Source organism: Salmo trutta, unplaced genomic scaffold (genome assembly GCF_901001165.1).
Source record: "Salmo trutta unplaced genomic scaffold, fSalTru1.1, whole genome shotgun sequence".
Classification (NCBI taxonomy): Eukaryota; Metazoa; Chordata; class Actinopteri; order Salmoniformes; family Salmonidae; genus Salmo; species Salmo trutta.
Genome location: NW_021822861.1, coordinates 1 through 51,550, shown reverse-complemented (window position 1 = coordinate 51,550; position 51,550 = coordinate 1). Strand labels below are relative to the sequence as shown.

The following is a 51,550-nucleotide window of genomic DNA, read 5'->3' as shown; positions in this document are numbered from 1 at the left end:
CCACCAAGACTCTTCCAAGAGCCAGCTGCTCAGCCAAACCATCCCTACGGTGAATCAGCCCTTATTCAGGAGTTATTCACACGATAATTCCCGGGATCTCAAGCCTTATTGCTTAGTTAATGGACTAAGTCATTTCTGACTTCATTAGGTTCTGAGAGCGATAAATGCCCCACCCACCCAGCCACCCACCCAGCCAAAGTCACACCCTTAGTATCCTACTCATGCAGTTTCTGTAGTGTAGTGTTTATCACGTTCGCCTAACACGCGAAAGGTCCCCGGTTTGAGACTGGGCAGAAACACATTATAACAAATTAGACAGTAAGCCTATTCACTTAGGGCTCGATCCCAATTTAGGAATTCATTCTTTTCCTACGCACTTCTCAGTATTTGCTATTCAGACTTACCCTTTTAAGTCGCGTAACGCACTCTGCTGGGGTGGCTAGCTTGGGCGCTCTGAATAAATTCCTGCTACGTGTGGTCTGAGTTCCATAATGATTCAAATAGGCTACATGTCCCAAATTATTGCAATACTTTAGCTTAATATGATTCACTAATGCTAGCAACCCTCAGGAACAATTCACAAGGATGTGACAGATTAAAGGTCAACGGAATGAAAGTATGCCAAAATAAATGTATGTGGCTGTTACTGACAGTGGCTCCCGATAGTGGCTAATATTTAACATGATACAAATTGTCAAATAAAACTGGGAAAAGCCCCACAGTGGAGGTGTCATAATACCCATAAAACCTAGCGGTCAAACAGGGAAATGGTTCCAACCATTTTTCCACCATTCATTTTTCCCATAGGGGATTTTAGAAACACAAAAATAATACATTTGTAGTTCTTTATGATAGCCACATTAGCAGTTAATTAGCATTTAATTTTGGGGGGGTAAATACAGGCGAATATTTTTTATAAAAGTCACCTTGTCCTAGAGAGAATTACACGGTTACCATGCCAGGGTAAGCCAACAAGAAACACAGGCCTTTTTTAAGTGTTTTTAAAATCCCCTGTGGGGAATATGAATGGTGGAAAAACGATTGGAACCATTTCCCTGTTCGACCGCTAGTTCTTATGGGTATTATGACTCCTACTGTGGTACTCTATTTGGGATATTATGGGCGGTAGACTTGTGTGCATTCCTAACATTTTCCATGACTTCCACTCTTTTTCTTGTAGTTTCCGTAGTGTAGTGGTTATCACGTTCGCCTCACACGCGAAAGGTCCCCGGTTCGAAACCGGGTGGAAACTAATTTTAACAAAACAGATAGTGATGACAGAAACAGGGTCATAACTGAAAAAAACGAAACAAATACATAGGCCTGCAGAATACATGAATAGACCAGTCTTAGACCTGTCTTTCAATAACCAGAGGCAGATAGTGATAACTGAAAAAAAACGAAACAAATACATAGGCCTACAGAATACATGAATAGACCAGTCTTAGACATGTCTTTCAATAACCAGAGGCAATGCAATGTTATAAAAAAGGTTGTTTGGATCCTGGATGCTAATTGGTTAATAGCAGGGAGTTGAAGCACCACCATCCCAGCAATCTGCGGGTAGTGCCTGTTAGCGGTTCCATTAGATTTATAAATGCGCATCCACTGTCCCACGGCCCAGCCAGTCAATTTATAAACGTCATCTCCCCTGGAAAAATGTGTCTAGACCAATGGTATTCAAACCTTTTCAGCAGGGACACCATTTTTTCCTACAGAATTTCTGGGGTCCCCATTTTTTTGCAATCATTTCTTGTGATCCCACCCCAAATACAACTTTAAAATCGGTACGTTACATTTTTTTTTACATCAACAAATAACCTTCAATTACCCAATCAAATACTTTTTTTTATTAACTTTCTCAAAAACGTTTCTATATTGTCTCATACAATAATCTGTACTCATAATTTTTTGTTCCTAAATAATGAATATATATATCCCCACTGCAGTCCCTCCGACCCCGACTTTAAATATCACTGGTCTTGACAATATTTCCCAATGCCCCTAGGCTAGCATATGGTTTGAAACAGTTGAGGTTTGTCTAAACCTTGCTGTCTGCCTCTCCGACCTGTGGATCAATGTTGCCGTTTTTTTGGTGACCTCCACCGTGCGATGTGTATGAATGTGACCAGAATGACAGCTTCTCTGAGCCAGGCAAATTAATTTATCAGGGTCATTATAATGGATATATCCAAAGAAATGGCAATATAATCCAAGGTAAAACAAACAAAAGTGCAGACAGTTTTCTGTCATTTCAGCTGCTTGATGTGATTGTGTGATAGACTTAGTTGGCTGGCTAGCAAAGGAAAAGTAGCTAGCCTGCATAGCTACGGTGCATTCGGAAAGTATTCAGACCCCTTACTTTTTTCCACATTTTGTTACGTTACAGCCTTATTCTGAAAATGGATTAAGTCAAATAAAATCTATCTACACACAATACCCCATAATGACAAAGCGATAACATATCATTTTTAATTCATAAAAAAAGATTTAAAAAATACCTTATTTACATACGTTTTCAGACCCTTTGCTATGAGGCTGGAAATTGAGCTCAGGTCCATCCTGTTTCCATTGATCATCCTTGAGATGTTTCTACAACTTGATTGGAGTCCACCTGTGGTAAAGTCAATGGATTGGTCATGATTTGAAAAGGCACACACCTGTCTATCTATATAAGGTTCCACAGTTGACAGTGCATAAACTAAGCCATGAGGTGGAAAGAATTGTCCCTAGAGCTCCGAGACAGGATTGTGTCGAGGCACAGACGTGGGGAAGGGTACCGATACATTTCTGCAGCATTGAAGGTACCCAAGAACACAGTGGCTTCCATCATTCTTAAAAGGAAGAAGTTTGGAACCACCAAGACTCTTCCAAGAGCCAGCTGCTCAGCCAAACCATCCCTACGGTGAATCAGCCCTTATTCAGGAGTTATTCACACGATAATTCCCGGGATCTCAAGCCTTATTGCTTAGTTAATGGACTAAGTCATTTCTGACTTCATTAGGTTCTGAGAGCGATAAATGCCCCACCCACCCAGCCACCCACCCAGCCAAAGTCACACCCTTAGTATCCTACTCATGCAGTTTCTGTAGTGTAGTGGTTATCACGTTCGCCTAACACGCGAAAGGTCCCCGGTTCGAGACCGGGCGGAAACACATTATAACAAATTAGACAGTAAGCCTATTCACTTAGGGCTCGATCCCAATTTAGGAATTCATTCTTTTCCTACGCACTTCTCAGTATTTGCTATTCAGACTTACCCTTTTAAGTCGCGTAACGCACTCTGCTGGGGTGGCTAGCTTGGGCGCTCTGAATAAATTCCTGCTACGTGTGGTCTGAGTTCCATAATGATTCAAATAGGCTACATGTCCCAAATTATTGCAATACTTTAGCTTAATATGATTCACTAATGCTAGCAACCCTCAGGAACAATTCACAAGGATGTGACAGATTAAAGGTCAACGGAATGAAAGTATGCCAAAATAAATGTAATGTGGCTGTTACTGACAGTGGCTCCCGATAGTGGCTAATATTTAACATGATACAAATTGTCAAATAAAACTGGGAAAAGCCCCACAGTGGAGGTGTCATAATACCCATAAAACCTAGCGGTCAAACAGGGAAATGGTTCCAACCATTTTTCCACCATTCATTTTTCCCATAGGGGATTTTAGAAACACTAAAAATAATACATTTGTAGTTCTTTATGATAGCCACATTAGCAGTTAATTAGCATTTAATTTTGGGGGGGTAAATACAGGCGAATATTTTTTATAAAAGTCACCTTGTCCTAGAGAGAATTACACGGTTACCATGCCAGGGTAAGCCAACAAGAAACACAGGCCTTTTTTAATTGTTTTTAAAATCCCCTGTGGGGAATATGAATGGTGGAAAAACGATTGGAACCATTTCCCTGTTCGACCGCTAGTTCTTATGGGTATTATGACTCCTACTGTGGTACTCTATTTGGGATATTATGGGCGGTAGACTTGTGTGCATTCCTAACATTTTCCATGACTTCCACTCTTTTTCTTGTAGTTTCCGTAGTGTAGTGGTTATCACGTTCGCCTCACACGCTGAAAGGTCCCCGGTTCGAAACCGGGGGGAAACTAATTTTAACAAAACAGATAGTGATGACAGAAACAGGGTCATAACTGAAAAAAACGAAACAAATACATAGGCCTGCAGAATACATGAATAGACCAGTCTTAGACCTGTCTTTCAATAACCAGAGGCAGATAGTGATAACTGAAAAAAAACGAAACAAATACATAGGCCTACAGAATACATGAATAGACCAGTCTTAGACATGTCTTTCAATAACCGAGGCAATGCAATGTTATAAAACAGGTTGTTTGGATCCTGGATGCTAATTGGTTAATAGCAGGGAGTTGAAGCACCACCATCCCAGCAATCTGCGGGTAGTGCCTGTTAGCGGTTCCATTAGATTTATAAATGCGCATCCACTGTCCCACGGCCCAGCCAGTCAATTTATAAACTTCATCTCCCCTGGAAAAATGTGTCTAGACCAATGGTATTCAAACCTTTTCAGCAGGGACACCATTTTTTCCTACAGAATTTCTGGGGTCCCCATTTTTTTGCAATCATTTCTTGTGATCCCACCCCAAATACAACTTTAAAATCGGTACGTTACATTTTTTTTTACATCAACAAATAACCTTCAATTACCCAATCAAATACTTTTTTTCTAATTAACTTTCTCAAAAACGTTTCTATATTGTCTCATACAATAATCTGTACTCATAATTTTTTGTTCCTAAATAATGAATATATATATCCCCACTGCAGTCCCTCCCGACCCCCGACTTTAAATATCACTGGTCTAGACAATATTTCCCAATGCCCCTAGGCTAGCATATGGTTTGAAACAGTTGAGGTTTGTCTAAACCTTGCTGTCTGCCTCTCCGACCTGTGGATCAATGTTGCCGTTTTTTTGGTGACCTCCACCGTGCGATGTGTATGAATGTGACCAGAATGACAGCTTCTCTGAGCCAGGCAAATTAATTTATCAGGGTCATTATAATGGATATATCCAAAGAAATGGCAATATAATCCAAGGTAAAACAAACAAAAGTGCAGACAGTTTTCTGTCATTTCAGCTGCTTGATGTGATTGTGTGATAGACTTAGTTGGCTGGCTAGCAAAGGAAAAGTAGCTAGCCTGCATAGCTACAGGTGCATTCGGAAAGTATTCAGACCCCTTACTTTTTTCCACATTTTGTTACGTTACAGCCTTATTCTGAAAATGGATTAAGTCAAATAAAATCTATCTACACACAATACCCCATAATGACAAAGCGATAACATATCATTTTTAATTCATAAAAAAAGATTTAAAAAATACCTTATTTACATACGTTTTCAGACCCTTTGCTATGAGGCTGGAAATTGAGCTCAGGTCCATCCTGTTTCCATTGATCATCCTTGAGATGTTTCTACAACTTGATTGGAGTCCACCTGTGGTAAAGTCAATGGATTGGTCATGATTTGAAAAGGCACACACCTGTCTGTCTATATAAGGTTCCACAGTTGACAGTGCATAAACTAAGCCATGAGGTGGAAGGAATTGTCCCTAGAGCTCCGAGACAGGATTGTGTCGAGGCACAGACGTGGGGAAGGGTACCGATACATTTCTGCAGCATTGAAGGTACCCAAGAACACAGTGGCTTCCATCATTCTTAAAAGGAAGAAGTTTGGAACCACCAAGACTCTTCCAAGAGCAGGCTGCTCAGCCAAACCATCCCTACGGTGAATCAGCCCTTATTCAGGAGTTATTCACACGATAATTCCCGGGATCTCAAGCCTTATTGCTTAGTTAATGGACTAAGTCATTTCTGACTTCATTAGGTTCTGAGAGCGATAAATGCCCCACCCACCCAGCCACCCACCCAGCCAAAGTCACACCCTTAGTATCCTACTCATGCAGTTTCTGTAGTGTAGCGGTTATCACGTTCGCCTAACACGCGAAAGGACCCAGGTTCGAGACCGGGCGGAAACACATTTATAACAAATTAGACAGTAAGCCTATTCACTTAGGGCTCGATCCCAATTTAGGAATTCATGCTTTTCCTACGCACTTCTCAGTATTTGCTATTCAGACTTACCCTTTTAAGTCGCGTAACGCACTCTGCTGGGGTGGCTAGCTTGGGCGCTCTGAATAAATTCCTGCTACGTGTGGTCTGAGTTCCATAATGATTCAAATAGGCTACATGTCCCAAATTATTGCAATACTTTAGCTTAATATGATTCACTAATGCTAGCAACCCTCAGGAACAATTCACAAGGATGTGACAGATTAAAGGTCAACGGAATGAAAGTATGCCAAAATAAATGTATGTGGCTGTTACTGACAGTGGCTCCCGATAGTGGCTAATATTTAACATGATACAAATTGTCAAATAAAACTGGGAAAAGCCCCACAGTGGAGGTGTCATAATACCCATAAAACCTAGCGGTCAAACAGGGAAATGGTTCCAACCATTTTTCCACCATTCATTTTTCCCATAGGGGATTTTAGAAACACTTAAAATAATACATTTGTAGTTCTTTATGATAGCCACATTAGCAGTTAATTAGCATTTAATTTTGGGGGGGTAAATACAGGCGAATATTTTTTATAAAAGTCACCTTGTCCTAGAGAGAATTACACGGTTACCATGCCAGGGTAAGCCAACAAGAAACACAGGCCTTTTTTAATTGTTTTTAAAATCCCCTGTGGGGAATATGAATGGTGGAAAAACGATTGGAACCATTTCCCTGTTCGACCGCTAGTTCTTATGGGTATTATGACTCCTACTGTGGTACTCTATTTGGGATATTATGGGCGGTAGACTTGTGGGCATTCCTAACATTTTCCATGACTTCCACTCTTTTTCTTGTAGTTTCTGTAGTGTAGTGGTTATCACGTTTGCCTCACACGCGAAAGGTCCCCTGGTTCGAAACCGGGCGGAAACTAATTTTAACAAAACAGATAGTGATGACCGAAACAGGGTCATAACTGAAAAAAACGAAACAAATAAATAGGCCTGCAGAATACATGAATAGACCAGTCTTAGACATGTCTTTCAATAACCAGAGGCAGATAGTGATAACTGAAAAAAAACGAAACAAATACATAGGCCTACAGAATACATGAAAAGACCAGTCTTAGACATGTCTTTCAATAACCAGAGGTAATGCAATGTTATAAAACAGGTTGTTTGGATCCTGGATGCTAATTGGTTAATAGCAGGGAGTTGAAGCACCAACATCCCAGCATTCTGCGGGTAGTGCCTGTTAGCGGTTCCATTAGATTTATAAATGCGCATCCACTGTCCCACGGCCCAGCCAGTCAATTTATAAACTTCATCTCCCCTGGAAAAATGTGTCTAGACCAATGGTATTCAAACCTTTTCAGAAGTGACACCATGTTTTCCTACAGAATTTCTGGGGTCCCCATTTTTTTGCAATCATTTCTTGTGATCCCACCCCAAATACAACTTTAAAATCGGTACGTTACATTTTTTTTTACATCAACAAATAACCTTCAATTACCCAATCAAATACTTTTTTTCTAATTAACTTTCTCAAAAACGTTTCTATATTGTCTCATACAATAATCTGTACTCATAATTTTTTTGTTCCTAAATAATGAATATATATATCCCCACTGCAGTCCCCTCCGACCCCGACTTTAAATATCACTGGTCTAGACAATATTTCCCAATGCCCCTAGGCTAGCATATGGTTTGAAACAGTTGAGGTTTGTCTAAACCTTGCTGTCTGCCTCTCCGACCTGTGGATCAATGTTGCCGTTTTTTTGGTGACCTCCACCGTGCGATGTGTATGAATGTGACCAGAATGACAGCTTCTCTGAGCCAGGCAAATTAATTTATCAGGGTCATTATAATGGATATATCCAAAGAAATGGCAATATAATCCAAGGTAAAACAAACAAAAGTGCAGACAGTTTTCTGTCATTTCAGCTGCTTGATGTGATTGTGTGATAGACTTAGTTGGCAGGCTAGCAAAGGAAAAGTAGCTAGCCTGCATAGCTACGGTGCATTCGGAAAGTATTCAGACCCCTTACTTTTTTCCACATTTTGTTACGTTACAGCCTTATTCTGAAAATGGATTAAGTCAAATAAAATCTATCTACACACAATACCCCATAATGACAAAGCGATAACATATCATTTTTAATTCATAAAAAAAGATTTAAAAAATACCTTATTTACATACGTTTTCAGACCCTTTGCTATGAGGCTGGAAATTGAGCTCAGGTCCATCCTGTTTCCATTGATCATCCTTGAGATGTTTCTACAACTTGATTGGAGTCCACCTGTGGTAAAGTCAATGGATTGGTCATGATTTGAAAAGGCACACACCTGTCTGTCTATATAAGGTTCCACAGTTGACAGTGCATAAACTAAGCCATGAGGTGGAAGGAATTGTCCCTAGAGCTCCGAGACAGGATTGTGTCGAGGCACAGACGTGGGGAAGGGTACCGATACATTTCTGCAGCATTGAAGGTACCCAAGAACACAGTGGCTTCCATCATTCTTAAAAGGAGGAAGTTTGGAACCACCAAGACTCTTCCAAGAGCCAGCTGCTCAGCCAAACCATCCCTACGGTGAATCAGCCCTTATTCAGGAGTTATTCACACGATAATTCCCGGGATCTCAAGCCTTATTGCTTAGTTAATGGACTAAGTCATTTCTGACTTCATTAGGTTCTGAGAGCGATAAATGCCCCACCCACCCAGCCACCCACCCAGCCAAAGTCACACCCTTAGTATCCGACTCATGCAGTTTATGTAGTGTAGTGGTTATCACGTTCGCCTAACACGCGAAAGGTCCCCGGTTCGAGACCGGGCGAAACACATTATAACAAATTAGACAGTAAGCCTATTCACTTAGGGCTCGATCCCAATTTAGGAATTCATGCATTTTCCTACGCACTTCTCAGTATTTGCTATTCAGACTTACCCTTTTAAGTCGCGTAACGCACTCTGCTGGGGTGGCTAGCTTGGGCGCTCTGAATAAATTCCTGCTACGTGTGGTCGAGTTCCATAATGATTCAAATAGGCTACATGTCCCAAATTATTGCAATACTTTAGCTTAATATGATTCATTAATGCTAGCAACCCTCAGGAACAATTCACAAGGATGTGACAGATTAAAGGTCAACGGAATGAAAGTATGCCAAAATAAATGTATGTGGCTGTTACTGACAGTGGCTCCAGATAGTGGCTAATATTTAACATGATACAAATTGTCAAATAAAACTGTGAAAAGCCCCACAGTGGAGGTGTCATAATACCCATAAAACCTAGCGGTCAAACAGGGAAATGGTTCCAACCATTTTTCCACCATTCATTTTTCCCATAGGGGATTTTAGAAACACAAAAAAATAATACATTTGTAGTTCTTTATGATAGCCACATTAGCAGTTAATTAGCATTTAATTTTGGGGGGGTAAATACAGGCGAATATTTTTTATAAAAGTCACCTTGTCCTAGAGAGAATTACACGGTTACCATGCCAGGGTAAGCCAACAAGAAACACAGGCCTTTTTTAATTGTTTTTAAAATCCCCTGTGGGGAATATGAATGGTGGAAAAACGATTGGAACCATTTCCCTGTTCGACCGCTAGTTCTTCTGGGTATTATGACTCCTACTGTGGTACTCTATTTGGGATATTATGGGCGGTAGACTTGTGGGCATTCCTAACATTTTCCATGACTTCCACTTTTTTTCTTGTAGTTTCTGTAGTGTAGTGGTTATCACGTTCGCCTCACACGCGAAAGGTCCCCGTTTCGAAACCGGGCGGAAACAAATTTTAACAAAACAGATAGTGATGACAGAAACAGGGTCATAACTGAAAAAAACGAAACAAATACATAGGCCTGCAGAATAAATGAATAGACCAGTCTTAGACATGTCTTTCAATAACCAGAGGCAGATATTGATAACTGAAAAAAAACGAAACAAATACATAGGCCTACAGAATACATGAATAGACCAGTCTTAGACATGTCTTTCAATAACCAGAGGCAATGCAAAGTTATAAAACAGGTTGTTTGGATCCTGGATGCTAATTGGTTAATAGCAGGGAGTTGAAGCACCACCATCCCAGCATTCTGCGGGTAGTGCCTGTTAGCGGATCCATTAGATTTATAAATGCGCATCCACTGTCCCACGGCCCAGCCAGTCACTTTATAAACTTCAACTCCCCTGGAAAAATGTGTCTAGACCAATGGTATTCAAACCTTTTCAGCAGGGACACCATTTTTTCCTACAGAATTTCTGGGGTCCCCATTTTTTTGCAATCATTTCTTGTGATCCCACCCCAAGTACAACTTTGAAATCGGTACGTTACATTTTTTTTTACATCAACAAATAACCTTCAATTACCCAATCAAATACTTTTTTTCTAATTAACTTTCTCAAAAACGTTTCTATATTGTCTCATACAATAATCTGTACTATAAATTTTTTGTTCCTAAATAATGAATATATATATCCCCACTGCAGTCCCCCCGACCCCGACTTTAAATATCACTGGTCTAGACAATATTTCCCAATGCCCCTAGGCTAGCATATGGTTTGAAACAGTTGAGGTTTGTCTAAACCTTGCTGTCTGCCTCTCCGACCTGTGGATCAATGTTGCCGTTTTTTTTGTGACCTCCACCGTGCGATGTGAATGAATGTGACCAGAATGACAGCTTCCCTGAGACAGGCAAATTAATTTATCAGGGTCATTATAATGGATATATCCAAAAAAATGGCAATATAATCCAAGGTAAAACAAACAAAAGTGCAGACAGTTTTCTGTCATTTCAGCTGCTTGATGTGATTGTGTGATAGATTTAGTTGGCTGGCTAGCAAAGGAAAAGTAGCTAGCCTGCATAGCTACAGTGCATTTGGAAAGTATTCAGACCCCTTACTTTTTTCCACATTTTGTTACGTTACAGCCTTATTCTGAAAATGGATTAAGTCAAATAAAATCTATCTTCACACAATACCCCATAATGACAAAGCGATAACATATCATTTTTAATTAATAAAAAAAGATTTTAAAAATACCTTATTTACATACGTTTTCAGACCCTTTGCTATGAGGCTGGAAATTGAGCTCAGGTCCATCCTGTTTCCATTGATCATCCTTGAGATGTTTCTACAACTTGATTGGAGTCCACCTGTGGTAAATTCAATGGATTGGTCATGATTTGAAAAGGCACACACCTGTCTGTCTATATAAGGTTCCACAGTTGACAGTGCATGTCAGAGCATAAACTAAGCCATGAGGTGGAAGGAATTGTCCCTAGAGCTCCGAGACAGGATTGTGTCGAGGCACAGACGTGGGGAAGGGTACCGATACATTTCTGCAGCATTGAAGGTACCCAAGAACACAGTGGCTTCCATCATATTTAAAAGGAACAAGTTTGGAACCACCAAGACTCTTCCAAGAGCCGGCTGCTCAGCCAAACCATCCCTACGGTGAATCAGCCCTTATTCAGGAGTTATTCACACGATAATTCCCGGGATCTCAAGCCTTATTGCTTAGTTAATGGACTAAGTCATTTCTGACTTCATTAGGTTCTGAGAGCTTATTCAGGAGTTATTCACACGATAATTCCCAGGATCTCAAGCCTTATTGCTTAGTTAATGAGCTAAGTCATTTCTGACTTCATTAGGTTCTGAGAGCGATAAATGCCCCACCCACCCACCCAGCCAAAGTCACACCCTTAGTATCCTACTCATGCAGTTTCCGTAGTGTAGCGGTTATCACGTTCGCCTAACACGCGAAAGGAGACCGGGCGGAAACACATTTTAACAAATTAGACAGTAAGCCTATTCACTTAGGGCTCGATCCCAATTTAGGAATTCATGCTTTTCCTACGCACTTCTCAGTATTTGCTATTCAGACTTACCCTTTTAAGTCGCGTAACGCACTCTGCTGGGGTGGCTAGCTTGGGCGCTCTGAATAAATTCCTGCTACGTGTGGTCTGAGTTCCATAATGATTCAAATAGGCTACATGTCTCAAATTATTGCAATACTTTAGCTTAATATGATTCACTAATGCTAGCAACCCTCAGGAACAATTCACAAGGATGTGACAGATTAAAGAAAGGTCAACGGAATGAAAGTATGCCAAAATAAATGTATGTAGCTGTTACTGACAGTGGCTCCCGATAGTGGCTAATATTTAACATGATACAAATTGTCAAATAAAACTTGGAAAAGCCCCACAGTGGAGGTGTCATAATACCCATAAAACCTAGCGGTCAAACAGGGAAATGGTTCCAACCACTTTCCACCATTCATTTTTCCCATAGGGTATTTTAGAAACACTTAAAATAATACATTTGTAGTTCTTTATGATAGCCACATTAGCAGTTAATTAGCATTTAATTTTGGGGGGGTAAATACAGGTGAATATTTTTTATAAAAGTCACCTTGTGCTAGAGAGAATTACACGGTTACCATGCCAGGGTAAGCCAACAAGAAACACAGGCCTTTTTTAATTGTTTTTAAAATCCCCTGTAGGGAATATGAATGGTGGAAAAACGATTGGAACCATTACCCTGTTCGACCGCTAGTTCTTATGGGTATTATGACTCCTACTGTGGTACTCTATTTGGGATATTATGGGCGGTAGACTTGTGGGCATTCCTAACATTTGCCATGACTTCCACTCTTTTTCTTGTAGATTCTGTAGTGTAGTGGTTATCACGTTCGCCTCACACGCGAAAGGTCCCCGGTTCGAAACCGGGCGGAAGCAAATTTTAACAAAACAGATAGTGATGACAGAAACAGGGTCATAACTGAAAAAAACGAAACAAATACATAGGCCTGCAGAATACATGAATAGACCAATCTTAGACCAGAGGCAGATAGTGATAACTGAAAAAAAACGAAACAAATACATAGGCCTACAGAATACATGAAAAGACCAGTCTTAGACATGTCTTTCAATAACCAGAGGCAATGCAATGTTATAAAACAGGTTGTTTGGATCCTGGATGCTAATTGGTTAATAGCAGGGAGTTGAAGCACCACCATCCCAGCATTCTGCGGGTAGTGCCTGTTAGCGGTTCCATTAGATTTATAAATGCGCATCCACTGTCCCACGGCCCAGCCAGTCAATTTATAAACTTCATCTAACCTGGAAAAATGTGTTTAGACCAATGGTATTCAAACCTTTTCAGCAGGGACACCATGTTTTCCTACAGAATTTCTGGGGTCCCCATTTTTTTGCAATCATTTCTTGTGATCCCACCCCAAATACAACTTTAAAATCGGTACGTTACATTTTTTTTTACATCAACAAATAACCTTCAATTACCCAATCAAATACTTTTTTTCTAATTAACTTTCTCAAAAACGTTTCTATATTGTCTCATACAATAATCTGTACTCATAATTTTTTGTTCCTAAATAATGAATATATATACCCCCACTTTAAATATCACTGGTCTAGACAATATTTCCCAATGCCCCTAGGCTAGCATATGGTTTGAAACAGTTGAGGTTTGTCAATTCAAATAGGCTACATGTCCCAAATTATTGCAATACTTTAGCTTAATATGATTCACTAATGCTAGCAACCCTCAGGAACAATTCACAAGGATGTGACAGATTAAAGAAAGGTCAACGGAATGAAAGTATGCCAAAATAAATGTATGTGGCTGTTACTGACAGTGGCTCCCGATAGTGGCTAATATTTAACATGATACAAATTGTCAAATAAAACTGGGAAAAGCCCCACAGTGGAGGTGTCATAATACCCATAAAACCTAGCGGTCAAACAGGGAAATGGTTCCAACCATTTTTCTACCATTCATTTTTCCCATAGGGGATTTTAGAAACACTTAAAATAATACATTTGTAGTTCTTTATGATAGCCACATTAGCAGTTAATTAGCATTTAATTTTGGGGGGGTAAATACAGGCGAATATTTTTTATAAAAGTCACCTTGTCCTAGAGAGAATTACACGGTTACCATGCCAGGGTAAGCCAACAAGAAACACAGGCCTTTTTTAATTGTTTTTAAAATCCCCTGTGGGGAATATGAATGGTGGAAAAACGATTGGAACCATTTCCCTGTTCGACCGCTAGTTCTTATGGGTATTATGACTCCTACTGTGGTACTCTATTTTGGATATTATGGGCGGTAGACTTGTGGGCATTCCTAACATTTTCCATGACTTCCACTCTTTTTCTTGTAGTTTCCGTAGTGTAGTGGTTATCACGTTCGCCTCACACGCGAAAGGTCCCCGGTTCGAAACCGGGCGGAAACAAATTTTAACAAAACAGATAGTGATGACAGAAACAGGGTCATAACTGAAAAAAACGAAACAAATACATAGGCCTGCAGAATACATGAATAGACCAGTCTTAGACATGTCTTTCAATAACCAGAGGCAATGCAATGTTATAAAACAGGTTGTTTGGATCCTGGATGCTAATTGGTTAATAGCAGGGAGTTGAAGCACCACCATCCCAGCATTCTGCGGGTAGTGCCTGTTAGCGGTTCCATTAGATTTATAAATGTGCATCCACTGTCCCACGGCCCAGCCAGTCAATTTATAAACTTCATCTAACCTGGAAAAATGTGTTTAGACCAATGGTATTCAAACCTTTTCAGCAGGGACACCATTTTTTCCTACAGAATTTCTGGGGTCCCCATTTTTTTGCAATCATTTCTTGTGATCCCACCCCAAATACAACTTTAAAATCGGTACGTTACATTTTTTTTTACATCAACAAATAACCTTCAATTACCCAATCAAATACTTTTTTTCTAATTAACTTTCTCAAAAACGTTTCTATATTGTCTCATACAATAATCTGTACTCATAATTTTTTGTTCCTAAATAATGAATATATATATCCCCACTGCAGTCCCTCCGACCCCGACTTTAAATATCACTGGTCTAGACAATATTTCCCAATGCCCCTAGGCTAGCATATGGTTTGAAACAGTTGAGGTTTGTCTAAACCTTGCTGTCTGCCTCTCCGACTTGTGGATCAATGTTGCCGTTTTTTTGGTGACCTCCACCGTGCGATGTGTATGAATGTGACCAGAATGACAGCTTCTCTGAGCCAGGCAAATTCATTTATCAGGGTCATTATAATGGATATATCCAAAGAAATGGCAATATAATCCAAGGTAAAACAAACAAAAGTGCAGACAGTTTTCTGTCATTTCAGCTGCTTGATGTGATTGTGTGATAGATTTAGTTGGCTGGCTAGCAAAGGAAAAGTAGCTAGCCTGCATAGCTACAGTGCATTCGGAAAGTATTCAGACCCCTTACTTTTTTCCACATTTTGTTACGTTACAGCCTTATTCTGAAAATGGATTAAGTCAAATAAAATCTATCTACACACAATACCCCATAATGACGAAGCGATAACATATAATTTTTAATCCATAAAAAAAGATTTAAAAAATACCTTATTTACATACGTTTTCAGACCCTTTGCTATGAGGCTGGAAATTGAGCTCAGGTCCATCCTGTTTCCATTGATCATCCTTGAGATGTTTCTACAACTTGATTGGAGTCCACCTGTGTTAAATTCAATGGATTGGTCATGATTTGAAAAGGCACACACCTGTCTGTCTATATAAGGTTCCACAGTTGACAGTGCATGTCAGAGCATAAACTAAGCCATGAGGTGGAAGGAATTGTCCCTAGAGCTCCGAGACAGGATTTTGTCGAGGCACAGACGTGGGGAAGGGTACCGATACATTTCTGCAGCATTGAAGGTACCCAAGAACACAGTGGCTTCCATCATTCTTAAAAGGAAGAAGTTTGGAACCACCAAGACTCTTCCAAGAGCCGGCTGCTCAGCCAAACCATCCCTACGGTGAATCAGCCCTTATTCAGGAGTTATTCACACGATAATTCCCGGGATCTCAAGCCTTATTGCTCAGTTAATGGACTAAGTCATTTTTGACTTCGTTAGGTTCTGAGAGCGATAAATGCCCCACCCACCCACCCAGCCACCCACCCAGCCAAAGTCACACCCTTAGTATCCTACTCATGCAGTTTCTGTAGTGTAGCGGTTATCACGTTCGCCTAACACGCGAAAGGTCCCCGGTTCGAGACCGGGCGGAAACACATTTTAACAAATTAGACAGTAAGCCTATTCACTTAGGGCTCGATCCCAATTTAGGAATTCATGCTTTTCCTACGCACTTCTCAGTATTTGCTATTCAGACTTACCCTTTTAAGTCGCGTAACACACTCTGCTGGGGTGGCTAGCTTGGGCGCTCTGAATAAATTCCTGCTACGTGTGGTCTGAGTTCCATAATGATTCAAATAGGCTACATGTCCCAAATTATTGCAATACTTTAGCTTAATATGATTCACTAATGCTAGCAACCCTCAGGAACAATTCACAAGGATGTGACAGATTAAAGAAAGGTCAACGGAATGAAAGTATGCCAAAATAAATGTATGTGGCTGTTACTGACAGCGGCTCCCGATAGTGGCTAATATTTAACATGATACAAATTGTCAAATAAAACTGGGAAAAGCCCCACAGTGGAGGTGTCATAATACCCATAAAACCTAGCGGTCAAACAGGGAAATGGTTCCAACCATTTTTCCACTATTCATTTTTCCCATAGGGGATTTTAGAAACACTTAAAATAATACATTTGTAGTTCTTTATGATAGCCACATTAGCAGTTAATTAGCATTTAATTTTGGGGGGGTAAATACAGGCGAAAATCTTTTATAAAAGTCACCTTGTCCTAGAGAGAATTACACGGTTACCATGCCAGGGTAAGCCAACAAGAAACACAGGCCTTTTTTAATTGTTTTTAAAATCCCCTGTGGGGAATATGAATGGTGGGAAAACGATTGGAACCATTTCCCTGTTCGACCGCTAGTTCTTATGGGTATTATGACTCCTACTGTGGTACTCTATTTGGGATATTATGGGCGGTAGACTTGTGGGCAGTCCTAACATTTTCCATGACTTCCACTCTTTTTCTTGTAGTTTCCGTAGTGTAGTGGTTATCAAGTTTGCCTCACATGCGAAAGGTCCCCGGTTAGAAACCAAGCGCATTTTTTTTTTAACAAAACAGATAGTGATGACAGAAACAGGATCATAACTGAAAAAAACGAAACAAATACATAGGCCTGCAGAATACATGAATAGACCAGTCTTAGACATGTCTTTCAATAACCAGAGGCAGATAGTGATAACTGAAATAAAAATGAAACTAATACATAGGCCTACAGAATACATGAAAAGACCAGTCTTAGACATGTCTTTCAATAACCAGAGGCAATGCAATGTTATAAAACAGGTTGTTTGGATCCTGGATGCTAATTGGTTAATAGCAGGGAGTTGAAGCACCACCATCCCAGCATTCTGCGGGTAGTGCCTGTTAGCGGTTCCATTAGATTTATAAATGCGCATCCACTGTCCCACGGCCCAGTCAGTCAATTTATAAACTTCATCTCCCCTGGAAAAATGTGTCTAGACCAATGGTATTCAAACCTTTTCAGCAGGGACACCATGTTTTCCTACAGAATTTCTGGGGTCCCCATTTTTTTTCAATCATTTATTGTGATCCCACCCCAAACACAACTTTAAAATCGGTACGTTACATTTTTTTTTTTACATCAACAAATAACCTTCAATTACCCAATCAAATACTTTTTTTCTAATTAACTTTCTCAAAAACGTTTCTATATTGTCTCATACAATAATCTGTACTCATAATTTTTTGTTCCTAAATAATGAATATATATATCCCCACTGCAGTCCCCCCAACCCCGACTTTAAATATCACTGGTCTAGACAATATTTCCCAATGCCCCTAGGCTAGCATATGGTTTGAAACAGTTGAGGTTTGTCTAAACCTTGCTGTCTGCCTCTCCGACCTGTGGATCAATGTTGCCGTTTTTTTTGGTGACCTCCACCGTGCGATGTGTATGAATGTGACCAGAATGACAGCTTCTCTGAGCCAGGCAAATTAATTTATCAGGGTCATTATAATGGATATATCCAAAGAAATGGCAATATAATCCAAGGTAAAACAAACAAAAGTGCAGACAGTTTTCTGTCATTTCAGCTGCTTGATGTGATTGTGTGATAGATTTAGTTGGCTGGCTAGCAAAGGAAAAGTAGCTAGCCTGCATAGCTACAGTGCATTCGGAAAGTATTCAGACCCCTTACTTTTTTCCACATTTTGTTACGTTACAGCCTTATTCTGAAAATGGATTAAGTCAAATAAAATCTATCTACACACAATACCCCATAATGACAAAGCGATAACATATCATTTTTAATTCATAAAAAAAGATTTAAAAAATACCTTATTTACATACGTTTTCAGACCCTTTGCTATGAGGCTGGAAATTGAGCTCAGGTCAATCCTGTTTCCATTGATCATCCTTGAGATGTTTCTACAACTTGATTGGAGTCCACCTGTGGTAAATTCAATGGATTGGTCATGATTTGAAAAGGCACACACCTGTCTGTCTATATAAGGTTCCACAGTTGACAGTGCATGTCAGAGAATAAACTAAGCCATGAGGTGGAAGGAATTGTCCCTAGAGCTCCGAGACAGGATTTTGTCGAGGCACAGACGTGGGGAAGGGTACCAATACATTTCTGCAGCATTGAAGGTACCCAAGAACACAGTGGCTTCCATCATTCTTAAAAGGAAGAAGTTTGGAACCACCAAGACTCTTCCAAGAGCCGGCTGCTCAGCCAAACCATCCCTAAGGTGAATCAGCCCTTATTCAGGAGTTATTCACACGATAATTCCCGGGATCTCAAGCCTTATTGCTTAGTTACTGGACTAAGTAATTTCTGACTTCATTAGGTTCTGAGAGCGATAAATGCCCCACCCACCCAGCCACCCACCCAGCCAAAGTCACACCCTTAGTATCCTACTCATGCAGTTTCCGTAGTGTAGCGGTTATCACGTTCGCCTAACACGCGAAAGGTCCCCGGTTCGAGACCGGGCGGAAACACATTTTAACAAATTAGACAGTAAGCCTATTCACTTAGGGCTCGATCCAAATTTAGGAATTCATGCTTTTCCTACGCACTTCTCAGTATTTGCTATTCAGACTTACCCTTTTAAGTCGCGTAACGCACTCTGCTGGGGTGGCTAGCTTGGGCGCTCTGAATAAATTCCTGCTACGTGTGGTCTGAGTTCCATAATGATTCAAATAGGCTACATGTCCCAAATTATTGCAATACTTTAGCTTAATATGATTCACTAATGCTAGCAACCCTCAGGAACAATTCACAAGGATGTGACAGATTAAAGAAAGGTCAACGGAATGAAAGTATGCCAAAATAAATGTATGTGGCTGTTACTGACAGCGGCTCCCGATAGTGGCTAATATTTAACATGATACAAATTGTCAAATAAAACTGGGAAAAGCCCCACAGTGGAGGTGTCATAATACCCATAAAACCTAGCGGTCAAACAGGGAAATGGTTCCAACCATTTTTCCACTATTCATTTTTCCCTTAGGGGATTTTAGAAACACTTAAAATAATACATTTGTAGTTCTTTATGATCGCCACGTTAGCAGTTAATTAGCATTTAATTTTGGGGGGGTAAATACAGGCGAAAATCTTTTATATAAGTCACCTTGTCCTAGAGAGAATTACACGGTTACCATGCCAGGGTAAGCCAACAAGAAACACAGGCCTTTTTTAATTGTTTTTAAAATCCCCTGTGGGGAATATGAATGGTGGAAAAACGATTGGAACCATTTCCCTGTTCGACCGCTAGTTCTTATGGGTATTATGACTCCTACTGTGGTACTCTATTTGGGATATTATGGGCGGTAGACTTGTGGGCAGTCCTAACATTTTCCATGACTTCCACTCTTTTTCTTGTAGTTTCCGTAGTGTAGTGGTTATCAAGTTTGCCTCACATGCGAAAGGTCCCCGGTTAGAAACCAAGCGCATTTTTTTTTTAACAAAACAGATAGTGATGACAGAAACAGGATCATAACTGAAAAAAACGAAACAAATACATAGGCCTGCAGAATACATGAATAGACCAGTCTTAGACATGTCTTTCAATAACCAGAGGCAGATAGTGATAACTGAAATAAAAATGAAACTAATACATAGGCCTACAGAATACATGAAAAGACCAGTCTTAGACATGTCTTTCAATAACCAGAGGCAATGCAATGTTATAAAACAGGTTGTTTGGATCCTGGATGCTAATTGGTTAATAGCAGGGAGTTGAAGCACCACCATCCCAGCATTCTGCGGGTAGTGCCTGTTAGCGGTTCCATTAGATTTATAAATGCGCATCCACTGTCCCACGGCCCAGTCAGTCAATTTATAAACTTCATCTCCCCTGGAAAAATGTGTCTAGACCAATGGTATTCAAACCTTTTCAGCAGGGACACCATGTTTTCCTACAGAATTTCTGGGGTCCCCATTTTTTTTCAATCATTTATTGTGATCCCACCCCAAACACAACTTTAAAATCGGTACGTTACATTTTTTTTTTACATCAACAAATAACCTTCAATTACCCAATCAAATACTTTTTTTCTAATTAACTTTCTCAAAAACGTTTCTATATTGTCTCATACAATAATCTGTACTCATAATTTTTTGTTCCTAAATAATGAATATATATATCCCCACTGCAGTCCCCCCGACCCCGACTTTAAATATCACTGGTCTAGACAATATTTCCCAATGCCCCTAGGCTAGCATATGGTTTGAAACAGTTGAGGTTTGTCTAAACCTTGCTGTCTGCCTCTCCGACCTGTGGATCAATGTTGCCGTTTTTTTGGTGACCTCCACCGTGCGATGTGTATGAATGTGACCAGAATGACAGCTTCTCTGAGCCAGGCAAATTAATTTATCAGGGTCATTATAATGGATATATCCAAAGAAATGGCAATATAATCCAAGGTAAAACAAACAAAAGTGCAGACAGTTTTCTGTCATTTCAGCTGCTTGATGTGATTGTGTGATAGATTTAGTTGGCTGGCTAGCAAAGGAAAAGTAGCTAGCCTGCATAGCTACAGTGCATTCGGAAAGTATTCAGACCCCTTACTTTTTTCCACATTTTGTTACGTTACAGCCTTATTCTGAAAATGGATTAAGTCAAATAAAATCTATCTACACACAATACCCCATAATGACAAAGCGATAACATATCATTTTTAATTCATAAAAAAGATTTAAAAAATACCTTATTTACATACGTTTTCAGACCCTTTGCTATGAGGCTGGAAATTGAGCTCAGGTCAATCCTGTTTCCATTGATCATCCTTGAGATGTTTCTACAACTTGATTGGAGTCCACCTGTGGTAAATTCAATGGATTGGTCATGATTTGAAAAGGCACACACCTGTCTGTCTATATAAGGTTCCACAGTTGACAGTGCATGTCAGAGCATAAACTAAGCCATGAGGTGGAAGGAATTGTCCCTAGAGCTCCGAGACAGGATTTTGTCGAGGCACAGACGTGGGGAAGGGTACCAATACATTTCTGCAGCATTGAAGGTACCCAAGAACACAGTGGCTTCCATCATTCTTAAAGGAAGAAGTTTGGAACCACCAAGACTCTTCCAAGAGCCGGCTGCTCAGCCAAACCATCCCTACGGTGAATCAGCCCTTATTCAGGAGTTATTCACACGATAATTCCCGGGATCTCAAGCCTTATTGCTTAGTTACTGGACTAAGTAATTTCTGACTTCATTAGGTTCTGAGAGCGATAAATGCCCCACCCACCCAGCCACCCACCCAGCCAAAGTCACACCCTTAGTATCCTACTCATGCAGTTTCCGTAGTGTAGCGGTTATCACGTTCGCCTAACATGCGAAAGGTCCCCGGTTCGAGACCGGGCGGAAACACATTTTAACAAATTAGACAGTAAGCCTATTCACTTAGGGCTCGATCCCAATTTAGGAATTCATGCTTTTCCTACGCACTTCTCAGTATTTGCTATTCAGACTTACCCTTTTAAGTCGCGTAACGCACTCTGCTGGGGTGGCTAGCTTGGGCGCTCTGAATAAATTCCTGCTACGTGTGGTCTGAGTTCCATAATGATTCAAATAGGCTACATGTCCCAAATTATTGCAATACTTTAGCTTAATATGATTCACTAATGCTAGCAACCCTCAGGAACAATACACAAGGATGTGACAGATTAAAGAAAGGTCAACGGAATGAAAGTATGCCAAAATAAATGTATGTGGCTGTTACTGACAGTGGGTCCCGATAGTGGCTAATATTTAACATGATACAAATTGTCAAATAAAACTGGTAAAAGCCCCACAGTGGAGGTGTCATAATACCCATAAAACCTAGCGGTCAAACAGGGAAATGGTTCCAACCATTTTTCCACCATTCATTTTTCCCATAGGGTATTTTAGAAACACTTAAAATAATACATTTGTAGTTCTTTATGATCGCCACATTAGCAGTTAATTAGCATTTAATTTTGGGGGGGTAAATACAGGCAAATATTTTTTATAAAAGTCACCTTGTCCTAGAGAGAATTACACGGTTACCATGCCAGGGTAAGCCAACAAGAAACACAGGCCTTTTTTAATTGTTTTTAAAATCCCCTGTGGGGAATATGAATGGTGGAAAAACGATTGGAACCATTTCCCTGTTCGACCGCTAGTTCTTATGGGTATTATGACTCCTACTGTGGTACTCTATTTGGGATATTATGGGCGGTAGACTTGTGGGCATTCCTAACATTTTCCATGACTTCGACTCTTTTCTTGTAGTTTCTGTAGTGTAGTGGTTATCACGTTCGCCTCACACGCGAAAGGTCCCTGGTTCGAAACAGGGCGAAAAACAATTTTAACAAAACAGATAGTGATGACCGAAACAGGGTCATAACTGAAAAAAACGAAACAAATAAATAGGCCTGCAGAATACATGAATAGACCAATCTTAGACAAGAGGCAGATAGTGATAACTGAAAAAAAACGAAACAAATACATAGGCCTACAGAATACATGAAAAGACCAGTCTTAGACATGTCTTTCAATAACCAGAGGCAATGCAATGTTATAAAACAGGTTGTTTGGATCCTGGATGCTAATTGGTTAATAGCAGGGAGTTGAAGCACCACCATCCCAGCACTCTGCGGGTAGTGCCTGTTAGCGGTTCCATTAGATTTATAAATGCGCATCCACTGTCCCACGGCCCAGCCAGTCAATTTATAAACTTCATCTCCCCTGGAAAAATGTGTCTAGACCAATGGTATTCAAACCTTTTCAGCAGGGACACCATGTTTTCCTACAGAATTTCTGGGGTCCCCATTTTTTTGCAATCATTTCTTGTGATCCCACCCCAAATACAACTTTAAAATCGGTACGTTACATTTTTTTTACATCAACAAATAACCTTCAATTACCCAATCAAATACTTTTTTTCTAATTAACTTTCTCAAAAACGTTTCTATATTGTCTCATACAATAATCTGTACTCATAATTTTTTGTTCCTAAATAATGAATATATATATCCCCACTGCAGTCCCCCCGACCCCGACTTTAAATATCACTGGTCTAGACAATATTTCCCAATGCCCCTAGGCTAGCATATGGTTTGAAACAGTTGAGGTTTGTCAATTCAAATAGGCTACATGTCCCAAATTATTGCAATACTTTAGCTTAATATGATTCACTAATGCTAGCAACCCTCAGGAACAATTCACAAGGATGTGACAGATTAAAGAAAGGTCAACGGAATGAAAGTATGCCAAAATAAATGTATGTGGCTGTTACTGACAGTGGCTCCCGATAGTGGCTAATATTTAACATGATACAAATTGTCAAATAAAACTGGGAAAAGCCCCACAGTGGAGGTGTCATAATACCCATAAAACCTAGCGGTCAAACAGGGAAATGGTTCCAACCATTTTTCCACTATTCATTTTTCCCATAGGGGATTTTAGAAACACTTAAAATAATACATTTGTAGTTCTTTATGATAGCCACATTAGCAGTTAATTAGCATTTAATTTTGGGGGGGTAAATACAGGCGAATATTTTTTATAAAAGTCACCTTGTCCTAGAGAGAATTACACGGTTACCATGCCAGGGTAAGCCAACAAGAAACAAAGGCCTTTTTTAATTGTTTTTAAAATCCCCTGTGGGGAATATGAATGGTGGAAAAACGATTGGAACCATTTCCCTGTTCGACCGCTAGTTCTTATGGGTATTATGACTCCTACTGTGGTAATCTATTTGGGATATTATGGGCGGTAGACTTGTGGGCAGTCCTAACATTTTCCATGACTTCCACTCTTTTTCTTGTAGTTTCCGTAGTGTAGTGGTTATCACGTTCGCCTCACACGCAAAAGGTCCCTGGTTTGAAACCGGGCGGAAACAAATTTTAACAAAACAGATAGTGATGACAGAAACAGGGTAATAACTGAAAAAAACGAAACAAATAAATAGGCCTGCAGAATACATGAATAGACCAATCTTAGACCAGAGGCAGATAGTGATAACTGAAAAAAAACTAAACAAATACATAGGCGTACAGAATACATGAAAAGACCAGTCTTAGACATGTCTTTCAATAACCAGAGGCAATGCAATGTTATAAAACAGGTTGTTTGGATCCTGGATGCTAATTGGTTAATAGCAGGGAGTTGAAGCACCACCATCCCAGCATTCTGCGGGTAGTGCCTGTTAGCGGTTCCATTAGATTTATAAATGCGCATCCACTGTCCCACGGCCCAGCCAGTCAATTTATAAACTTCATCTCCCCTGGAAAAATGTGTCTAGACCAATGGTATTCAAACCTTTTCAGCAGGGACACCATTTTTTCCTACAGAATTTCTGGGGTCCCCATTTTTTTGCAATCATTTCTTGTGATCCCACCCCAAATACAACTTTAAAATCGGTACGTTACATTTTTTTTTACATCAACAAATAACCTTCAATTACCCAATCAAATACTTTTTTTCTAATTAACTTTCTCAAAAACGTTTCTATATTGTCTCATACAATAATCTGTACTCATAATTTTTTGTTCCTAAATAATGAATATATATATCCCCACTGCAGTCCCCCCGACCCCGACTTTAAATATCACTGGTCTAGACAATATTTCCCAATGCCCCTAGGCTAGCATATGGTTTGAAACAGTTGAGGTTTGTCAATTCAAATAGGCTACATGTCCCAAATTATTGCAATACTTTAGCTTAATATGATTCACTAATGCTAGCAACCCTCAGGAACAATTCACAAGGATGTGACAGATTAAAGAAAGGTCAACGGAATGAAAGTATGCCAAAATAAATGTATGTGGCTGTTACTGACAGTGGCTCCCGATAGTGGCTAATATTTAACATGATACAAATTGTCAAATAAAACTGGGAAAAGCCCCACAGTGGAGGAGTCATAATACCCATAAAACCTAGCGGTCAAACAGGGAAATGGTTCCAACCATTTTTCCACTATTCATTTTTCCCATAGGGGATTTTAGAAACACTTAAAATAACACATTTGTAGTTCTTTATGATAGCCACATTAGCAGTTAATTAGCATTTAATTTTGGGGGGGTAAATACAGGCGAATATTTTTTATAAAAGTCACCTTGTCCTAGAGAGAATTACACGGTTACCATGCCAGGGTAAGCCAACAAGAAACAAAGGCCTTTTTTAATTGTTTTTAAAATCCCCTGTGGGGAATATGAATGGTGGAAAAACGATTGGAACCATTTCCCTGTTCGACCGCTAGTTCTTATGGGTATTATGACTCCTACTGTGGTACTCTATTTGGGATATTATGGGCGGTAGACTTGTGGGCAGTCCTAACATTTTCCATGACTTCCACTCATTTTCTTGTAGTTTCCGTAGTGTAGTGGTTATCACGTTCGCCTCACACGCAAAAGGTCCCTGGTTTGAAACCGGGCGGAAACAAATTTTAACAAAACAGATAGTGATGACAGAAACAGGGTCATAACTGAAAAAAACTAAACAAATAAATAGGCCTGCAGAATACATGAATAGACCAGTCTTAGACATGTCTTTCAATAACCAGAGGCAGATAGTGATAACTGAAAAAAAACGAAACAAATACATAGGCCTACAGAATACATGAATAGACCAGTCTTAGACATGTCTTTCAATAACCAGAGGCAATGCAAAGTTATAAAACAGGTTGTTTGGATCCTGGATGCTAATTGGTTAAGAGCAGGGAGTTGAAGCACCACCATCCCAGCATTCTGCGGGTAGTGCCTGTTAGCGGATCCATTAGATTTATAAATGCGCATCCACTGTCCCACGGCCCAGCCAGTCAATTTATAAACTTCATCTCCCCTGGAAAAATGTGTCTAGACCAATGGTATTCAAACCTTTTCAGCAGGGACACCATGTTTTCCTACAGAATTTCTGGGGTCCCCATTTTTTTGCAATCATTTCTTGTGATCCCACCCCAAATACAACTTTGAAATCGGTACGTTACATTTTTTTTTACATCAACAAATAACCTTCAATAACCCTATCAAATACTTTTTTTCTAATGAACTTTCTCAAAAACGTTTCTATATTGTCTCATACAATAATCTGTACTATAAATTTTTTGTTCCTAAATAATGAATATATATATCCCCACTGCAGTCCCCCCGACCCCGACTTTAAATATCACTGGTCTAGACAATATTTCCCAATGCCCCTAGGTTAGCATATGGTTTGAAACAGTTGAGGTTTGTCTAAACCTTGCTGTCTGCCTCTCCGACCTGTGGATCAATGTTGCCGTTTTTTTGGTGACCTCCACCGTGCGATGTGTATGAATGTGACCAGAATGACAGCTTCCCTGAGACAGGCAAATTAATTTATCAGGGTCATTATAATGGATATATCCAAAGAAATGGCAATATAATCCAAGGTAAAACAAACAAAAGTGCAGACAGTTTTCTGTCATTTCAGCTGCTTGATGTGATTGTGTGATAGATTTAGTTGGCTGGCTAGCAAAGGAAAAGTAGCTAGCCTGCATAGCTACAGTGCATTCGGAAAGTATTCAGACCCCTTACTTTTTTCCACATTTTGTTACGTTACAGCCTTATTCTGAAAATGGATTAAGTCAAATAAAATCTATCTACACACAATACCCCATAATGACAAAGCGATAACATATCATTTTTAATTCATAAAAAAAGATTTTAAAAATACCTTATTTACATACGTTTTCAGACCCTTTGCTATGAGGCTGGAAATTGAGCTCAGGTCCATCCTGTTTCCATTGATCATCCTTGAGATGTTTCTACAACTTGATTGGAGTCCACCTGTGGTAAATTCAATGGATTGGTCATGATTTGAAAAGGCACACACCTGTCTTTCTATATAAGGTTCAACAGTTGACAGTGCATGTCAGAGCATAAACTAAGCCATGAGGTGGAAGGAATTGTCCCTAGAGCTCCGAGACAGGATTGTGTCGAGGCACAGACGTGGGGAAGGGTACCGATACATTTCTGCAGCATTGAAGGTACCCAAGAACACAGTGGCTTCCATCATTCTTAAAAGGAAGAAGTTTGGAACCACCAAGACTCTTCCAAGAGCCGGCTGCTCAGCCAAACCATCCCTACGGTGAATCAGCCCTTATTCAGGAGTTATTCACACGATAGTTCACAGGATCTCAAGCCTTATTGCTTAGTTAATGAGCTGGGTCATTTCTGACTTCATTAGGTTCTGAGAGCGATAAATGCCCCACCCACCCACCCAGCCAAAGTCACACCCTTAGTATCCTACTCATGCAGTTTCCGTAGTGTAGCGGTTATCACGTTCGCCTAACACGCGAAAGGAGACCGGGCGGAAGCACATTTTAACAAATTAGACAGTAAGCCTATTCACTTAGGGCTCGATCCCTATTTAGGAATTCATGCTTTTCCTACGCACTTCTCAGTATTTGCTATTCAGACTTACCCTTTTAAGTCGCGTAACGCACTCTGCTGGGGTGGCTAGCTTGGGCGCTCTGAATAAATTCCTGCTACGTGTGGTCTGAGTTCCATAATGATTCAAATAGGCTACATGTCCCAAATTATTGCAATACTTTAGCTTAATATGATTCACTAATGCTAGCAACCCTCAGGAACAATTCACAAGGATGTGACAGATTAAAGAAAGGTCAACGGAATGAAAGTATGCCAAAATAAATGTATGTGGCTGTTACTGACAGTGGCTCCCGATAGTGGCTAATATTTAACATGATACACATTGTCAAATAAAACTGGGAAAAGCCCCACAGTTGAGGTGTCATAATACCCATAAAACCTAGCGGTCAAACAGGGAAATAGTTCCAACCATTTTTCCACCATTCATTTTTCCCATAGGGGATTTTAGAAACACTTAAAATAATACATTTGTAGTTCTTTATGATAGCCACATTAGCAGTTAATTAGCATTTAATTTTGGGGGGGTAAATACAGGCGAATATTTTTTCTAAAAGTCACCTTGTCCTAGAGAGAATTACACGGTTACCATGCCAGGGTAAGCCAAGAAGAAACACGGGCCTTTTTTAATTGTTTTTAAAATCCCCTGTGGGGAATATGAATGGTGGAAAAACGATTGGAACCATTTCCCTGTTCGACCGCTAGTTCTTATGGGTATTATGACTCCTACTGTGGTACTCTATTTGGGATATTATGGGCGGTAGACTTGTGGGCATTCCTAACATACATGAAGGGACGTCGCGTGCGCCATCCGTATGGTTAGTGAGAAAGTCCATGTTGCAAATGTACGCTCCCTTACTAGACGTCCGACCACGTCCGATAAATCCGCGGACGGCGTCGGGCCGCTCACGGGGGCCGGATCTTCCAGGAAGTCATCGAACGGAGTCTCTCGGACCTTTAGTTTCCGTTTAATAAAATTTTCTAATTTTGGTCATTTCCTTGCAGTCCCGGATTATTCCACGAGAGGGCGTATGGAATCATATTGCAAATGTAACATATATCACCAATCGCGACACGGCTTTTTCTCCTAAACGGAAGATAATTCGAAGACGAAACTCGGTCTGCGTGGGTTTGGCATAATGGGCAGTTGGCCCCGAACAGGATGGAGTCGAGGCCTCGACGCTTTTCGAGTTAAGGCTATTTTTCTGGGATTGAAAGTCAAACAGGAAAATAGAGTGCTGATTTGACCGCTTCACATCAAACTACATGAGCCTACGGTGTCAGGAGAAAAGGAACCATGCATTTACCAATGTTCATTTCAGAGAAATTGTACAATGACACATTGGTGATATTCAACAACAAGAGGTTTTTTTTTCAAAAAAGTTACATATCCAGTTGCAGCGTGTTCAGATGAGTCCGTTAAGGCAGGTTTCGGAGCTCTGCGAGATTTCTGTGATTTTCTGTGATTTTCTGAAACAACACACACTTGTTCAACCCTCTGTAAATAAGTCAGTTCTTAAGAGAAACACTTAAAACTCAATATTCTATAAGAGCCTAACGTTCAGATTCCTGTGTCAACCAGAAATGCCTTATAATGGTGTCATAGGGGCTGTTTTGAAGGGTTAAAAAGGTCAGATCTTTCCACAACTTCATATGTGTGACTAGGCAACCCTCATGAACTGTAAATCAGTCATTTATCCCATCAGATGTCAAAGAAAAGCTCTCTCAAACACACACACAGCAAGGACGGAGTGACACAGTGCGGTGCTTAAAGACACAAAGAGCCTGCAATGGCATTACCATTATCTCTAGGCTGAGACGAGTTCAATGAGACGCCCCGCTTGACCGTAGCTTGCTCGGTATGAGCGCAGTGACCGTGAGAAAACTAGGCCCAAAATGAGGCCTGCACCAATATGTCAAGTGCTTATGGGTGACAGTGAGAGAACCATTAGGGTTAGAAGCACAATTCAACCTCAGGAGCGTTCCTGAGGTCCTCCCGATCTGTGCAAGCCTAACCTTGACCCTGTGGCATTAACCCTTCACAGTGAAAAGAAGGTGTTTAGATCAAACTGTGTGCAATGACTTCTCTCCCCATAGGAATACATTGACAATTCTCCTAAATTCAACCTGAAGTCTATGTGGGTTATGAATGCCTTGTGAACCTGTCTTCTATAACAATCCATCAGGCTACTGTGAGGTCTACCTGTGTCGATTCTAAGGTTCCTGGAGCAACCGGAAAATGTTAAAATCACCCTAGAGCTATTGTCATATAAGCAACCTGCAGATAGTGAAAATCACGCAACTCAACCATCTGTTACTCAGTCAATTCTTAAGGTAGAGACTTCTTATTCAGGATTCTGTTTATGTCTACCCCAAAGACAACGTGTGTGAAGCAACAGCTTCCTGTGACAACCGGAAGTGGTTAAAAACACTCAAGAGCTATTGTCATATTGCCACCTGCAGATAGTGAAAATCACGCAACTCAACCATCTGTTACTCAGTCAATTCTTAAGGTAGAGACTTCTTATTCAGGATTCTGTTTATGTCTACCCCAAAGACAACGTGTGTGAAGCAAGAGCTTCCTGTGACAACCGGAAGTGGTTAAAATCACCCAAGTGCTATTGTCATATGGACAACATGCATATAGTGAAAATCACGCAACTCAACCATCTGTCATTCAGTCAATTCTTAAGGTAGAGACTTCTTATTCAGGATTCTGTTTATGTCTACCCCAAAGACAACGTGTGTAAAGCAAGAGCTTCCTGTGACAACCGGAAGTGGTTAAAATCACCCAAGAGCTATTGTCATATTACGTGCGCATAGTGAAAATCACGCAACTCAACCATCTGTTACTCAGTCAATTCTTAAGGTAGAGACTTCTTATTCAGGATTCTGTTTATGTCTACCCCAAAGACAACGTGTGTGAAGCAACAGCTTCCTGTGACAACCGGAAGTGGTTAAAAACACCCAAGAGCTATTGTCATATTGCCACCTGCAGATAGTGAAAATCACGCAACTCAACCATCTGTTACTCAGTCAATTCTTAAGGTAGAGACTTCTTATTCAGGATTCTGTTTATGTCTACCCCAAAGACAACGTGTGTTGAGTAAGAACTTCATGTGACAACGGGAAGTGGTTAAAACAGCCTAGAGCTATTGTCATATGGTCAACCTGCATATAGTGAAAATCACGCAACTCAACCATCTGTTACTCAGTCAATTCTGAAGGTAGAGACTTCTTATTCAGGATTCTGTTTATGTCTACCCCAAAGACAACGTGTGTGAAGCAAGAGCTTCCTGTGACAACCGGAAGTGGTTGAAATCACCCAAGAGCTATTGTCATATTATATGCGCATAGTGAAAATCACGCAACTCAACCATCTGTTACTCAGTCAATTCTTAAGGTAGAGACTTCTTATTCAGGATTCTGTTTATGTCTACCCCAAAGACAACGTGTGTGAAGCAAGAGCTTCCTGTGACAACCGGAAGTGGTTAAAAACACCCAAGAGCTATTGTCATATTACGTGCGCATTGTGAAAATCACGCAACTCAACCATCTGTTACTCAGTCAATTCTTAAGGTAGAGACTTCTTATTCAGGATTATGTTTATGTCTACCCCAAAGACAACGTGTGTGAAGCAAGAGCTTCCTGTGACAACCAGAAGTGGTTAAAAACACCCAAGAGCTATTGTCATATTACGTGCACATAGTGAAAATCACGCAACTCAACCATCTGTTACTCAGTCAATTCTTAAGGTAGAGACTTCTTATTCAGGATTCCATTTATGTCTACCCCAAAGACAACGTGTGTTGAGTAAGAACTTCCTGTGACAACGGGAAGTGGTTAAAACAGCCTAGAGCTATTGTCATATTGCTACCTGCAGATAGTGAAAATCACGCAACTCAACCATCTGTTATTCAGTCAATTCTTAAGGTAGAGACTTCTTATTCAGGATTCTGTTTATGTCTACCCCAAAGACAACGTGTGTGAAGCAAGAGCTTCCTGTGACAACCGGAAGTGGTTAAAAACACCCAAGAGCTATTGTCATATTGCCACCTGCAGATAGTGAAAATCACGCAACTCAACCATCTGTTACTCAGTCAATTCTTAAGGTAGAGACTTCATATTCAGGATTCTGTATATGCCTACCCCAAAGACAACGTGTGTCTATTCTTTTTGCAAAAAAAACAAAAACACACACACACAATTTGGCCATAGGTACATAGTGTGGGGCTTAGAGGCTTATACCGTCTTCAATAGTTACTTTCGTTCAAACGATTCAAGAACCGTCAGACCTAGAGCTCCGACATTTTAGAAACCTGTTCTAGATCTCAAGTCGATAGTGCACGGTGATTTATGGGGCTCTAGAAGGTTCTCTGACCGAGAAACCGCCTCGTACATTTGCAATATTTTCAATTCATTTTGAATATCACGGACATGGCGACATGTAGAAATGTCCCAGAGTCGCAAGACTAGGTGCATTGAAACCGCCTCGGCCCATAGAGACGGACCCCAATGTCTCTGTCCGATAGCTCATTCAGGGACCCTGTAGTAACGCCCTGAAAAAGTGGATTTTCAGCACCAATTAAGGCCATTGCTCGGGCACCGAATGACCTATCGAGCCGAAACTTGGGATTCGGGGTCGCCTCACATAGGCCTACACATAATGTCAGAGCTGGACCCGCAGCTATAACGTAACTATGTGTTTTAGGTTTTTTTATGGTTAAAATTGAAAGCACTGTGAATTATGGGCCTTCTCTGACATATGTGATAGTTGGCTTCTATACGAGTTGGAAACAGTGGATTTGGTGTCAGATGCTATCAGTTTGGTGTCAAAATGACATCTAATTGACTGATGGACGCTGACTGCTGGGTGACGAGCAATGGAGAGGAACCACAGTCACTGCCCGGCCATCCCGAGTTCATCGAGCCAGTCAATAATGCGTTTCTGCAGTATTTTTGAGCATGCCTAATTTTGTGATGCTAAATGCCCATTGAATCATATTGCAAACGTAACGCGCAATATTGCAAATGTAACGCGCATTTGCAATATGATTCAACAGCAAAAAATATCACCAAAGTTGACATGATGAAATCAACACAACGAGCGATGGAGAGGAACCACAGTCACTGCACGGCCATCCCGAGATCATCGGGCCAGTCAATTATGCATTCTGAGCATGTCAAATTCGTTAAAAATGTTAAAAGCAACAGAGTCCCACTTCTCCCTCATCATACATGACAAGTAGACCATCTGCGTTGATTGATGGCTCAACATAGGGATATATATCATTTGGGCAGTATAAATGCCATTTGGACCATGGTTCACTGACTTTTGGGTTTGGAAACCGACTTCCTATGATCGTACATGGCAAACGGACAAACATACTGATGTGGCACATTCAATACTTTCATACATGTATAATTGACAAAAAAATAATTGGACATTTCATTTGCACATTTCTAATGGCATTTGGCAAAAAATATAAATATGTCACTTTTGACTTCCTATGAAATCATATTCCAAATGCACAAATCATATGCCTTATGCACAAGCAAATATGTCACTTTTGACTTCCTATGAAATCATATTCCAAATGCACAAAACATATGCCTTATGCACAAGCAAAAGCAACCCAAAAAACGACATCAATAAAAAACGTCAGAAGCATGTTCATACAGCTCTTATACATGTGTAATTGACATAACAATCGAAAAAAATTCGAAAAACGGTCCAGAAACCACTTTTTTACAAGGTGCTAAGTTTTCAAAAAAAAATAATTTTATCAAAATCTGAGACTTGGGTAAGAATTGGGTATCATTTGCTGTATGAAAATCCAAGGTGGAGCGCGCTCGCCATCTAAAGGAAATTTGGGGTGTTACAATTGGCAATTGCCATCGGAAAATTGCCATATGATTGGCCCGGAGATGGGCCGCTTTGGGTGGTTTTTGCAATCGTGTGTATGATTCGTGCTATGCCAATATGTTGCCATGTTATTTTGTCCAAATCAGGGGGGTATTCCCTTACATTTTCCATGACTTCCACTCTTTTTCTTGTAGTTTCCGTAGTGTAGTGGTTATCACGTTCGCCTCACACGCGAAAGGTCCCCGGTTCAAAACCGGGTGGAAGCTAATTTTAACAAAACAGATAGTGATGACAGAAACAGGGTCATAACTGAAAAAAACGAAACAAATACATAGGCCTGCAGAATACATGAATAGACCAGTCTTAGACATGTCTTTCAATAACCAGAGGCAGATAGTGATAACTGAAAAAAAACGAAACAAATACATAGGCCTACAGAATACATGAATAGACCAGTCTTAGACATGTCTTTCAATAACCAGAGGCAATGCAATGTTATAAAAAAGGTTGTTTGGATCCTGGATGCTAATTGGTTAATAGCAGGGAGTTGAAGCACCACCATCCTAGCAATCTGCGGGTAGTGCCTGTTAGCGGTTACATTAGATTTATAAATGCGCATCCACTGTCCCACGGCCCAGCCAGTCAATTTATAAACTTCATCTCCCCTGGAAAAATGTGTCTAGACCAATGGTATTCAAACCTTTTCAGCAGGGACACCATTTTTTCCTACAGAATTTCTGGGGTCCCCATTTTTTTGCAATCATTTCTTGTGATCCCACCCCAAATACAACTTTAAAATCGGTACGTTACATTTTTTTTTACATCAACAAATAACCTTCAATTACCCAATCAAATACTTTTTTTCTAATTAAATTTCTCAAAAAACGTTTCTATATTGTCTCATACAATAATCTGTACTCATAATATTTTGTTCATAAATAATGAATATATATATCCCCACTGCAGTCCCCCCGACCCCGACTTCAAATATACTTGGTCTAGACAATATTTCCCAATGCCCCTAGGCTAGCATATGGTTTGAAACAGTTGAGGTTTGTCTAAACCTTGCTGTTTGCCTCTCCGACCTGTGGATCAATGTTGCCGTTTTTTTGGTGACCTCCACCGTGCGATGTGTATGAATGTGACCAGAATGACAGCTTCTCTGAGCCAGGCAAATTAATTTATCAGGGTCATTATAATGGATATATCCAAAGAAATGGCAATATAATCCAAGGTAAAACAAACAAAAGTGCAGACAGTTTTCTGTCATTTCAGCTGCTTGATGTGATTGTGTGATAGATTTAGTTGGCTGGCTAGCAAAGGAAAAGTAGCTAGCCTGCATAGCTACAGTGCATTCGGAAAGTATTCAGACCCCTTACTTTTTTCCACATTTTGTTACGTTACAGCCTTATTCTGAAAATGGATTAAGTCAAATAAAATCTATCTACACACAATACCCCATAATGACAAAGCGATAACATATCATTTTTAATTCATAAAAAAGATTTAAAAAATACCTTATTTACATACGTTTTCAGACCCTTTGCTATGAGGCTGGAAATTGAGCTCAGGGCCATCCTGTTTCCATTGATCATCCTTGAGATGTTTCTACAACTTGATTGGAGTCCACCTGTGGTAAATTCAATGGATTGGTCATGATTTGAAAAGGCACACACCTGTCTGTCTATATAAGGTTCCACAGTTGACAGTGCATGTCAGAGCATAAACTAAGCCATGAGGTGGAAGGAATTGTCCCTAGAGCTCCGAGACAGGATTGTGTCGAGGCACAGACGTGGGGAAGGGTACCGATACATTTCTGCAGCATTGAAGGTACCCAAGAACACAGTGGCTTCCATCATTCTTAAAAGGAAGAAGTTTGGAACCACCAAGACTCTTCCAAGAGCCGGCTGCTCAGCCAAACCATCCCTACGGTGAATCAGCCCTTATTCAGGAGTTATTCACACGATAATTCCCGGGATCTCAAGCCTTATTGCTTAGTTAATGTACTAAGTCATTTCTGACTTCATTAGGTTCTGAGAGCGATAAATGCCCCACCCAACCACCCAGCCAAAGTCACACCCTTAGTATCCTACTCATGCAGTTTCCGTAGTGTAGAGGTTATCACGTTCGCCTAACACGCGAAAGGAGACCGGGAGGAAGCACATTTTAACAAATTAGACAGTAAGCCTATTCACTTAGGGCTCGATCCCAATTTAGGAATTCATGCTTTTCCTACGCACTTCTCAGTATTTGTTATTCAGACTTACCCTTTTAAGTCGCGTAACGCACTCTGCTGGGGTGGCTAGCTTGGGCGCTCTGAATAAATTCCTGCTACGTGTGGTCTGAGTTCCATAATGATTCAAATAGGCTACATGTCCCAAATTATTGCAATACTTTAGCTTAATATGATTCACTAATGCTAGCAACCCTCAGGAACAATTCACAAGGATGTGACAGATTAAAGAAAGGTCAACAGAATGAAAGTATGCCAAAATAAATGTATGTGGCTGTTACTGACAGTGGCTCCCGATAGTGGCTAATATTTAACATGATACAAATTGTCAAATAAAACTGGGAAAAGCCCCACAGTTAAGGTGTCATAATACCCATAAAACCTAGCGGTCAAACAGGGAAATAGTTCCAACCATTTTTCCACCATTCATTTTTCCCACAGGGGATTTTAGAAACACTTAAAATAATACATTTGTAGTTCTTTATGATAGCCACATTAGCACTTAATTAGCATTTAATTTTGGGGGGGTAAATACAGGCGAATATTTTTTCTAAAAGTCACCTTGTCCTAGAAAGAATTACACGGTTACCATGCCAGGGTAAGCCAACAAGAAACACAGGCCTTTCTTAATTGATTTTAAAATCCCCTGTGGGGAATATGAATGGTGGAAAAAAGATTGGAACCATTTCCCTGTTCGACCGCTAGTTCTTATGGGTATTATGACTCCTACTGTGGTACTCTATTTGGGATATTATGGGCGGTAGACTTGTGGGCATTCCTAACATTTTCCATGACTTCCACTCTTTTTCTTGTAGTTTCCGTAGTGTAGTGGTTATCACGTTCACCTCACACGCGGAAGGTCCCCGGTTCGAAACCGTGTGGAAACTAATTTTAACAAAACAGATAGTGATGACAGAAACAGGGTCATAACTGAAAAAAACTAAACAAATACATAGGCCTGAAGAATACATGAATAGACCAGTCTTAGACATGTCTTTCAATAACCAGAGGCAGATAGTGATAACTGAAAAAAAACGAAACAAATACATAGGCCTACAGAATACATGAATAGACCAGTCTTAGACATGTCTTTCAATAACCAGAGGCAATGCAATGTTATAAAAAAGGTTGTTTGGATCCTGGATGCTAATTGGTTAATAGCAGGGAGTTGAAGCACCACCATCCCAGCAATCTGCGGGTAGTGCCTGTTAGCGGTTCCATTAGATTTATAAATGCGCATCCACTGTCCCACGGCCCAGCCAGTCAATTTATAAACTTCATCTCCCCTGGAAAAATGTGTCTAGACCAATGGTATTCAAACCTTTTCAGCAGGGACACCATTTTTTCCTACAGAATTTCTGGGGTCCCCATTTTTTTGCAATCATTTCTTGTGATCCCACCCCAAATACAACTTTAAAATCGGTACGTTACATTTTTTTTTACATCAACAAATAACCTTCAATTACCCAATCAAATACTTTTTTTTAATTAACTTTCTCAAAAACGTTTCTATATTGTCTCATACAATAATCTGTACTCATAATTTTTTGTTCCTAAATAATGAATATATATATCCCCACTGCAGTCCCTCCGACCCCGACTTTAAATATCACTGGTCTAGACAATATTTCCCAATGCCCCTAGGCTAGCATATGGTTTGAAACAGTTGAGGTTTGTCTAAACCTTGCTGTCTGCCTCTCCGACCTGTGGATCAATGTTGCCGTTTTTTTGGTGACCTCCACCGTGCGATGTGTATGAATGTGACCAGAATGACAGCTTCTCTGAGCCAGGCAAATTAATTTATCAGGGTCATTATAATGGATATATCCAAAGAAATGGCAATATAATCCAAGGTAAAACAAACAAAAGTGCAGACAGTTTTCTGTCATTTCAGCTGCTTGATGTGATTGTGTGATAGACTTAGTTGGCTGGCTAGCAAAGGAAAAGTAGCTAGCCTGCATAGCTACGGTGCATTCGGAAAGTATTCAGACCCCTTACTTTTTTCCACATTTTGTTACGTTACAGCCTTATTCTGAAAATGGATTAAGTCAAATAAAATCTATCTACACACAATACCCCATAATGACAAAGCGATAACATATCATTTTTAATTCATAAAAAAAGATTTAAAAAATACCTTATTTACATACGTTTTCAGACCCTTTGCTATGAGGCTGGAAATTGAGCTCAGGTCCATCCTGTTTCCATTGATCATCCTTGAGATGTTTCTACAACTTGATTGGAGTCCACCTGTGGTAAAGTCAATGGATTGGTCATGATTTGAAAAGGCACACACCTGTCTATCTATATAAGGTTCCACAATTGACAGTGCATAAACTAAGCCATGAGGTGGAAGGAATTGTCCCTAGAGCTCCGAGACAGGATTGTGTCGAGGCACAGACGTGGGGAAGGGTACCGATACATTTCTGCAGCATTGAAGGTACCCAAGAACACAGTGGCTTCCATCAGTCTTAAAAGGAAGAAGTTTGGAACCACCAAGACTCTTCCAAGAGCCGGCTGCTCAGCCAAACCATCCCTACGGTGAATCAGCCCTTATTCAGGAGTTATTCACACGATAACTCCCGGGATCTCAAGCCTTATTGCTTAGTTAATAGACTAGGTCATTTCAGACTTCATTAGGTTCTGAGAGCGATAAATGCCCCACCCACCCAGCCACCCACCCAGCCAAAGTCACACCCTTAGTATCCTACTCATGCAGTTTCCGTAGTGTAGCGGTTATCACGTTCGCCTAACACGCGAAAGGAGACCGGGCGGAAACACATTTTAACAAATTAGACAGTAAGCCTATTCACTTAGGGCTCGATCCCAATTTAGGAATTCATGCTTTTCATACGCACTTCTAAGTATTTGCTATTCAGACTTACTCTTTTAAGTCGCGTAACGCACTCTGCTGGGGTGGCTAGCTTGGGCGCTCTGAATAAATTCCTGCTACGTGTGGTCTGAGTTCCATAATGATTCAAATAGGCTACATGTCCCAAATTATTGCAATACTTTAGCTTAATATGATTCACTAATGCTAGCAACCCTCAGGAACAATTCACAAGGATGTGACAGATTAAAGAAAGGTCAACGGAATGAAAGTATGCCAAAATAAATGTATGTGGCTGTTACTGACAGTGGCTCCCGATAGTGGCTAATATTTAAAATGATACAAATTGTCAAATAAAACTGGGAAAAGCCCCACAGTGGAGGTGTCATAATACCCATAAAACTTAGCGGTCAAACAGGGAAATGGTTCCAACCATTTTTCCACCATTCATTTTTCCCATAGGGGATTTTAGAAACACTTAAAATAATACATTTGTAGTTCTTTATGATCGCCACATTAGCAGTTAATTAGCATTTAATTTTGGGGGGGTAAATACAGGCGAATATTTTTTCTAAAAGTCACCTTGTCCTAGAGAGAATTACACGGTTACCATGCCAGGGTAAGCCAACAAGAAACACAGGCCTTTTTGAATTGTTTTTAAAATCCCCTGTGGGGAATATGAATGGTGGAAAAACGATTGGAACCATTTCCCTGTTCGACCGCTAGTTCTTATGGGTATTATGACTCCTACTGTGGTACTCTATTTGGGATATTATGGGTGGTAGACTTGTGGGCATTCCTAAAATTTTAAATGACTTCCACTCATTTTCATGTAGTTTCCGTAGTGTAGTGGTTATCACGTTCGCCACACACGCGAAAGGTCCCCGGTTCGAAACCGGGCGGAAACAAATTTTAACAAAACAGATAGTGATGACAGAAACAGGGTCATAACTGAAAAAACGAAACAAATACATAGGCCTGCAGAATACATGAATAGACCAGTCTTAGACATGTCTTTCAATAACCAGAGGCAGATAGTGATAACTGAAAAAAAACGAAACAAATACATAGGCCTACAGAATACATGAATAGACCAGTCTTAGACATGTCTTTCAATAACCAGAGGCAATGCAATGTTATAAAACAGGTTGTTTGGATCCTGGATGCTAATTGGTTAATAGCAGGGAGTTGAAGCACCACCATCCCAGCATTCTGCGGGTAGTGCCTGTTAGCGGTTCCATTAGATTTATAAATGCGCATCCACTGTCCCACGGCCCAGCCAGTCAATTTATAAACTTCATCTCCCCTGGAAAAATGTGTCTAAACCAATGGTATTCAAACCTTTTCAGCAGGGACACCATTTTTTCCTACAGAATTTCTGGGGTCCCCATTTTTTTGCAATCATTTCTTGTGATCCCACCCCAAATACAACTTTAAAATCGGTACGTTACATTTTTTTTTACATCAACAAATAACCTTCAATTACCCAATCAAATACTTTTTTTCTAATTAACTTTCTCAAAAACGTTTCTATATTGTCTCATACAATAATCTGTACTCATAATTTTTTGTTCCTAAATAATGAATATATATATCCCCACTGCAGTCCCCCCGACCCCCACTTTAAATATCACTGGTCTAGACAATATTTCCCAATGCCCCTAGGCTAGCATATGGTTTGAAACAGTTGAGGTTTGTCTAAACCTTGCTGTCTGCCTCTCCGACCTGTGGATCAATGTCGCCGTTTTTTTGGTGACCTCCACCGTGTGATGTGTATGAATGTGACCAGAATGACAGCTTCTCTGAGCCAGGCAAATTAATTTATCAGGGTCATTATAATGGATATATCCAAAGAAATGGCAATTTAATCCAAGGTAAAACAAACAAAAGTGCAGACAGTTTTCTGTCATTTCAGCTGCTTGATGTGATTGTGTGATAGATTTAGTTGGCTGGCTAGCAAAGGAAAAGTAGCTAGCCTGCATAGCTACAGTGCATTCGGAAAGTATTCAGACCCCTTACTTTTTTCCACATTTTGTTACGTTACAGCCTTATTCTGAAAATGGATTAAGTCAAATAAAATCTATCTACACACAATACCCCATAATGACAAAGCGATAACATATCATTTTTAATTCATAAAAAAAGATTTAAAAAATACCTTATTTACATACGTTTTCAGAACCTTTGCTATGAGGCTGGAAATTGAGCTCAGGTCCATCCTGTTTCCATTGATCATCCTTGAGATGTTTCTACAACTTGATTGGAGTCCACCTGTGGTAAATTCAATGGATTGGTCATGATTTGAAAAGGCACACACCTGTCTGTCTATATAAGGTTCAACAGTTGACAGTGCATGTCAGAGCATAAACTAAGCCATGAGGTGGAAGGAATTGTCCCTAGAGCTCCGAGACAGGATTGTGTCGAGGCACAGACGTGGGGAAGGGTACCGATACATTTCTGCAGCATTGAAGGTACCCAAGAACACAGTGGCTTCCATCATTCTTAAAAGGAAGAAGTTTGGAACCACCAAGACTCTTCCATGAGCCGGCTGCTCAGCCAAACCATCCCTACGGTGAATCAGCCCTTATTCAGGAGTTATTCACACGATAATTCCCGGGATCTCAAGCCTTATTGCTTAGTTAATGGACTAAGTCATTTCTGACTTCATTAGGTTCTGAGAGCGATAAATGCCCCACCCACCCACCCAGCCAAAGTCACACCCTTAGTATCTTACTCATGAAGTTTCTGTAGTGTAGCGGTTAACACGTTCGCCTAACACGTGAAAGGTCCCCGGTTCGAGACCGGGCAGAAACACATTTTAACAAATTAGACAGTAAGCCTATTCACTTAGGGCTCGATCCCAATTTAGGAATTCATGCTTTTCCTACGCACTTCTCAGTATTTGCTATTCAGACTTACCCTTTTAAGTCGCGTAACGCACTCTGCTGGGGTGGCTAGCTTGGGCGCTCTGAATAAATTCCTGCTACGTGTGGTCTGAGTTCCATAGTGATTCAAATAGGCTACATGTCCCAAATTATTGCAATACTTTAGCTTAATATGATTCACTAATGCTAGCAACCCTCAGGAACAAATCACAAGGATGTGACAGATTAAAGAAAGGTCAACGGAATGAAAGTATGCCAAAATAAATGTATGTGGCTGTTACTGACAGTGGCTCCCGATAGTGGCTAATATTTAAAATGATACAAATTGTCAAATAAAACTGGGAAAAGCCCCACAGTGGAGGTGTCATAATACCCATAAAACTTAGCGGTCAAACAGGGAAATGGTTCCAACCATTTTTCCACCATTCATTTTTCCCATAAGGGATTTTAGAAACACTTAAAATAATACATTTGTAGTTCTTTATGATCGCCACATTAGCAGTTAATTAGCATTTAATTTTGGGGGGATAAATACAGGCGAATATTTTTTCTAAAAGTCACCTTGTCCTAGAGAGAATTACACGGTTACCATGCCAGGGTAAGCCAACAAGAAACACAGGCCTTTTTGAATTGTTTTTAAAATCCCCTGTGGGGAATATGAATGGTGGAAAAACGATTGGAACCATTTCCCTGTTCGACCGCTAGTTCTTATGGGTATTATGACTCCTACTGTGGTACTCTATTTGGGATATTATGGGCGGTAGACTTGTGGGCATTCCTAACATTTTAAATGACTTCCGCTCATTTTCATGTAGTTTCCATAGTGTAGTGGTTATCACGTTCGCCTCACACGCGAAAGGTCCCCGGTTCGAAACCGGGCGGAAACAAATTTTAACAAAACAGATAGTGATGACAGAAACAGGGTCATAACTGAAAAAAACGAAACAAATACATAGGCCTGCAGAATACATGAATAGACCAGTCTTAGACATGTCTTTCAATAACCAGAGGCAGATAGTGATAACTGAAAAAAAACGAAACAAATACATAGGCCTACAGAATACATGAATAGACCAGTCTTAGACCAGAGGCAGATAGTGATAACTGAAAAAAAACGAAACAAATACATAGGCCTACAGAATACATGAAAAGACCAGTCTTAGACATGTCTTTCAATAACCAGAGGCAATGCAATGTTATAAAACAGGTTGTTTGGATCCTGGATGCTAATTGGTTAATAGCAGGGAGTTGAAGCACCACCATCCCAGCATTCTGCAGGTAGTGCCTGTTAGCGGTTCCATTAGATTTATAAATGCGCATCCACTGTCCCACGGCCCAGCCAGTCAATTTATAAACTTCATCTCCCCTGGAAAAATGTGTCTAGACCAATGGTATTCAAACCTTTTCAGCAGGGACACCATGTTTTCCTACAGAATTTCTGGGGTCCCCATTTTTTTGCAATCATTTCTTGTGATCCCACCCCAAATACAACTTTAAAATCGGTACGTTACATTTTTTTTTACATCAACAAATAACCTTCAATTACCCAATCAAATACTTTTTTTCTAATTAACTTTCTCAAAAACGTTTCTATATTGTCTCATACAATAATCTGTACTCATAATTTTTGGTTCCTAAATAATGAATATATATATCCCCACTGCAGTCCCCCCGACCCCGACATTAAATATCATTGGTCTAGACAATATTTCCCAATGCCCCTAGGCTAGCATATGGTTTGAAACAGTTGAGGTTTGTCTAAACCTTGCTGTCTGCCTCTCCGACCTGTGGATCAATGTTGCCGTTTTTTTGGTGACCTCCACCGTGTGATGTGTATGAATGTGACCAGAATGACAGCTTCTCTGAGCCAGGCAAATTAATTTATCAGGGTCATTATAATGGATATATCCAAAGAAATGGCAATTTAATCCAAGGTAAAACAAACAAAAGTGCAGACAGTTTTCTGTCATTTCAGCTGCTTGATGTGATTGTGTGATAGATTTAGTTGGCTGGCTAGCAAAGGAAAAGTAGCTAGCCTGCATAGCTACAGTGCATTTGGAAAGTATTCAGACCCCTTACTTTTTTCCACATTTTGTTACGTTACAGCCTTATTCTGAAAATGGATTAAGTCAAATAAAATCTATCTACACACAATACCCCATAATGACAAAGCGATAACATATCATTTTTAATTCATAAAAAAAGATTTAAAAAATACCTTATTTACATACGTTTTCAGAACCTTTGCTATGAGGCTGGAAATTGAGCTCAGGTCCATCCTGTTTCCATTGATCATCCTTGAGATGTTTCTACAACTTGATTGGAGTCCACCTGTGGTAAATTCAATGGATTGGTCATGATTTGAAAAGGCACACACCTGTCTGTCTATATAAGGTTCAACAGTTGACAGTGCATGTCAGAGCATAAACTAAGCCATGAGGTGGAAGGAATTGTCCCTAGAGCTCCGAGACAGGATTGTGTCGAGGCACAGACGTGGGGAAGGGTACCGATACATTTCTGCAGCATTGAAGGTACCCAAGAACACAGTGGCTTCCATCATTCTTAAAAGGAAGAAGTTTGGAACCACCAAGACTCTTCCATGAGCCGGCTGCTCAGCCAAACCATCCCTACGGTGAATCAGCCCTTATTCAGGAGTTATTCACACGATAATTCCCGGGATCTCAAGCCTTATTGCTTAGTTAATGGACTAAGTCATTTCTGACTTCATTAGGTTCTGAGAGCGATAAATGCCCCACCCACCCACCCAGCCAAAGTCACACCCTTAGTATCTTACTCATGAAGTTTCTGTAGTGTAGCGGTTATCACGTTCGCCTAACACGTGAAAGGTCCCCGGTTCGAGACCGGGCAGAAACACATTTTAACAAATTAGACAGTAAGCCTATTCACTTAGGGCTCGATCCCAATTTAGGAATTCATGCTTTTCCTACGCACTTCTCAGTATTTGCTATTCAGACTTACCCTTTTAAGTCGCGTAACGCACTCTGCTGGGGTGGCTAGCTTGGGCGCTCTGAATAAATTCCTGCTACGTGTGGTCTGAGTTCCATAGTGATTCAAATAGGCTACATGTCCCAAATTATTGCAATACTTTAGCTTAATATGATTCACTAATGCTAGCAACCCTCAGGAACAAATCACAAGGATGTGACAGATTAAAGAAAGGTCAACGGAATGAAAGTATGCCAAAATAAATGTATGTGGCTGTTACTGACAGTGGCTCCCGATAGTGGCTAATATTTAAAATGATACAAATTGTCAAATAAAACTGGGAAAAGCCCCACAGTGGAGGTGTCATAATACCCATAAAACTTAGCGGTCAAACAGGGAAATGGTTCCAACCATTTTTCCACCATTCATTTTTCCCATAAGGGATTTTAGAAACACTTAAATAATACATTTGTAGTTCTTTATGATCGCCACATTAGCAGTTAATTAGCATTTAATTTTGGGGGGATAAATACAGGCGAATATTTTTTCTAAAAGTCACCTTGTCCTAGAGAGAATTACACGGTTACCATGCCAGGGTAAGCCAACAAGAAACACAGGCCTTTTTGAATTGTTTTTAAAATCCCCTGTGGGGAATATGAATGGTGGAAAAACGATTGGAACCATTTCCCTGTTCGACCGCTAGTTCTTATGGGTATTATGACTCCTACTGTGGTACTCTATTTGGGATATTATGGGCGGTAGACTTGTGGGCATTCCTAACATTTTAAATGACTTCCGCTCATTTTCATGTAGTTTCCATAGTGTAGTGGTTATCACGTTCGCCTCACACGCGAAAGGTCCCCGGTTCGAAACCGGGCGGAAACAAATTTTAACAAAACAGATAGTGATGACAGAAAACAGGGTCATAACTGAAAAAAACGAAACAAATACATAGGCCTGCAGAATACATGAATAGACCAGTCTTAGACATGTCTTTCAATAACCAGAGGCAGATAGTGATAACTGAAAAAAAACGAAACAAATACATAGGCCTACAGAATACATGAATAGACCAGTCTTAGACCAGAGGCAGATAGTGATAACTGAAAAAAAACGAAACAAATACATAGGCCTACAGAATACATGAAAAGACCAGTCTTAGACATGTCTTTCAATAACCAGAGGCAATGCAATGTTATAAACAGGTTGTTTGGATCCTGGATGCTAATTGGTTAATAGCAGGGAGTTGAAGCACCACCATCCCAGCATTCTGCAGGTAGTGCCTGTTAGCGGTTCCATTAGATTTATAAATGCGCATCCACTGTCCCACGGCCCAGCCAGTCAATTATAAACTTCATCTCCCCTGGAAAAATGTGTCTAGACCAATGGTATTCAAACCTTTTCAGCAGGGACACCATGTTTTCCTACAGAATTTCTGGGGTCCCCATTTTTTTGCAATCATTTCTTGTGATCCCACCCCAAATACAACTTTAAAATCGGTACGTTACATTTTTTTTTACATCAACAAATAACCTTCAATTACCCAATCAAATACTTTTTTTCTAATTAACTTTCTCAAAAACGTTTCTATATTGTCTCATACAATAATCTGTACTCATAATTTTTTGTTCCTAAATAATGAATATATATATCCCCACTGCAGTCCCCCCCGACCCCGACATTAAATATCATTGGTCTAGACAATATTTCCCAATGCCCCTAGGCTAGCATATGGTTTGAAACAGTTGAGGTTTGTCTAAACCTTGCTGTCTGCCTCTCCGACCTGTGGATCAATGTTGCCGTTTTTTTTGGTGACCTCCACCGTGTGATGTGTATGAATGTGACCAGAATGACAGCTTCTCTGAGCCAGGCAAATTAATTTATCAGGGTCATTATAATGGATATATCCAAAGAAATGGCAATTTAATCCAAGGTAAAACAAACAAAAGTGCAGACAGTTTTCTGTCATTTCAGCTGCTTGATGTGATGTGTGATAGATTTAGTTGGCTGGCTAGCAAAGGAAAAGTAGCTAGCCTGCATAGCTACAGTGCATTCGGAAAGTATTCAGACCCCTTACTTTTTTCCACATTTTGTACGTTACAGCCTTATTCTGAAAATGGATTAAGTCAAATAAAATCTATCTACACACAATACCCCATAATGACAAAGCGATAACATATCATTTTTAATCATAAAAAAAGATTTAAAAATACCTTATTTACATACGTTTTCAGAACCTTTGCTATGAGGCTGGAAATTGAGCTCAGGTCCATCCTGTTTCCATTGATCATCCTTGAGATGTTTCTACAACTTGATTGGAGTCCACCTGTGGTAAATTCAATGGATTGGTCATGATTTGAAAAGGCACACACCTGTCTGTCTATATAAGGTTCAACAGTTGACAGTGCATGTCAGAGCATAAACTAAGCCATGAGGTGGAAGGAATTGTCCCTAGAGCTCCGAGACAGGATTGTGTCGAGGCACAGACGTGGGGAAGGGTACCGATACATTTCTGCAGCATTGAAGGTACCCAAGAACACAGTGGCTTCCATCATTCTTAAAATGAAGAAGTTTGGAACCACCAAGACTCTTCCAAGAGCCGGCTGCTCAGCCAAACCATCCCTACGGTGAATCAGCCCTTATTCAGGAGTTATTCACACGATACTTCCCGGGATCTCAAGCCTTATTGCTTAGTTAATGGACTAAGTCATTTCTGACTTCATTAGGTTCTGAGAGCGATAAATGCCCCACCCACCCAGCCACCCACCCAGCCAAAGTCACACCCTTAGTATCCTACTCATGCAGTTTCCGTAGTGTAGAGGTTATCACGTTCGCCTAACACGCGAAATGTCCCCGGTTCGAGACCGGGCGGAAACACATTTTAACAAATTAGACAGTAAGCCTATTCACTTAGGGCTCGATCCCAATTTAGGAATTCATGCTTTTCCTACGCACTTCTCAGTGTTTGCTATTCAGACTTACCCTTTTTAGTCGCGTAACGCACTCTGCTGGGGTGGCTAGCTTGGGCGCTCTGAATAAATTCCTGCTACGTGTGGTCTGAGTTCCATAATGATTCAAATAGGCTACATGTCCCAAATTATTGCAATACTTTAGCTTAATATGATTCACTAATGCTAGCAACCCTCAGGAACAATTCACAAGGATGTGACAGATTAAAGAAAGGTCAACGGAATGAAAGTATGCCAAAATAAATGTATGTGGCTGTTACTGACAGTGGCTCCCGATAGTGGCTAATATTTAAAATGATACAAATTGTCAAATAAAACTGGGAAAAGCCCCACAGTGGAGGTGTCATAATACCCACAAAAACTTAGCGGTCAAACAGGGAAATGGTTCCAACCATTTTTCCACCATTCATTTTCCCATAAGGGATGTTTAGAAACACTTAAAATAATACATTTGTAGTTCTTTATGATCGCCACATTAGCAGTTAATTAGCATTTAATTTTGGGGGGATAAATACAGCGAATATTTTTTTTCTAAAAGTCACCTTGTCCTAGAGAGAATTACACGGTTACCATGCCAGGGTAAGCCAACAAGAAACACAGGCCTTTTTGAATTGTTTTTAAATCCCCTGTGGGAATATGAATGGTGGAAAAACGATTGGAACCATTTCCCTGTTCGACCGCTAGTTCTTATGGGTATTATGACTCCTACTGTGGTACTCTATTTGGGATATTATGGGCGGTAGACTTGTGGGCATTCCTAACATTTTAAATGACTTCCGCTCATTTTCATGTAGTTTCCGTAGTGTAGTGGTTATCACGTTCGCCTCACACGCGAAAGGTCCCCGGTTCGAAACCGGGCGGAAACAAATTTTAACAAAACAGATAGTGATGACAGAAACAGGGTCATAACTGAAAAAAACGAAACAAATACATAGGCCTGCAGAATACATGAATAGACCAGTCTTAGACATGTCTTTCAATAACCAGAGGCAGATAGTGATAACTGAAAAAAACGAAACAAATACATAGGCCTACAGAATACATGAATAGACCAGTCTTAGACCAGAGGCAGATAGTGATAACTGAAAAAAAACGAAACAAATACATAGGCCTACAGAATACATGAAAAGACCAGTCTTAGACATGTCTTTCAATAACCAGAGGCAATGCAATGTTATAAAACAGGTTGTTTGGATCCTGGATGCTAATTGGTTAATAGCAGGGAGTTGAAGCACCACCATCCCAGCATTCTGCAGGTAGTGCCTGTTAGCGGTTCCATTAGATTTATAAATGCGCATCCACTGTCCCACGGCCCAGCCAGTCAATTTATAAACTTCATCTCCCCTGAAAAATGTGTCTAGACCAATGGTATTCAAACCTTTTCAGCAGGGACACCATGTTTTCCTACAGAATTTCTGGGGTCCCCATTTTTTTGCAATCATTTCTTGTGATCCCACCCCAAATACAACTTAAAATCGGTACGTTACATTTTTTTTACATCAACAAATAACCTTCAATTACCCAATCAATACTTTTTTCTAATTAACTTTCTCAAAAACGTTTCTATATTGTCTACATACAATAATCTGTACTCATAATTTTTTGTTCCTAAATAATGAAATATATATCCCCACTGCAGTCCCCCCGACCCCGACATTAAATATCATTGGTCTAGACAATATTCCCAATGCCCCTAGGCTAGCATATGGTTTGAAACAGTTGAGGTTTGTCTAAACCTTGCTGTCTGCCTCTCCGACCTGTGGATCAATGTTGCCGTTTTTTTGGTGACCTCCACCGTGCGATGGTATGAATGTGACCAGAATGACAGCTTCTCTGAGCCAGGCAAATTAATTGATCAGGGTCAGTATAATGGATATATCCAAAGAAATGGGCAATATAATCCAAGGTAAACAAACAAAAGTGCAGACAGTTTTCTGTCATTTCAGCTGCTTGATGTGATTGTGTGATAGATTTAGTTTGCTGGCTAGCAAAGGAAAAGTAGCTAGCCTGCATAGCTACAGTGCATTCGGAAAGTATTCAGACCCCTTACTTTTTTCCACATTTTGTTACGTTACAGCCTTATTCTGAAATGGATTAAGTTCAACTAAAATCTATCTACACACAATACCCCATAATGACAAAGCGATAACATATCATTTTTAATTCATAAAAAGATTTAAAAAATACCCTTATTTACATACGTTTTCAGAACCTTGCTATGAGGCTGGAAATTGAGCTCAGGTCAATCCTGTTTCCGTTGATCATCCTTGAGATGTTTCTACAACTTGATTGGAGTCCACCTGTGGTAAATTCAATGGATTGGTCATGATTTGAAAAGGCACACACCTGTCTGTCTATATAAGGTTCCACAGTTGACAGTGCATAAACTAAGCCATGAGGTGGAAGGAATTGTCCCTAGAGCTCCGAGACAGGATTGTGTCGAGGCACAGACGTGGGGAAGGGTACCGATACATTTCTGCAGCATTGAAGGTACCCAAGAACACAGTGGCTTCCATCATTCTTAAAAGGAAGAAGTTTGGAACCACCAAGACTCTTCCAAGAGCGGCTGCTCAGCCAAAACCATCCCTACGGTGAATCAGCCCTTATTCAGGAGTTATTCACCGATAATTCCCGGGATCTCAAGCCTTATTGCTTAGTTAATGGACTAAGGTCATTCTGACTTCATTAGGTTCTTGAGAGCGATAAATGCCTCCACCCACCACCCAGCCCCCCCCCCCAGCCACAAAGTCAACACCCTTAGTATCTTACTCATGAAGTTTCTGTAGTGTAGCGGTATCACGTTCGCCTAACACGTGAAAGGTCCGGTTCGAGACCTGGCAGAAACACATTTTAAACAAATTAGACAGTAAGCCTATCACTTAGGCTCGATCCCAATTGGAACTCATGCTTTTCCTACGCACTTCTCAGTATTTGCTATTCAGACTTACCCTTTTAAGTCGCGTAACGCACTCTGCTGGGGTGGCTAGCTTGGGCGCTCTGAATAAATTCCTGCTACGTGTGGTCTGAGTTCCATAATGATTCAAATAGGCTACATGTCCCAAATTATTGCAATACTTTAGCTTAATATGATTCACTAATGCTAGCAACCCTCAGGAACAATTCACAAGGATGTGACGATTAAAGAAAGGTCAACGGAATGAAAGTATGCCAAAATAAATGTATGTGGCTGTTACTGACAGTGGCTCCCGATAGTGGCTAATATTTAACATGATACAAATTTCTCAATAAAACTGGGAAAAAGCCCCACAGTTGAGGTGTCATAATACCCATAAAACCTAGCGGTCAAACAGGGAAATAGTTCCAACCATTTTTCCACCATCATTTTTCCCAAGGGGATTTTAGAAACACTTAAATAATACATTTGTAGTTCTTTATGATAGCCACATTAGCAGTTAATTAGGCATTTAATTTTGGGGGGGGTAAATACAGGCGAATATTTTTTATAAAGTCACCTTGTCCTAGAGAGAATTACACGGTTACCAGGCCAGGGTAAGCCAAAAGAAACACGGGCTTTTTTTAATTGTTTTTAAAATCCCCTGTGGGGAATATGAATGGTGGAAAAACGATTGGAACATTTCCCTGTTCGACCGCTAGTTCTGTATGGGTATTATGACTCCTACTGTGTGTACTCTATTTGGGATATTCATGGGCGGTAGACTGTGGACATTCTAACATTTTCCATGACTTCCACTCCTTCTGTAGTTTCAGTAGTGTAGTGGTTATCCACGTTTGCCTCACACGCAAAAGGTCCCCGGTTCGAAACTAGGCGGAAACAAATTTTAACAAAACAGATAGTGATGACAGAAACAGGGTCATAACTGAAAAAAAACAAAACAAATACATAGGCCTGCAGAATACATGAATAGACCAGTCTTTGACATGTCTTTCAATAACCAGAGGCAGATAGTGATAACT

The 51,550-nt window shown here is 40.2% G+C and overlaps 15 non-coding genes across 15 annotated transcripts; all 15 read left to right on the top strand.

The window, feature by feature from the left end:
• The first annotated feature begins 1,179 nt into the window (after nt 1–1,179).
• On the top strand, nt 1,180–1,252 carry trnav-cac (transfer RNA valine (anticodon CAC)). The gene has a single exon. It is a non-coding gene; the product is annotated as a tRNA-Val (tRNA).
• Nucleotides 1,253–3,082: 1,830 nt separating this feature from the next.
• trnav-aac (transfer RNA valine (anticodon AAC)) lies at nt 3,083–3,155 on the top strand. Its single transcript has one exon. It is a non-coding gene; the product is annotated as a tRNA-Val (tRNA).
• Nucleotides 3,156–9,762: 6,607 nt separating this feature from the next.
• On the top strand, nt 9,763–9,835 carry trnav-cac (transfer RNA valine (anticodon CAC)). The gene has a single exon. It is a non-coding gene; the product is annotated as a tRNA-Val (tRNA).
• Nucleotides 9,836–12,713: 2,878 nt separating this feature from the next.
• On the top strand, nt 12,714–12,786 carry trnav-cac (transfer RNA valine (anticodon CAC)). The gene has a single exon. It is a non-coding gene; the product is annotated as a tRNA-Val (tRNA).
• A 1,447-nt stretch (nt 12,787–14,233) lies between these two features.
• On the top strand, nt 14,234–14,306 carry trnav-cac (transfer RNA valine (anticodon CAC)). Its single transcript has one exon. It is a non-coding gene; the product is annotated as a tRNA-Val (tRNA).
• Nucleotides 14,307–16,057: 1,751 nt separating this feature from the next.
• Nucleotides 16,058–16,130, top strand: trnav-aac (transfer RNA valine (anticodon AAC)). Its single transcript has one exon. It is a non-coding gene; the product is annotated as a tRNA-Val (tRNA).
• Nucleotides 16,131–18,934: 2,804 nt separating this feature from the next.
• On the top strand, nt 18,935–19,007 carry trnav-aac (transfer RNA valine (anticodon AAC)). Its single transcript has one exon. It is a non-coding gene; the product is annotated as a tRNA-Val (tRNA).
• A 2,800-nt stretch (nt 19,008–21,807) lies between these two features.
• Nucleotides 21,808–21,880, top strand: trnav-aac (transfer RNA valine (anticodon AAC)). Its single transcript has one exon. It is a non-coding gene; the product is annotated as a tRNA-Val (tRNA).
• Nucleotides 21,881–39,649: 17,769 nt separating this feature from the next.
• On the top strand, nt 39,650–39,722 carry trnav-cac (transfer RNA valine (anticodon CAC)). Its single transcript has one exon. It is a non-coding gene; the product is annotated as a tRNA-Val (tRNA).
• Nucleotides 39,723–41,555: 1,833 nt separating this feature from the next.
• trnav-aac (transfer RNA valine (anticodon AAC)) lies at nt 41,556–41,628 on the top strand. Its single transcript has one exon. It is a non-coding gene; the product is annotated as a tRNA-Val (tRNA).
• An 885-nt stretch (nt 41,629–42,513) lies between these two features.
• Nucleotides 42,514–42,586, top strand: trnav-cac (transfer RNA valine (anticodon CAC)). Its single transcript has one exon. It is a non-coding gene; the product is annotated as a tRNA-Val (tRNA).
• A 1,914-nt stretch (nt 42,587–44,500) lies between these two features.
• trnav-aac (transfer RNA valine (anticodon AAC)) lies at nt 44,501–44,573 on the top strand. Its single transcript has one exon. It is a non-coding gene; the product is annotated as a tRNA-Val (tRNA).
• Nucleotides 44,574–45,457: 884 nt separating this feature from the next.
• Nucleotides 45,458–45,530, top strand: trnav-cac (transfer RNA valine (anticodon CAC)). The gene has a single exon. It is a non-coding gene; the product is annotated as a tRNA-Val (tRNA).
• A 1,919-nt stretch (nt 45,531–47,449) lies between these two features.
• On the top strand, nt 47,450–47,522 carry trnav-aac (transfer RNA valine (anticodon AAC)). The gene has a single exon. It is a non-coding gene; the product is annotated as a tRNA-Val (tRNA).
• An 885-nt stretch (nt 47,523–48,407) lies between these two features.
• trnav-cac (transfer RNA valine (anticodon CAC)) lies at nt 48,408–48,480 on the top strand. The gene has a single exon. It is a non-coding gene; the product is annotated as a tRNA-Val (tRNA).
• The last annotated feature ends 3,070 nt before the right edge of the window (nt 48,481–51,550 follow it).